Here is a 72,089-nt window from a genome sequence, read left to right on the forward strand (position 1 = left end):
AGGTAATGACCCCAACATACTCTTACTGGCGTGGGGAGGTAATGGCCTGGTGGTATTATCATTGAACTGTTAACCCAGTACCATTCTGGGAACCTGGGTTCCAGCCACGCCATGATGGTGGAATTTGAATTCGATAAATAAGAGTTTAACGCTGATCATGAATCAATTGGCAATTGTCAGGAAAAACCTATCTGGTTCTTTAATGCCCTTTAGGGAAGGAAACTGCCACCCTTACCCAGTCTGGCCTACATATGACTCCAGACCCACAGCAAAGGGGTTGACCCTTAATTGCCCCAATTAGGGATGGGCAATAAATGCTGGGCCTAGCCAGCGACGCCCTCATCCTGTGACTAAATTTTACAAATACACAGACTGGTGTGGGGCATATTTTCCCCCAATGTACAAAGAGTACATTGTAATCACCACCTTAACCCCGTACCTTAAACTGTCTCTGACTGATGTGAGTCTGCAACCTTACTCCGTGTAAGTCAGTTCCAGAGTCTGCCTTTCACTCTGCTGGAGTCCCTTATCCTCACCCTTCAGGCTGCACTTCAGATTCAGAGTTGGTCCGTCCACTCCCGCAGCTCTATCCCAACCCCTGAGACGGGTTCCCAAACTGCATCCCAGCGTCACTGGCAGATCTTCAGGCTGGTCCTGAGCAACACCCGAAATTCTGAGACTGTATCCTGAGCACTGCTCCAGATTTTGCGACTGTACCTGAGCATTACCCCAGATTTTGCGACTGTACCTGAGCATTACCACAGGTTCTATGACTGTACCTGAGCATTACCCCAGATTTTGCTACTGTACCTGAGCATTACCCTAAATTCCATCTCTGTATCTGAGGAATACCCTGAATTCTGTGGCTGGGCCTGAGCTTTATCTCAGACTCTGACGCTGTATTTGAGCAGTGCCCCAGATTCTGAGACTGTCGGTCTGGCGATGAGACTGCAGCCTGAAACCGTAGCCCGGCATTGGCTGTTTCCACCCTTGGGAAAGTGAACAGCCCCAGGGAATGGAGGGGAGGAAAGTGGCAATCAAAGATATGATCCCTTCCAGATTATTTTCTTTCTCCAGATTATTAGCGAAACAACGTGTGATTTGTTCGACCCTTCAGTCAGCAGGGAGAGGAGGGTTTTGCGTTTCTGCATGAACATTGCTGAAGGCCAGGACTGAAAATATCTTACCAGTGAGTCAGCAGTGCAACATGTCAGATCATACAGCAAAGAGACAGTTGCATCAGCTCAAAGCTGGCAATAGTACACACGATTTCTGCTGGACCCACCCAGTTTATTCATCCCCCCCACCACCCCCCGGGCAGTTGGATAGCAAAGGAAAACATTCTGCTACAACTCTGCAAAATGCCTGTCCAATCCCTGAGCAAAGCTGCAGGATATCACCCTTAACGTAATATTCCCCTGTAAAACACAGAGGCATAAAATCGCTCTGTAACAGAGAAACATGCCTCACACAGATATACATGAACGCACTCAGATACACATAACCACTTGCATGGGTTCACTGTAACACACACACAAATGCATATGGACGCGTACATGATATACAGACATACATACGTTCATGGATGCACGTGGCTAAATCACACACATATACAGATAAACAAACATAAATCCACACATATACGCACTCAGAGAGGTACACACACACTCACACTCACACTCACACTCACTCTGTCATACACATATACTCAAGCACAGAAATACACACATATATCGACATAATTGTGCTTAAAACTCACTCTCATGCAAAATCATACATGTTCACATATGGTCAGATATATAGATACACGAACATATATGTATATATAGACTCACACTCAAACATATAACATACACATAAGTACATATTCGGAAACAACCATATACGCGCTTCAACACAAATGAAAAATTAAAGTAAAGACACCATAGTCCGCTAAAGCTGCCCTCTCATTAAAGAAAGAGATACACACACACACACACACAAACACACACACGCACGCGCACACACACACACGGACACACACGCACGGACACACACACACACACAAACACACACACGCACGCGCACACACACACACGGACACACACACACGGACACACACGCACGGACACACACGCACACACACACGCGCATGCACCTACACACACACACGGACACGCACACATACACGCATGCACACATACACGCACACACACACGCACGCGCACACACACACACATACACACACATGCACACACACTCACACACACACTCACACACACACACTCACACACTCACTCACTGACACACACTCACACACACACGCACACACTTACACACACACGTGCACACATGCACACACACGCACACACGCACACACATGTGCGCACACACACGCGCACACACTCGCACAGTCGCGCAAACACACATACACACACGCGCATACGCACATGCACACATACATGTACGCACACGCACACACACACACACGCACACACACACGCATGCACACATGCACGCACACACACACACTCACTCATGCACAAGCACACGCACACACACACTCTCAGACACATCCACGGATGCACGCACACATGCATGCACACACACACGAACACACACACTCACTCACTCACACACACACGCACACACACACGCACACACACACACGCACACACACATGCACGTACACACATGCACACACACGCGCACACACACACGCACACACACCGCACACACTAGCACACACAAGCAAACACACACAAAAACATGCACACACACGCTCGCACACGCACACACACACGCATGGACACACACACACTCACACATATACACGCACACGCACCCACACACTCTCAGACACACACACGGACGCACGCATACATGCACGCACACATGCACACGATCACACACACGCACACACAGACGCACACACACACTCACACACACACTCACACACACATACACTCGCACACACACACACTCACACATACACACACACATATACACACATGCTCTCACACACACACTCTCACACACTCACACACACAGTGGTGGCTTAACCTCAGGGTCCCCACACCTCAGGCAAGGGGGGAATGATTGCCCTGCATGGCAACCTCCACTGGATACCGGAGTTGACCCCACACTGGTTACTATCACAAACCAGCCATCCAACTAAATGAGCTGGCCAACAGCACATGCAGGAATACAATGCTACACAAAACCCTGGTCAGATCATATTCATTGTGCAAGGTAAAGGTAAAGTCACCATAATCCCTCTGGACTATAATCGTGCAAGGAGTGTGGTACAGACTCACTAGAATATTACGTAAACTTCAAGGGCTTCCATTATAAGGAAAACAACACGCAAGAGGCTTATCATTCCAGAGTACAGGATTTATGGAGACATTAAGAGTTTTGAAAGAATTGTCGAGAGTGTCATAGAGTCATAGAGATGTACATCATGGAAACAGACCCTTCAGTCCAACCCGTCCATGCCGACCAGATATCCCAACCCAATCTAGTCCCACTTGCCAGCACCCGGCCCAATATCCCTCCAAACCCTTCCTATTCATATACCCATCCAGATGCCATTAAATGTTGCAAGTGCTTCAAACAGCGTGGTTGATTTCAGGGTTTAAATTGTCCACTATATGACAGGGTAACCATGCTTTAATCGAACAACATGTGTCTTATAGTTTGACCAAGATGCAGTTTATTGTATTTATTGTCAGGTTGTAAGAATCGGTTCTATAATGACAGTCGGTTGGATCCAGCCTTAGATTTGTCTGCCATGTGTTCCTCCTGCCTTTATCTCCCAGGAAGCTCCCCATCACACTGGGTGGTGCTGGGATCACTTGGTCAAGTGGCAACTGCTGCAGATCCTCATACTGTACACCATCACCCTGACCTTTCCTCTGGTAGCTCGGATTTTTATACTTTGCTTTACACAGTTATATCAACCACTACCCCATCTGCCCCCCGAGGTGTTTGATATTGCAAATTCAAGTAAACTAGTGGTTTCATTATTCTCTCTGGACCTTTTCTCTTCATGATGTGGAGGTGCCAGTGTTAGACTCGGGTGGACAAAGTTAAAAATCACACAACATTAGGTTGTAGTCAAAGTCACTTGAAAGTAGTTCTGGGATTTACATATAAATGAATTGAAACCTGCATCCCCATTCTCAGTGATTAAAGACTTGACAGAAATCTAAGTTTATTCAATAAATTGCATCAGTTAGAGTCATAGAGATGTACAGCATGGAAACAGACCCTTCGGTCCAACCCGTCCATGCTGACTGGATATCCCAACCCAATCTAGTCCCACCTGCCAGCACCCAGCCCATATCCCTCCAAACCCTTCCTATTCATATACCCATCCAAATGCCTCTTAAATGTTGCAATTGTACCAGCCTCCACCACTTCCTCTGGCAGCTCATTCCATACATGTACCACCCTCTGTGTGAAAAAGTTTACCCTTAGGTTTCTTTTATATCTTTCCCCTCTCACCTTAAACCTATACCCTCTAGTTCTGGACACCCCCACCCCAGGGAAAAGACTTTGTCTATTTATCCTATCCATGCCCCTCACCATTTTGTAAACCTCTATAAGGTCACCCCTCAGCCTCTGACACTCCAGAGAAAACAGCCCCAGCCTGTTCAGCCTCTCCCTGTAGCTCAGATCCTCCAACCCTGGCAACATTCTTGTCAATCTTTTCTGAACCTTTTCAAGTTTCACAACATCTTTCCGATAGGAAGGAGACCAGAATTGCACGCAATATTCCAACAGTGGCCTAACCAATGTCCTGTACAGCCGCAACATGACCTCCCAACTCCTGTACTCAATACTCTGACCAATAAAGGAAAGCATACCAAATGCCTCCTTCACTATCCTATCTACCTGCGACTCCACGTTCAAGGAGCTATGAACCTGCACTCCAAGGTCTCTTTGTTCAGCAACATTCCCTAGGACCTTACCATTAAGTGTATAAGTCCTGCTAAGACTTGCTTTCCCAAAATGCAGCATCTCGCATTTATCTGAATTAAACTCCATCTGCCACTTCTCAGCCCACTGCCCCAACTGGTCCAGATCCTGTTGTAATCTGAGATAACCCTCTTCGCTGTCCACTGCACCTCCAATTTTGATGCCATCTGCAAACTTACTAACTGTACCTCATATGCTCGCATCCAAATCATTTGTATGACACTTTGATCTTTTACCATAAATTCTGTGTACTATGATCCCGCCCCATTACCTACCTGATGAAGGAGCAGTGCTCTGAAAGCTTGTACTCCCAACTAAACCTTTTGGACTATAAACTGGTGTTGTGTGATTTTCAACTTTTCTCTTCAGACTAGGATAAATGGTCACTTGTTGGGGAGAAGGTGGTTGTCTCAGACTGTCCTGTTAATAATCTGAGGCTTGGCATTCTCCTCTGTTGTCAGGCCCCATTGGTTTCCCCTGGTCAATAATCTAAGGACAGCTCAAACCATATTGGGATGAGCTTCCTGTATATCTTATGCATGGCCACTACATCAGTACGAGTGATGCATGATCTCCCACAGTTCATGTCTCCATGTACCATTTTCATTTAAATCCTACATTACAGGTCGAATGGTTCCTTTGCAGAGTGGTATTTAATGTAATGGGTGTGTGTGTGTGCGTGCGTGCGTGTGAGAGTATGTCTGTATGAGAGTGTGTGTGTGTGAGTGTGAGAGTATGTATGTGTGTGTGTGTGTGAGTGTGTGTGAGAGTATGTCTGTGTGAGAGTGTATGTGAGTGTGAGAGTATGTATGTGTGTGTGTGTGAGTGTGAGGGTGTGTGTGAGAGAGAGTGTGGGTGTGTGTGCATGTGAGTGTATGTGAGAGGGTGTGTGTGTGAGTGTGTGTGTGAGTGTGAGAGTATGTGTATGTAAGAGTGTGTGTGTGAGAGAGTGTGTGTGTGAGAGAGAGTGTGGGAGAGTGTGAGTGTGAGAGTGTGTGTGTGTAAGAGTGGGTGTGTGTGAGTGTGAGACTGTGTGAGAGAGTGTGCATGTGTGTGAGTATGTATGTGTGAGTGTGTGTGTGAGAGAGTGTGTGTGTGTGAGAGAGTGTGTGTGTGTAGTGTGAGAGTATGTGTCCGTGTGTGTGTGTAAGAGTGTGTGTGAGTGTGAGAGTATGTGTGTGTGAGAGAGTGTGTGTGTGAGTGTGTGTGGAAGAGTATGTGAGTATGTGTGTGGGTGAGTGTGATTATGTGTGTGTGTGAGTGTGAGTATGTCTATGCGTGAGTGTGAGAGAGTATGCGTGTGTGTGACTGAGTGTGTGTGTGAGTGTGTGTGTAAGAGTGTGTGAGTGTATGTGTGAGTGTATGTGAGTACGTGTGTGTGTGAGAGAGTGGGCGTGTGTGTGAGAGAGTGTGTGTGTGTGAGTGTGTGTGTAAGAGTGTGTGGGTGTGAGTATGTGTGTTTGAGTGTGAGTATGTGTGTGTGAGTGTGTGTGAGTACGTGTGTGTGAGAGAGTGCGTGTGTGTGAGAGAGTGTGTGTGTGTGAGTGTGAGTATGTGTGTGTGAGTGTGTGTGTGAGTGTAAGTATGTGTGTGTGTGAGAGCGTGTGCGTGTATGTGAGAGGGTGCGTGTGTGTGTGTAAGAGTGTGTGAGTGTGAGTATGTGTGTGTGAGTGTGAGTATGTGTGTGAGTGTAAGTACGTGTGTGAATGTGAGAGAGTGTGCTTGTGTGTGTGTAAGAGTGTGTGAGTGTATGTGTGTGAGAGTGTGCGTGTGTGTGTGTGAGTGCGTGTGAGTACGTGTGTGTGAGAGAGTGTGCGTGTGTGTGAGAGAGTGTGTGTGAGTGTGAGTATGTGTGTGTGAGTGTGTGTGTGTGAGTGTAAGTATGTGTGTGTGAGAGAGTGTGCGTGTATGTGAGAGGGTGTGTGTGTGTAAGAGTGTGTGAGTGTGAGTATGTGTGTGTGAGTGTGAGTATGTGTGTGTGAGTGTAAGTATGTGTGTGAATGTGAGAGAGTGTGCTTGTGTGTGTGTAAGAGTGTGTGAGTGTGAGTATGTGTGTGAGAGTGTGCGTGTGTGTGTGTGTGTGTAAGAGTGTGTGAGTGTGAGTATGTGTGTGAGAGTGTGTGTGTGTGTGTAAGAGTGTGCGTGTGTGTGAGAGAGTGTGAGTGTGTGTGTAAGAGTGTGTGAGTATGTGTGTGAGTGTGAGTATGTGTGTGTGAGAGAGTGTGCGTGTGTGTGAGTGTGTGTGTGTAAGAGTGTGCGTGTGTGTGAGAGAGTGTGAGTGTGCGTGTGTGTGAGAGAGTGTGAGTGTGTGTGTGAGTGTGTGTGTAAGAGTGTGCGTGTGTGTGAGAGAGTGTGAGTGTGTGTATGAGTGTGTGTGTATACCACTAATAATTCCTGTCGATGTCACCCACACTCCACTCCAGGCCCCCTGGCTGGTCCCGTTCCACTCCAGGCCCACTGGCTGACCCCCCTCCACTCCAGGCCCACTGGCTGACCCCCCTCCACTCCAGGCCCACTGGCCGTCCCCCCTCCACTCCAGGCCCACTGACTGACCCCCCTCCACTCCAGGCCCACTGGCTGACCCCCCTCTACTCCAGGCCCACTGGCCGTCCCCGCTCCACTCCAGGCCCACTGACTGACCCCCCTCCACTCCAGGCCCACTGGCCGTCCCCCCTCCACTCCAGGCCCACTGACTGACCCCCCTCCACTCCAGGCCCACTGGCCGTCCCCCCTCCACTCCAGGCCCACTGGCCGTCCCCCCTCCACTCCAGGCCCGCTGGCCGTCCCCCCTCCACTCCAGGCCCACTGGCTGACCCCCCTCCACTCCAGGCCCACTGGCCGTCCCCCCTCCGCTCCAGGCCCACTGGCTGACCCCCCTCCGCTCCAGGCCCACTGGCTGACCCCCCTCCACTCCAGGCCCACTGGCTGACCCCCCTCCACTCCAGGCCCACTGGCCGTCCCCCCTCCGCTCCAGGCCCACTGGCTGACCCCCCTCCGCTCCAGGCCCACTGGCTGACCCCCCTCCGCTCCAGGCCCACTGGCCATCCCCACTCCACTGCAGGCCCACTGGCCGTCCCCCTCCGCTCCAGGCCCACTGGCTGACCCCCCTCCACTCCAGGCCCACTGGCTGACCCCCCTCCACTCCAGGCCCACTGGCTGACCCCCCTCCGCTCCAGGCCCACTGGCTGACCCCCCTCCACTCCAGGCCCACTGGCTGACCTCCCTCCGCTCCAGGCCCACTGGCTGACCCCCCCCTCCGCTCCAGGCCCACTGGCTGACCCCCCTCCGCTCCAGGCTCACTGGCTGACCCCCCTCCGCTCCAGGCCCACTGACTGACCCCGCTCCACTGCAGGCCTACTGGCAGACCCCGCTCTGCTCCAGGCCCACTGGCCATTCCCGCTCTGCTCCAGGCCCACTGGCCGTCCCCGCTCTGCTCCAGGCCCACTGGCTGACCCCCCCTCCGCTCCAGGCCCCCTGGCTGACCCCCCTCCACTGCCGGCCCACTGGCCGTCCCCGCTCTGCTGCAGGCCCACTGGCCGTCCCCGCTCTGCTCCAGGCCCACTGGCCGTCCCCGCTCTGCTCCAGGCCCACTGACTGACCCCGCTCTGCTCCAGGCCCACTGGCCGTCCCCGCTCTGCTCCAGGCCCACTGACTGACCCCGCTCTGCTCCAGGCCCACTGGCCATCCATGCTCTGCTCCAAGACACTTGCAGAAGAGGAAAGATAAAGGAAGAGAAAAGAAAGTACAAGAGAGAGAAAAAAAAAACTCAAGAAAAGACAAGGAATGGCCCGAACCAATGAGCACTGGCAGGAGCTCCCTACTCAGGCACCATCGATATCTGACCAAAATGTCTTTGCTTTACACTTTAAAAGCCATGGCTTGCACCTGCAGCTGAAACAAAGATAAACTAGCTTTCTTCATGTTCGAAGTGGGGTTTGACTGCAGAGTACAGAAAGACAGTTCCTGAGCTGGTAGAGACCATACCACTTTGCTCTGCAAAACGAAAATACCGTATATACTCGAGTACTAGTCGATCTCGTGTAAACGTCGACCCCCTAGTTTTGGCCAAATAACCTGGAATTTTCCATATATCTCGTGTAAAGGTCGACCCTAGATCAACGTTTATGAGTCAGTGTGCCGGCCATCACATCCCGCTCCAGCTTTCCAGTCTGCTGGTTGTTCAATCAGCTGTATAAACAATGCTGACAATGAGCATCACCTTTACTTGCTTTTCCAATACAATTGCGGCGATCCTTGTGAAATTCTGGCTTTGGAGATGGCTTGGTGGTGTCACCGCTCGATAAGTAATCAAGAAACCCAAGTAATATCCTGCAGACCTGGTTTGAATCCCCCAAGGGTGGAATTTGAATTCAATAAAATCAACCCTGGAATTAAGAGTCCAATGATGATCATGACCCTTTTCGGAGAATCCCAACAACAGTGTGAAAGCAGTCCGTACTGGGCCTGCGAAGAGCATCCCACCATGTAACCCTGCACTTCCCATGACCAATCTACTTAACCTGCCCATTTCTGGACTGACACAAAGAGAACGTGTAACCTCCACACAGACAGTTGCCTGAGGGTGAAATTGAACCCAGGCCCCTGGTGCTAGAAGGCAGTGTGAGCCACAGTTCTGGCCTGTTGTCAATTGTTGGGGAGAAACCCAATTGCTTCACTAATGCCCTTTAGGGAAGGAAACTGCCACCCTTACCTGCCCTGTCCTTCATGTGACTCCAGACCCACAGCAATGTGGTTGACGCTCAACTGCCCTCTGGGTAATCAGGGTTGGGCAATAAATACTGGGCCTAGCCAGCGATGCTCACATCCCACAAATGAATAATTAAAAATTCTCCCTCATTTCAACCCACAATTTTGTAAAACACAAAAATTAAAATAAATGGTCTTTACAAATGCAGAAATGTAGAGCTAAATTCTCAGGCAGGATGGGGAGCTGATTCGACAGCTCCTTGCTCATACGTAGCTCAGATGTGCTGGACCGTACTGAGGTAGGACGGACCGATGATGTGACGGTGCATTGTGGAAATGAGAATTCATCTGTAAGGGCAACGTAACCATTGTGACACGGCCCACCTCCTGATTCAATAGAAGGTACTGCCATAAGCTTTACATCACTAGGTTTGGGATTTTCCTAGCTCTCTGCTCCTCAATCATGTGAATTGGTTCATGGAAACTGAGTGATACTTGGCTCCTGACTGATTCCAGGTCAGTCTTTCCTGATGTACTTCCTGATGAAGGCCTTATGCCCGAACGTCAATTCTCCTACTCCTCGGATGCTGTATGACCAGCTGTGCTTTTCCAGCACCGCTCTCTTAACTCTGATCTTCGGATCCCTGACTGACTCCAGATCCCCAACTGACTCCAGGTCTCTGACTGACACCAATCTCTGACTGACTCCAATCTCTGACAGACTCCAGGTCTCTGACTGACTCCAATCTCTGACTGACTCCAATCTCTGACTGACTCCAGGTCTCTGACTGACTCCAATCTCTGACTGACTCCAATCTCTGACAGACTCCAGGTCTCTGACTGACTCCAATCTCTGACTGACTCTAATCTCTGACTGACTCCAATCTCTGACTGACTCCAGGTCTCTGACTGACTCCAACCTCTGACTGACTCCAATCTCTGACAGACTCCAGGTCTCTGACTGACTCCAATCTCTGACTGACTCCAATCTCTGACAGACTCCAGGTCTCTGACTGACTCCAATCTCTGACTGACTCTAATCTCTGACTGACTCCAATCTCTGACTGACTCCAGGTCTCTGACTCACTCCAATCTCTGACTGACTCTAGGACTAACCCAAGCTGTCCCTACAATCCTAACTCCTCCCTTTGCTTGCTCTGCCAGTCAGTGAACCCAGAACGTTGTCTTTGGAATCACAGCATGGTGGGTGCAAGCTGTTCACAGGAAAGTAGTGGCACCAGTATGATGATGTGTTCCCAGTGTGTGGGAGTGCCTGGTTCATGAAAGGACTTGCATCCTGCCGACAGAGCTCCACTAAATGTCAATGAGTCTTGGTCAGAGATGCAGATGTGTGTGTGAGTGTGTGTGTGTGTGAGTGTGTGTGTGTGTGAGTGTGTGTGTGTGTGTGTGTGTGTGTGAGTGTATGTGTGTGAGTATGTGTGTGTGAGTGTGTGTGAATGTGTGTGTATGAGTGTGTGTGTGTGAGTATGTGTGTGTGAGTGTGTGTGTGTGTTTGTGTGTGTGAGTTTGTGTGTGTGCGTGTGAGTGTGTGTGTGTTTGTGTGTGTGAGTTTGTGTGTGTGCATGTGAGTGTGTGTGAGTGTGTGTGTGAGAGTTTGTGTGTGTATGTATGCAGTGTGTATGTGTCTGTGTTTGACTGCGCGTGTTTGTGTGTGCGCTTGCGTCTGTGCACGCATGCATGTGTGTCTGTGTGTGCATCTGCGTGTGCCCGTGCACACTCGTGTCCTCATGTATGTGTGTGCGCATGCGTTTGTGTGCCTGCGTGTGTTTGTGTGTGTGTGTGTGTTTGTGTACATGATTTGAAGATGCTGGCGTTGGACTGGGGTGAACACAGTTAAAAATCACGCAACACCAGGTTATAGTCCAACAGGTTTAATTGGAAGCACTAGCTTTCGGAGCGACGCTCCTTTATCAGGTGGTTGTCCACTTGATGAAGGAGCGTCGCTCAGAAAGCTAGCGCTTCCAATTAAACCTGTTAGACTATAACCTGGTGTTGCGTGATTTTTAACAGTGCTTGTATATGTCAATATTCGTATGTGTATATGTGTGTGTGTGCGCGTGTGTGTATATGTGTGTGTGCACGTGTGTGTAAATGTGTGTGTATATGTGTGTGTATATGTGTGTGTGCATGCGTGTGTATATGTGTGTGTGTGCACGTGTGTGTATATGTGTGTGTGTTCGTATATGTGTGTGTGTGCTTGTGTGTATATGTGTGTGGGCGCATGTGTAAATGTGTGTGTATAGGTGTGTATGTGCGCGTGTGTGTATATGTGTGTATGCGCATGTGCGTATATGCGTGTGCGTGCTTGTGTATATATGTGCGTGTGTGCATGTGTGTAAATTGTGTGTGTATGTTTGTGCGCGTGTGAGTGTGTATATGTGTGTGCGTGCATGAGTGTGTATCTGTGTGTGTGCGTGCATGAGTGTATATGTGTGCATGCGCGTGTGCGTATATGTGTGTGCGCATGTGTGTATATGTGCGCGTGTGTATATGTGTGTGCGCGCATATGTGTAAATGTGTGTGTGTATATGTGTGTGTGCGCGCGGGTGTGTATATGTGTGTATATGTGTGTGAGCGTGTGTATATGCGTGTGTGTGCACGTGTGTGTATATTTGTGTATATGTGTATGTGTGCGTGTGTGTGTGCGCGTGTGTATATGTGTGTGTATGCGCGTGTGTATATGTGTGTGTATGTGTTTGTGCATATGTGTAGATGTGTGTGTGTATATGTGTGTGCATATGTGTGAGTGTGTATATGTGCGTGTGTGTATATGTGTGTGTGTATGTGTGTGTATATGTGTGTGTATATGCGTGTGTGTATATGTGTGCGTGTATGTGTGTGTGTATATGTGTGTGTATATGTGTGTGGGTATGTGTGTGTATATGTGTGTGTGTATGTGTGTGTTTGTGTATGTGTGTGTATATGTGTGTGTGTATGTGTGTGTATATGTGTGTGTCTGTGTATGTGTGTATATGTGTGTGTGCATATATGTGTGCGTGCATGTGTGTATATAAGTGTGTATATGTGTGTGTGTGTATGTGTGTGTATATGTGTATGTGTGTGTACATGTGTGTGTATATGTGTGAGTGTGTATAGTTGCATGTGTGTATATATGTGTGTGTGTATGTGTGTGTGTATGTGTGTGTGTATAGGTGTGTGTGTGGATATGTGTGCGTATATGCGTGTGTGTGTATATGTGTGTGTGTATATGTGTTTGTGTGTGCATATGTGTGTGTATGTGTGTGTATATGTGTGTGTATGTGTTTGTGTATATGTGTAGATGTGTGTGTATGTGTGTGAGTGTGTATATGTGCGTGTGTGTATATGTGTGTGTATGTGTGTGTATATGTGTGTGCATATGCGTGTGTGTGTATATGTGCGTGTGTGTATATGTGTGTGCATATGCGTGTGTGTGTATATGTGCGTGTGTGTATATGTGTGTGTGTGTATATGTGTGCATGTATATGTGTGTGTGGATATGTGTGTGCGCATATGTGTGTGTATATATGTGTGTGTATATGTGTGTGTGATATGTGTGTGTTTGTGTATGTGTGTATATGTGGGTGTGTATATGTGCGTGTGTGTATATATGTGTGTAAATATATGTGTGTATATGTGTGTGTATATGTGTATGTGAGTGTGTATGTGTGTGTATATGTGCATGTGTATATCTGTGTGTATATATGTGTGTGTGTATGTGTGTGTGTATAGGTGTATGTGTGGATATGTGCGTGCATATGCGTGTGTGTGTATATGTGTATGTGTGGATATGTGTGTGGATATGTGTATGTGTGGATATGCGTGTGTATATGTGTGTGTGTATGTGTGTGTATATGTGTGTGTATATGTGTGTGTTTGTGTATATGTGTGTATATGTGTGTGTCTATGTGCATGTGTGTATATGTGTTTGTGTATGTGTGTATATGTGTGTGTATATGTGCGTGTGTATATACGTGTGTGTATATATGTGTATATGCGTATGTGTGTGTACATGTGTGTATATGTGTGTATGTGTGTATATGTGTGTGTAAGTGTGTGTGTATATGTGCGTTTGTGTGTGTGTGTGTGTGTGTATATGTGTGCGTATATGTGCGTGTGTGTATATATGTGTGTGCATATATGTGCGTGTGTGTGTATAGGTGTGTATATATGTGTGTGTGTGTGTATATATGTGTGTGTGTGCATATATGTGCGTGTGTGTGTATAGGTGTGTATATGTGTGTGTGTGCATGTGAGTGCGTGTGGATGTGTGTGTGTGTGTGTGGGTGTGTGTGTGTGGGTGTGGATGTGTGTGGGTGTGTGTGTGGGTGTGGGTGTGTGGAGAAGGATGGGAAGGATTTGTCAGGGATGTTTATGGCTTTTTGTAATCCCAGGTGGAAGCCTGCAAGCCATGTCTGTGTCTCATTTACTGAAAAGTGAGGGGCGGAGAAGTGTAACGGTGGGGGTAGTAGGGGGGAGCTGTTGGAAACAGCACACATTCAGGTTTCAGTGCAGTCAGGATTGACATGCCTTGCCTTGGGCAGCTGCCTTCATTGAGTCTCTTCTGTACAAGTCAAGTCAGATTCCTTTCACTGAACAGTTTGTCGGGAAACATATCCCTTTTGTTGTTAACGATTTTTCTCCATCTACTGGGCTGCAGGCTAAGAGCTGGAACTGTTTCTCCCCATTTAAACTTTTCCTTCATTTGAATATTTCCCATTTTCACCCCACTTTCTGTCTTTCAGGCCAGCACTATTGCTGTCCCACTGTGACCATGTCTCGTGCAAGGACCCTGGCAGTGCCAGGCAATAGAGGAACTCATTCCTATCTCTGCACACTTGCAGCTGCTCACACTAAATCGCAAATTGGCACTGCAGCTGAATTTTAACCTTTGACAGACTGATTCTAACTCTGTCCTGGTCGAGGTTTGAACTGGCTACAGGCTAGTCAGTTTAAACCTGAATTGATGGACAAACTTAATAGTCCCTTGGGTTAATTAGCTAATATAGGAACGTCAACATGGGGCATCAAGGCCGAAAGAACTGCGGATGCTGGAAATCAGAAACAAAACCAGGGTCTGGCAACATCTGTGGAGAGAAATCAGAGCTAATGTTTCGGGCTTAATGACCCTTCCTCAGAAAGTCAACATTGACTTTTTCAGGAGCAACTTACCCTGTGTGTGGTTAAGAGAGAGGCCTTGATCAGGATAACGTCGTTGACCTGGTGTGCATGGATTTCCAAAAAGCATTCATTGCTACACCACAGACTCAGCAAAGTTCCAGCTCGTGGAACACAAGGCGCTGTCACAACATGGAGGCAAAATTGGCTGAGTGACAGGAAATTAGGAAAAGTGGTCGATTTTGATTTAGACCGGGAAAAGGTTTCCTGGGACTTTGCCTTCAGACTCATCTTCTTCCCGATATAAGTTAATGACCTCTCGGGAACAATCTCAGTTTTCAGTGAGTAATACCAAACTCAGTAGCATGTGAGGGGAATAGGGTAAAACTTCCAATATATTGGTGGAATGGGCAGACAGGTTATAAATAGGAAGGGTTTGGAGGGCTGGCAGGTGGGACTAGGTTGGGTTGGGATATTTGGTCAGCATGGACGGGTTGGACCTAAGGGTCTGTTTCCGTGCTGTACCTCTCTATGACTCTTATCACAATAAGTGCCAGATGCGATTTATTGCAGAGATGGAGATTTTGGTGGGAGGAGCACAGAGACCCAACAGAAAATAAAATGACCAATTTTAACAGTGCAGTCGGACCAAAGTAATCTGATTGTTATTGAAGGTGACTGGCAAGGTGGCAGAGTGGTTAGTAAAACGCACAGCATCCTCAGCTTTATTAACGGGGAATTGGCGGCATTAGAGAGAGTGCAGGGGATGAGGAATTTTATTGCAAAGTGACTGTTACTTTATCTTGTGTTTTAAACCAAGACTGCTCACCGCTCCCCGCCCCCCCCCCCCCCCGCCCCTGCCATTGAGATACCGGGCTAGATTAGCTTGGGGCTGTGATTGCCAGCACACCTCAGTCCCTGAGGCGGCCGTTCCCCCCTCATTAAGCACAGCTCCTCAGTTCCTTTTGCACTGTACCTGGGTTCTCAAATACAGCCAGGCGAAAGTGAGGACTGCGGATACTGGAGCTCAGAGTTGGGAGCGTGGTGCTGGAGAAGCACAGCAGGTCAGGCAGCATCCGAGGAGCAGGAAAATCGACGTTCCGGGCAAAAGCCCTTCGTCAGATACAGCTCTCGAGCGCAGTGACTGTGACCCCCCCGCCCCCTCACCCATCACATGTAATTTGAGACAGTCTGTTTTCTCTTACTGTAACCTGTGATCCACCATGACTGTTATGATTCTCATTGGGATCTGGAATCCATTGTCTGATGATCCGGTGAAGCTTTCAAAAGAGAGTTGGAACATTGGGATCCCGGAGGAGGTGAGAGGATTGGGGGAGAGGCATTGGGAGCATGAGAACTGAAACAGCAGAGGGTTCCCAGATCAGGCTCTCACCGTCAAGACTAACTTCAGCAATTTGAGATTCGGCCTCCTCAAACGTTCAGTCCACCTTCTTGTCATCGGGCATCGAGAAGATCATCTGCACACTTTTGCGTTTTACGACTGCCCCCGCTCCCTGGAATTAACGGAGCTTCCCAATTGCTGGCTGCTCAATGGAGATGCCTCACTCTCCAGATCTTCAACAATATGACAGGCATACAGCTGGCACTTTGGTCACCCGGCCTCCACGCCAGGTTTCCTCCTTCCAGGAAAACATCGCCAATTTTTTTTTTTTCTCTATTTTTGTTTTTACTTGAGCTGTCAGTCTACCGCTGCAGGAGGTAGGGGGCATCTCACCTTCAGGTAAGCCTGGTGCAGCTCCTGGCATGGCCTCCTGCCCCTCTGCATTGAACCAGAGCTGACCCCCTCCCCGGTTGAGCGGGGGGATATGTCGGGCCATTACAGATTGTGCTGGAATACAGTTCAGCTGCTGTTGATAGCCTCCTACACGCCCAGTCTTGAGTTGTTAGATCTGTTTGAAGTCCACATCATTTCGCACAGTGATAGTGCCACACAACACAATGGAGTGTATCCTTGCTTTGTCGATGGGGTTTTGTTTTCACAATGATTATGGGGGGGGGGGGGGGGGGGCACTTGTACTGATATCACCGTAAACAGATGGATCTGCAACAGGTAGACTGGTAAGGGTGAGATCAAGTAGGGTTTTCTCTCTGGTTAGCTCCCTCCGACTGGCCACAGACCCACTCTGGCACAGATGCTCTTCAGAGTTCAGTCAGTACCCGCACCCGAAGTACATTCTATGCCCTTTTCCAGCTTCAGTGCTCCTTTCAGGTAGCATTCTGCATGGAGAAGCACTTATTCATCAGCCAAGGTGGGGCTGACAGAGTCTTTCAGTTATAATCAGCGGGAGCATTCCTTGCCCATTGTTTGACCCGATGCCATGAACATAGAATATAGAACATTACAGCGCAGTACACGCCCTTCAGCCTCTGATGTTGTGCCAACATATGAAACCAATCTGAAGCCTATCCATCCTTTTTGTTTATCCAATGACCATTTAAATGCCCTTAAAGGTGGTGAGTCTACTACTGTTGTAGGCAGTGCATTCTACACCCCTATTATTCTCTGAGTAAAGAACTTACCTCTGACATCTGTCCCATATCTATCACCCCCCAGTTGAAAGCTATGTCCTCTCATGTTACCACCACCATCTGAGGAAAAAGGCTCCCACTGACCACCCTATCTAATCCTCTGAACATCTTGCATGCCTCTATTAAGTTCCCTCTTAACCTTCTTCTCTCTAAAGAAAACAGCCTCAAGTCCATCAGGCCTTTCCTCATAAGACCTTCCCTCCATACCAGCCAACATCCTGGTAAATGTCTTCGTGAGGTCTGGTGTCAATGTCGAATGAGTCTGGGAGCAACTCCCTGTTGGCTATATCTCACTGTGTCACCACCTTTGGTCAGTCTGGCCTGCCAGTGGGACAGGACATAACCAGGGAATGGTGATTGCGGAGATGGTGTCTGGGACACTGCCCAGACGGAACTGTTCCGTGACTGTGTCCGGCAGTTACTTGACAGGTCTGTGGGAGAATTCTCCCAGTTTTGATTTGATTGGATTTATTATTGTCACGTGTACCGAGGTACAGTGAAACGTTTTGTTTTGCGCGCAGTACAAGCAGATCAAACCGTACAAAGATCACAGGGTGATTGAACAGAGCGAGGAGTGCAATGTTACAGCTGCAGAGAAGGTGCACACAGAGCGAGATCAACATTAAATTTGAATTTTGAGAGGTCTGTTCAGAAGTCTAATAACAGCGGGGAAGAAGCTGTACTTGAATCTGTTGGTACGGTGTTTAAGCTTCTGTACCTTCTGCCCAATGGAAGAGGTTGGAAGAGATTATAACCGGGGTGGGAGGGGCCTTTGATGGTGTCGCTGCCTTCCCCAGGCAGTGAGAAGTATAACTGGAGTCAATGGATGGAAGGCTGGCTTGTGTGATGGACTGGGCTGTGTTCACAACTCTCTATAGGTTCTTATGGTCCTGGGCAGAGCAATTGCCGTACCAAGCCGAGGTGCATCTGGATTGAATGCTTTCTTGGGCGCATCTATAAAAGTTGGTGACTGTCCTTATGGACATGCTAAATTTCCTTCGCTTCAGGATTGACATGAGAGAGATGTGCCCTTATCGCTTCCACTGCTTGGGCCAAGGTCTCATGTCTCTCTGGTTTAATTCATTTTCAATTTTTGTAAGTGGGTCAAGAAATCTTTGGTGGGGGCGGGATCTTAGAGAAGAAAATGGTGGAGACTGCAGAAGACCTGACCCTAATTCTGGAGCAGAGAGGGAAGGGGAGTGAGAGAAAGGGAGACACACAGGAAGTCAACAAGGGAATGGGATGAGGGTCGAAGAAAGATTGCGGTGAGGCCTTGGAGGAAGTTTGTGAGGGCTAGTGATCCTCAGAGATATTGGTGCACAGAGCAGAGTGGTGGGTATATACAAACCAGATCTGTAACAGTCAAGTTGGATTTTGGGAAAGCAAATCTTAGCAAAACAAGATCACTGAACAAAGAGACCTTGGAGTGCAGATTCATAGCTCCTTGAAAGTGGAGTCGCAAGTAGATAGGATAGTGAAGAAGGCATTTGGTATGCTTTTCTTTATTGGTCAGAGTATTGAGTATAGGATTGGGAGGGCATGTTGCGACTGTACAGGACATTGGTTAGGCCACTGTTGGAATATTGCTTGCAAAGGGTTCAGAAAAGATTTACAAGGATGTTGTCAGGGCCACTGTTGGAATATTGCTTGCAAAGGGTTCAGAAAAGATTTACAAGGATGTTGTCAGGGTTGGAGGATCTGAGCTACAGGGAGAGGCTGAACAGGCTGGGGCTGTTTTCCCTGGAGTATCGGAGGCTGAGGGGTGACCTTATAGAGGTTTATAAAATCATAAGGGGTATGGATAGGATAAATAGGCAAAGTCTTTTCCCTGGGATCGGGGAGTACAGAACTAGAGGGCATAGCTTTAGGGTGAGAGGGGAAAGATATAAAAGAAACCTAAGGGGAAACTTTTTCATGCAGAGGGTGGTACGTGTATGGAATGAGCTGACAGAGGATGTGGTGGAGACTGGTACAATTGCAACATTTAAGAGGCATTTGGATGGGTATATGAATATTGCAGGGATCTAAGTTAGAGAACTGGGTGGCCGATGGAATAGTCACAGGGGGGCATTGCATCCAGTAGGGTGGGAGGCTCAATGCCAGGTGGGGGGCTCTATGGTCTCATGGGACGCGGTGGGGGTTGCTCAGAACATCTGAGTGCGGGGAGTCTCCACAACAGAAAGGGTCTGTGTTCAGACTGGAATCAATGGATATGGGCTGAAGGAGCGATTAGGAATAATTTATAACTGGGTCTGGGGCAACAAGGTTGAACAGTTTTGGTGAGTGATTAATAGTAAGCTGTTGACAGTGAAGTAGAATGTGGGTGGGGACGGGGGTGGGGTGGGGGAGGGGGGGATGGGGGGTGGGGTGGGGGAGGGGGGGATGGGGGGATGGGGGGGATGGGGGGGGTGGGGGGGGGGGGAGTGTGGAAACTTCCAGAGCCTTGAATGAAAGGGATGACACCATTTTTCAATTCCGACTTGTGGCCCGTAGTTGAGAAAACCCCAGAAAACAAAATGGAGTGAGTCACTTTGTAAAGGCGGACTATATCTGCCCTCTCAGCAGAAAGCCACCACTGGCAGACATGTGTGTTTTACCCTCCAGGAATGGACAAAACAATGGGTTAGAAACTGACTCCAACACTAATCCGTCTGTGTTAGCAGCCTGACGTCCATGTGTCTGCGTGTGTGTGTGTGCACACATGTGTGTGCGTCTGTGTGCGTGTGCGCATGTGTGTATGCGCGTGTGTGTGCGTGTGTGTATGTGTGAGTGTGTGTGTATGCGTTTGTGAGTGTGTGTGTGTGTATGCGTCTGTGGGTGTGTATGTGTGAGTGTGTGTGTGTATGCGTCTGTGTGCGTGTGTGTGCGCATGTGCGTGTGCGTGCGTGCGCATGTGTGTATGCGTCTGTGTGTGTGTGCACGCATGTGTGTGTTTGCGTGTGTGTGTGTGCGTGTGTGTATGTGTGAGTGTGTGTGTATGCGTCTGTGTGTGTGTGTGTGCACGCATGTGTGTGTTTGCGTGTGTGTGTGTGCGTGTGTGTGTGTGTATGGATGAATATGATGTGAAAGTTGTAGCTCTGAAAACAGCCATTTAAACACTCCTGCACTGCAGGTAAAGAATAAAGGTATATTAAAAAAAATACATTGGCAGTAACACTACCTTTAATGGCTCTTGTAATAAAGGCCACCTCACTAGTTACCTCTTTAAATCGTTGCCTGGCTGTTAGCTCATGAACACGGACACACAAGTCCATTTGGCCAACAGCATTTCTCCTTATGGAGATAGTGAGGAGGGCAGATTCTGGAGATCAGAGTCGAGAGTGTGGTGCTGGAAAAGCACAGCAGGTCAGACAGCATCTGAGGAGCAGGAAAATCGACGTTTTGGGCAAAAACCCTTCATCAGGCTTGTGGGCCGGGGGATTGAGAAATAAATGGGAGGGGTGGTGGGGCTGGGGGAGTGTGATAGGTAGATGAAGGTGGGGGAGAAGGTGAAAGGTCAGAGAGGAGGGTGGAGCGGATAGATGGGAAAGGTGATGGACAAGTCAGGAGGGCGGTGCTGAGTTGGAGGCTTGGGACTGGGATAATGTGTTGGGAGGGGAAATGAGGAAACTGGTGAAATCCACATTAATCCTGTGGAATTCTCCCCCACCTTCATCTGCCTATCACACTCCCAGCTACCTTACCCCCACCCCCTTCTCATTCCTGATGAAGGGCTTTTGCCTGAAAAGTCGATTCTCCTGCTGCTCGAATGCTGTGCTTTTCCAGCACCACACTTTCGACAACTTTTTGCACTATCTCACCATCTGGCTTTTTGTTGCACTGACCATCATGCAGAGCCTCATGCTTTTGACACTTATCCTCCAAATCATAGAATCCTGACAGTGTGGAAGCAGGCCATTCAGCCCATCACATCCACACCAACCCTCTGAAAAGCATTCCAATCAGACCCTTCCATTGACCCCATCCCTGTAAACCCTGCGTTTCGCACAGCCAATTACCTTAACCTGCACATCTTTGGACTGTGGGAGGGAAACCGGAGCACCCGGAGGAAACCCACGCAGACACGGGGAGAATGTGCAAACCCCACACAGAATCGAACCTGTGACCCTGGTGCTGTGAGGCAGCAGTGCTAACCACTGAGCCACCATATCTCACCTTTTCGGCAGCAGGATCTGTGGTTGATATTCCTGCCCTCCATTAAATGGGGGCCGTTATGTGGCCAATTATTGATCACTTTGCCTGTCTAAACTTGCCTGAGGTCTGTATTCATCTTCCCGACAACTCACAGTCAGACACCCACAAGAGATTAATTGATTGGTCTCCGCACATCAGATGGAGAGCATTTTCATAATCCTCAAAACTGGGTGACCATTAACCAACCGGTTTGTAGCTCAAAGGACGATTCTAGTGCCAGTAACAGTTCTGATTTTGCTACAAATCTGCATTTCCTACTTAAATTTACAGGAGATGACATTAACTCTGTAGAAGGGTCACTGGTCCTGAAACTTTAACTCAGCTCTCCCTCCACAGATGCTGCCAGGCCTACTGAGTTTCTCCAGCAGGTTCTGCTTTAGTTTCAGATTTCCAGCATCCACAATTCTGTGGGGTTTTTGTTTTGAGAAGACAGTCTGACATGTTGAAATGGCTGCAAGATGATTGGACCTTAGTGTCACAAACTTAAGGAATAATTGAGAAGGACTACACCCGTTTGTCAGCGGAACAATCTGAAAATTACCAGTACCTTTTCTCCAAACAGTCGGATGAGCTTTTCCTGAAGCTTACTTATTAAAAAGGCTCAGTGGTTAGCACTGCTGCCTCACAGCGCCAGGGTCCCAGGTTCGATTCCAGCCTCGGGCGACTGTCTGTGTGGGATTTGCACATTCTCCCCGTGTCTGCGTGGGTTTCCTCCGGGTGCTCCGGTTTCCTCCCACAGTCCAAAGATGTGCAGGTCAGGTGAATCGGCCATGCTAAATTGCCCATAGTGTGTTAGGTGCATTAGTCAGAGGGAAATGAGTCTGGGTTGGTTACTCTTTGGAAGGTCGGTGTGGACTGGTTGGGCTGAAGGGCCTGTTTCCGCACTGTAAGGAATTTAATCTAATCATAATCTAAAATTTAAGGAAGAGAGCTGAAAAGATATTGCAAGCGAAAAAGAAATAATATGGAATAGAGGTTATCAGGATGGAAAAGGTATTAATTTCAGGGAATAAAATACAAAAGGATACAAAAATAATGTGACAGAAAGGCTAGAAGCGAAAAGTGACATACATAGGAAGTAATTTTTCCAGTTTTGCCAGGGGTCTTTGAGGCCACACTCGGTCAAATGCGGCCTTGATGCCAAGGGCTGTCACTCTCCCCTCCCCTCTGGAATTCAGCCTCTTGTGTCCATGTTTGAACCAAGGCTGTAATGAGGTCAGGGGCTGAGTGGCCCTGGCAGAACCCAAACTGATGCTACCTGACAGCACAGTCGACGGCACCTTCCATCACTTTGCTGGTGATCGAGAGGACACTGATGGGGCGGTAACTAGTCAGTTGGATTTGTCCTGCTTTTTATGTACAGGATATACCTGGGCAATTTTCCACATTGTCGGGTAGATGCCAGTGTAGTAACTGCACTGGAACACGAGGGGATGTGGCAAGTTCTGGAGCACAAGTCTTCAGTACTATTGCTGGAATGTTCTCAGGGCCCATAGCCTTTGCAGTACCCAGTGCCTCCAACCATTTCTTGATAATCACATGGAGTGAATCGATTGGCTGATGACTGGTGTCTGTAACGTTGGGGACCACTGGAGAAGACCATGCACTCAGCACATCTGGCTGAAGATTGCTGGTAATCCTGATTGCTCCTCTCTCCTTTTACTTTCAATCTTCGAGTTCCTTCTCTGATCTTATGCTCCTTTTCTCCCCTTTCGCTTTTTCAGCTTTTCCTTCGTGCTTCTCTACGTGTTTCCTCTTTCTCATTCACATTTGCTGTCTATTTTTTCTTTTCCTTTTTTATCCTTTTTCCCTCCTTTCTCACTTTGTGCTTTGCTTTTAGTCTGCTCCGTTTTCTGCTTCTGTCTCTGTGGTTCCCTTCCACCAGCTCGTTACTGGATCTGCCTTCCAGTGCCTAGGCTTCATGCTCCCTCCCTAAACACTGACTATCCCCACTTCTCCTGTCCTACTTTAAGACCCATCTCTTTTGCTTCCGGCCTCTCGATATCCCTTTCCTGGTCTTAACCTCCTCTTCAAACTGATTGTCCCACATTTAGGACAAGGGGACATCTATCTCAGCTAAAGACGTAAATCTTAATGAAATCAACTGTCATTCAAATACTCATCTTATAAGAATACTTTTGGAAGGGTTGTGATGTTGGTGCACTGAAGAGGGTTCCTGCTCTATGTCTCACAGTTTGTGTGTAAGAGACATGCTCTTGATGTCATCACCCATCGCAGCATGTAATCTGAGGGCGTACAGAGGACTACACCTTAACTGAGGCCATTTGAAACATGACAAGCAGACGGAGGCATGCTGTCTTGAATAGCTTAACATCACTGAAGTTCCCATGACTGTTCAGGGATGGGGTCAGTTGACTGGTTTGTAATGTAGAGTGATGCTAACAACAAGGGTTCAATTCCCACGAGTGCTGAGGTTACCCTGAAGGGCTCACCTTCTCAATGTCTCCCCTCACCAAAGGTTGTTGGTGACTCTCAGGTGAAACCAATGGCAGTTTGGCTCTCTCTCTAATGGGACAATGGCCACTTTACCCTTTATGTACCAGGAATTGTAAGAAACGTCTGTTAAATTTTACCAGCTCCACATTACCCACATCTCTTTCTTATAGTATACTCATTGCATCATAGCGGTATAACAGACTGTTCTGAGGTAAAAACAATGACTGCAGATGCTGGAAACCACATTCTGGATTAGTGGTGCTGGAAGAGCACAGCAGTTCAGGCAGCATCCAAGGAGCTTCGAAAGCGACGTTTCGGGCAAAAGCCCTTCGTCAGGAATAAAGGTAGTGAGCCTGAAGCGTGGAGAGATAAGCTAGAGGAGGGTGGGGGTGGGGAGAAAGTAGCATAGAGTACAATGGGTGAGTGGGGGAGGGGATGAAGGTGATAGGTCAGGGAGGAGAGGGTGGAGTGGGTAGGTGGAAAAGGAGATAGACAGGTAGGACAAGTCCGGACAAGTCATGGGGACAGTGCTGAGCTGGAAGTTTGGAACTAGGGTGAATTGCTCAACCTCCTCGCGGGAGCACGAGGTGGGCCCCAGCTATGCCTGTCTCTTTGTTGGCTACATAGAGCAGTTGATCTTCCGTAATTACACCGGCACCACTCCCCACCTCTTCCTCCGCTACATTGATGACTGCATTGGCGCCACCTCATGCTCCCGCGAGGAGGTTGAGCAATTCATCAACTTCACCAACACATTCCACCCTGACCTTAAATTTACCTGGACCATCTCTGACACCTCCCTCCCCTTCTTGGACCTCTCCATCTCCATTAGTGATGACCGACTTGACACTGACATTTTTTACAAACCCACCGACTCCCACAGCTACCTGGATTACACCTCTTCCCACCTTACCACTTGCAAAAATGCCATCCCGTATTCCCAATTCCTCCGCCTCTGTCGTATCTGCTCCCAGGAGGACCAGTTCCACCACAGAACACACCAGATGGCCTCCTTCTTTATAGACCGCAATTTCCCTTCCAACGTGGTTAAAGATGCCCTCCAACGCATCTTGTCCACATCCCACACCTCCGTCCTCAGACCCCACCCCTCCAACCGTAACAAGGACAGAACGCCCCTGGTGCTCACCTTCCACCCTACAAACCTCCGCATAAACCAAATCATCCGCCGACATTTCCGCCACCTCCAAAAATACCCCACTACCAGGGATATATTTCCCTCCCCACCCCTTTCCGCCTTCCGCAAAGACTGTTCCCTCCGTGACTACCTGGTCAGGTCCACGCCCCCCTACGACCCACCCTCCCATCCTGGCACTTTCCCCTGCCACCGCAGGAACTGTAAAACCTGTGTCCACACCTCCTCCCTCACCTTCATCCAAGGCCCTAAATGAGCATTCCACATCCATCAAAGTTTTACCTGCTCATCCACTAATATCATTTATTGTATCCGTTGCTCCCGATGCGGTCTCCTCTACATTGGGGAGACTGGGCGCCTCCTAGCAGAGCGCTTTAGGGAACATCTCCGGGACACCCGCACCAATCAACCACACCGCCCCATGGCCCAACATTTCAACTCCCCCTCCCACTCTGCCAAGGACATGGAGGTCCTGGGCCTCCTTCACCGCCGCTCCCTCACCACCAGACGCCTGGAGGAAGAACGCCTCATCTTCCGCCTCGGAACACTTCAGCCCCAGGGCATCAATGTGGACTTCAACAGTTTCCTCATTTCCCTTTCCCCCACCTCACCCTAGTTCTAAACTTCCAGCTCAGCACTGACCCCATGACTTGTCCGGACTTGTCCTACCTGTCTGTCTCCTTTTCCACCTATCCACTCCACCCTCTCCTCCCTGACCTATCACCTTCATCCCCTCCCCCACTCACCTATTGTACTCTATGCTACTTTCTCCCCACCCCCACCCTCCTCTAGCTTATCTCTCCACGCTTCAGGCTCTCTGCCTTTATTCCTGATGAAGGGCTTTTGCCCGAAACGTCAATTTCGCTGCTCCACGGATGCTGCCTGAACTGCTGTGCTCTTCCAGCACCACTCATCCAGAAACAGACTGTTCCGTCCAACTCATCCATGCCAACCAGATATCCTAATCAAGTTCCATTTGCCAGCATTTGGCTCATACCCCTCTAAACCCTTCTATTCATGTACCCATCCAGATGCCTTTTAAATGCGGTAGTTGTACCAGCCTCCACCACTTTCTCTGGCAGCTCATTCCATACACGCACCACCCTCTGGGTGAAAAAGTTGTCCCTTAGGTCCCTTTTAAATCTTTCCCATCTCACCTTAAACCTATTCCCTCTAGTGCGGGACTCCCCTACCCTGGGAAAAAGACCTTGACTTCCTGACTGGGAGACCTCAGTCAGTCCAGATTGGGAACAGCATCTCCAACACCGTCACACTGAGCACGGGGGTCCCCCAGGGCTGTGCAATCAGTCTGCTGCTGTACGCCCTGGTGACACACGACTGTGCAGCAATGCTTAGGGTGAATCACATCATCAATTTCACCGATGACACGGCTGTAGTGGGTCCCATCAGCAGGAATGATGAGTCAGCGTACAGAGAAGAGGTGCAGCAGCTAATGGACTGGTGAAGAGCCAACGCCCTCTCTCTGAATGTGGACAATACGAAAGAGGTTGACTTCAGGAGGGCACGGAGTGACCACTCTCCACTGGACATCGCTGGCTCCCCCGCACAGATCGTGAAGTGCACTAAATATCTTGGCATACACCTGGTGGAGAATCTCATCTGGACCCTCAACACCAGCTCCATAGCTAAAAAAGCCCAGCAGTGTCTCTACTGCCTGGGCAGGCTGAGGAAAGCCCACTTCCCAGCCCCCACTTCCTCATCACATTGTACAGAGGGTTCATTGAGTGTACCCTGAGCTGCTGCATCCCTGCCTGGTTCAGGAATTGCACCGTCTCAGATCGTTAAGACCCCACAACGAATAGTGAGGACAGCTGGGAAGACCATCGGGGTCTCTCTCCCCTCCATTACAGACATTTACACCACACGCTGCGTCCGAAAGGCAAAGAACATTGTGGAAGACCCCACACCCCCCTCACTCAAACTCTTCTCCCTCCTGCCATCTGGCAGAAGATACCAGAGCATGCGGTCTCTCACGGCCAGACTGTGCAACAGTTTCTTCCCCCAAGCCATCAGGCTCCTTAATACAGTCTGATCGGACTCTTTCCCATCTCAAATTCTTTGCATGACTTCGAATTGCTGCCAGAAAAATGTCTATTATTTATCATTCTCCTATTACACAGTAACTTGCGTGTTTTACACTTTATGCTGTGCATGATTGTGTGAAGTTAAAAATCACACAACACCAGGTTATAGTCCAACAGGTTTATTTGGAAGCACTAGCTTTCGGAGCTCTGCTCCTTCATCAGGTGGTTGTGGAGGTTAAGAACATGCTCACAGAATTTATAGCCAAAGGAGTCCAGTGTCATAGAGATGTGACACAGTAAACAATCTTAGATTAAAACTTTCATCTTTTATAATGGGATATGCTAGTTTCTGTTCTTTGATATATAAATCCCAGAACTTATTTTAAATTACATTCTCAAGATAGCTCAGCTTTTTAAACACTAGGTGTGGAGCCTGTCTGTGTCCCAATGTTATGTCAGACTGACAAACCCTCTGTATAGTTTTACAGAGTTTTACACGGATTCATGCAGCAAAATAACAGGTAACTCTGCAAAAACAAATTCACCCCACACGCTTATATGTGTGCACATGTAGGGGGGACAGATTGAGTGTGTATGTGAGTGTGCGCACATGGGTGTGAGTGCATGTGATCGAGTGTGTGTGTATATATGTGTGTGTGTAAGCTTGGTTAAGTGTGTGTGTGAGTGTGATGGAGCATGTGTGAGAGGGTGCGTGTGTCAGTGTGAGTGCAGGAAGTGTATGTGTGTGCATATGAGAGAGGGCTTGTGTAAGAGGGTGTGTGTGTTTATGGTGCAGTGAGGTCACCTGTAGTTTGACATGGCCCAGTTCAGGACATTCCCACGGGTGCTATCAGCTTCTGCGTTGTTGCTTGTCCCAAAGTCCACCTTGGAAGATGGTCACTCAATACCCATGGGAACGGCCTCAACCGGGACCTTGGGTTCATGTCACACTACAGAGACCCCACTGCATGATATACACACACACCCCTTACACAAGCCCTCTCTCATATGCACACACATACACCTCCTGCACTCACTGACACACGCACCCTCTCACACATGCCCCATCACACTCACACACACACTTAACCAGGCTTACACACACATGTATACACACAGTCTATCATGCGCACTCACATCCCACACGCACACACACACACTCACATACACACTCAATCTGTCCCCCCTACATGTGCACACATATAAGCGTATGGGGTGAATTTGTTTTTGCAAAGTTACCTGTTATTTTGCTGCATGAATCCATGTAAAACTTTGTCAAACTATACAGAGGGTTTGTCAGTCTGGCATAGCATTGGGGCACACTTCATACCTATTATAACCCCAGTAATATAAGACAAACACTCAAGATCAATGAGGAATTCGGGAGAAAGTCTTTACTTGGAGTGTCATTGCAGTGTGGAACATGCAGTGACAAGCCATTAAGGATTGATTTATGGGAAAGCTGGATAAATGTCTGAGGGCGGAAGGACTGGAAGGTTATGCTGAAAGCGCTAAAGGAAAAGGAGGAGGTAGAGGCCAGTGGAGAGTATTAAGTTTAACATGGATGAACCGAATGGCCTGTACTAGTGCTGTGCGCTCTATGTGTGTCCAACCAAGCCCCGTGCAATTAATGGCTCGTCAAACAATTATTTATTAGGTGGTATGAGTTGAGGGCACATCTGTCCTCTCGGGTTTGATCTGTCTGTTGGTTTTCTTACTTGGTTATATTTGGTATTGGCGTGTGGTGTTCCGGTCTCGTGTGCCTTTAATGTGGGATCTTTTCCCTGGAGATGGCGCTAGAGTTTCATGGCCCAGGGCGTACTGACAGATCACCAAACGCCAGTGCTGTGCTTCCCTGCTTGCTGTTTCTCACTCATGTAGCCCGTCGTCTTGCACTGACCGGCTTTTCTCTCAACATCTCTTTGTAAGCTACAGCAGCCAAACATGTCATTCTGTCAACGGTATACAGGTTCATAGCTCCTTGAAAGTGGAGTCGCAAGTAGATAGGATAGTGAAGGAGGCGTTTGGTATGCTTTCCTTTATTGGTCAGAGCATTAAAAGTAGGAGTTGGGACGTCATGTTGTGGCTGTACAGGACATTGGTCAGGTCACTTTCGGAATACTTTGTTCAATTCTGGTCTCCCTGCTGTCGGAAAGATGTTGCAAAACTTGAAGGGGGTTCAGAAATAAATGACAAGGATGTTGGCAGGGTTGGAGTGTTTGAGCTATAGGAAGAGGTTGGGGCTATTTTCCCTGGAGCGCCAGAGGTTGACCGGTGACCTTTTTCAGATTTACATGGATAGGGTGGCATGGAGGGGCATGGATAGGGTAAATAGACAAGGTCTTTTCCCCTGGAGTAGGAGAGTCCAAGACAAAAGGCATAGGTTTCAGGTGAGAGGGGGAAAGATTTAAAAGAGACCAAAGGGGCAACATTTTCATGCAGAGGGTGTAAGTGTATGGAATGAGCTGCCAGAGGAAGTGGTGGAGGCTGGTACAATTGCAACATTTAAAAGGCATCTGGATGGATACATGAATAGGAAGGGTTTGGAGGGATTTATATGGGTCAAATGCTGGCAAATGGGATAATTAATTTAGGATATCTGGTCAGCATGGATGAGTTGGACTGAAGGGTCTGTTTCTGTGCTGCACATCTGTATGACTCTCTGACTCTATGACCTGACAGTCCTGTGCAACAAGGAACTATGGGATGTCCTTGACCAGAAAGTGACCCAGGCCCAATCCATGAAGTGGAGCTGATTAGCCCGTGTGGGAATTAGCGTCAAGTAAGCATGGGCGAGCAACGGGATAGGGTGGCTCGGCAGGCTACTCACAGTGACCACACGGTCTACAACCTCCTACTTGGCACTGAGCCAATCTTCCAATCCCCTCTCAACCCCATCACTCTACCTTCCTCCATCTCCATAGTAACACAGATCTGTAGTGTATTTCTTAAAAGGTAAGAAGTTGGTCAGTGCGGGTGTACAAAAAGACTTGGGTGTCCTCTTCAAAAATGACAAGGCACACTCTGGTTCACTGTACTAATTTGAGTATAGGAGCAGTGAAATCTTACTGCAATTGTATAGGAGCTTGGTTAGACTGCACCCTGAGCAGTTTTGGTCTCCTTTATCTCAGAAAAGAGATTATTGACGCAGATGGAGTGCAAGGAAGTATCACCTGACCTTCCTCCAGGGTAAAGGGACTGTTCGATGAAGAAACATTGACCGAACTGGGTCTGAATTCTCAACAGTGTCGAAGAATGAAGGGTGACCTCATTGAAACCTCCAAGATCGTCACAGAGTCAATACAGATAGAATACTTCCTCTGGCTGGTGATGCTAGAACCAGGAAACATAATCGCAGGTTAAGGGGCAGACTGAGAGGAGGGGCTGGTGAACATTTCCAGCCCAGAGGGCTGCCCTTTGAGTCTGTCAGATTTCGAAATATCAATGACACAGACTGAGATCGGAAAGAGGCATTGAAGTGGCTGATCAAGCAGAGTTGTATTGACCGCAGCTCCTCGATGGCCCACTCCTAACCCTATGCTTCTTTGTTCCTGTCTCCATCTCTGTTGCAGCTAACCCGCTATTAACCCCGGACTCTCTCATCACCAGCTTCCCATAATGCACTTCGGTAAACGTGAGCTCATGCCAACTCTGCTGCCCCATACTCCTTAAGGCATACCACGCTCCCTCGCCCATTATCCCTGCGCTTCATTGCCCCCCCCCCCCCAGTGTCTCCCTGTTAAAATTCCCGCCTGGATTTTCACAGCCCTGCACATTCTTACATCTTCTCTACCTCTTTCAGCCCCAGGTCCCTCCTGGATCATTGCCTTCCTCGGTTCTCACCTCTTTCACATGCCTGGTTGTGGAAACACAGCTCTAGACAACCCCAACACCATCACTGCTCTCCCCCTCCCTCCACCCCGCCAACCCATCCTCTATTCCCACCTCTTCCTCCTTCCCCTCTACAATGGTCCAACCTTTCTCCAAATATTCCTTTTCTTAACAGCTTTTCTCGGTTCTCAGTGTGAAATATCTCGTCACGGCACGTTGAAGGCGCAATATAAATGTAGCTTGTGGTGCTTGTTTCCACCGTTCCAGAATGGGGTGGTGTGAGGAGGATGAGGATCCCAAGGGAGAGTGGCAAGGGAGCACATGGGCTTCATTGATTGGCTGTAGACCAGGCTGGCACTGTGAACCAGAGTGTGCCTTTAAGCTGACTGGAGCAGTACCAGTACTGGGTGTGGACTGGGGCTGTGTCCACAAGTGCTGTAGCAGCTAAGGTTCAGGTGAATGTAGGAATGGGATAACAATGCAACAAAGAAAGACATACTATCATATACTGTAGTGCCATTCGGTGACCACCCAGAGTCGCGATTTACTGCCAATTATTCTCTTATTTGTTCAAAGTCGGTGTGTGTATGTATGTGTGTGTGTGTGTATGTGTATATGTGTGTGTGTGTGTGTATATATGCGTGTGTATGTGTATATGTGTGTATGTGTGTGTATGTGTGTATGCGTGTGTGTGTGTATGTGTGTGTATGTATGTGTTTATGCGTATGTATATGTATGTGTGTGTGTATGTGAGTATGCGTGTGTGTGTGTGCATGCGTGTGTGTGTGCGTGTGTATGCATGTGTGTGTATGCATGTGTGTATGTCTGTGTGTACGTGTGTATGCATCTGTGTGTATGTGTGTATGTGTGTGTATACGTATGTATGTGTGTGTGCGTGTGTGTATGCGTGTGTGTATGTCTGTGTGTGTGTATGCATGTGTGTATGTGTGTATGCGTGTGAGTGTATGTGCGTATGCGTGTGTGTGTGTCTGTGTGTATGCATGTGTGTGTGCATGTGTGTATGCGTGTGTGTGTGTCTGTGTGTATGCATGTGTGTGTCTGTGTGTGTATGCATGTATGCATGTGAGTGTATCTGTGTGTATGCGAGTGTGTGTGTCTGTGTGCGTGTGTGTGTGTGAGTGTGTGTCTGTGTGTCTGTGTGTGTGTCTGTCTGTGTGTGTGAGTGTGTGCGCATGTGTGTGTGTCTGTCTGTGTATGTGTGTCGGTGTGTGTCTGTGTCTGTCTGTATGTGTGTGTCTGTGTGTGTCTGTGTGCGTGTGTGTGTGTGTGAGTGTGTGTCTGTGTGTGTGTCTGTCTGTGTGTGTGAGTGTGTGCGCATGTGTGTCTGTCTGTCTGTGTGTGTGTGTCGATCATTGTATATGTGTGTGTCTGTCTGTGTGTGTGTCTGTGTGTGTGTCTGTCTATTTGTGTGTGTCTGTGTGTGTGTATCTGTCTGTGTTTGTGTCTGTGTGTGTGTGTCTGTCTTTGTGTGTGTGTCTGTCTGTGTGTATCTGTCTGTCTGTGTGTGTCTGTGCGTGTGCCTGTCTGTCTATGTGTGTGTGTGTGTCTGTCTGTATGTGTGTCTGTCTGTGTCTTTCTGTGTGTGTGTGTCTGTTCTGTGTGTGTCTGTCTGTCTGTCTATGTGTGTGTGTCTGTCTGTGTGTGTGTCTGTGTGTGTGTCTGTCTGTGTGTGTGTCTGTGTGTGTCTGTGTGTGTCTGTCTGTGTGTCTGTCTGTCTGTGTGTGTGTGTGTGTCTGTCTGTCTGTGTGTGTCTGTCTGTGTGTGTGTCTGTGTGTCTGTCTGTCTGTGTGTCTGTGTGTGTGTCTGTGTGTGTCTTTCTGTGTGTGTGTGCCTGTTCTGTGTGTGTCTGTCTGTCTGTCTATGTGTGTGTGTGTGTCTGTTCTGTGTGTGTGTGTCTGTCTGTCTATGTGTGTGTGTGTCTGTCTGTGTGTGTGTCTGTGTGTGTCTTTCTGTGTGTGTGTGTCTGTCTGTCTATGTGTGTGTGTGTGTGTCTGTGTGTGTGTCTGTGTGTGTGTCTGTCTGTGTGTGTGTCTGTGTGTGCGTGTGTCTGTGTGTGTCTGTCTGTCTGTGTGTGTGTGTGTGTTTGTGTCTGTCTGTCTGTGTGAGTGTGTGTGTCCGTGTCTGTGTGTATGTCCGTGTGTGTCCGTGTCCGTGTGTGTCTGTGTGTGTGTCTGTGTGTGAGTGTCTGTGTGTGTCTGTGTGTGTGTGTGTGTCTGTGTGTGTGTCTGTCTGTCTGTGTGTGTGTCTGTCTGTGTGTGTGTGTCTGTGTATGTCTGTCTGCGTGTGTCTGTCTGTCTGTGTGAGTGTGTGTGTCCGTGTGTGTGTGTCTGTGTGTGTGTGTGTGTGTCCATGTGTGTGTGTGTGTGTGTGTCTATGTGTGTCCGTGTCTGTGTGAATGTGTGTGTATGGGTGTGTGTGTCCATGTGCGTGTCTGTGTGTGAGACTGTGACTTCCAAGCTCACAGTATATTGTTAAGCAAGGTTCTTGATTTCACTTTGTCCGTACCAAGTTAAAACTCACACAACACCAGGTTATAGCCCAACAGGTTTATTTGGAGCGCTGCTCCTTCATCATGTAGCTAGTGGGGCAGGATCATAGGACAGAATTTATAGTAAAAGATCAAAGTGTCATATAACTAGATTGATGTTAAGTCTTTAATCAGTTAGAGTGGGGTTGTAGGTTTCAATGCATTTATATGTATGTCCCAGAACTTCTTTCTGTTAAAGTACAAGCTCTGAAAACTAGTGCTGCCAAAAAAAGCAGTTGGACTATAACCTGGTGTGGTGTTATTTTTAACTTTGTCCATCTTCACATCAAGGCTCTCTGTGCCACTAACTGCCTGCACGACCATGTGGCCTGTTTGGACATTGAACAGTCTGGGGTTTCACAGGCTCAGCTCACTGTTATGCACAGTTTACCACGCCTGGCATCACCTGGCTAAGGAGGGAGGAAGCCACCTGCAGTGAATGGTTCTCCTTTGACTTTGGAGGTCGATGAGCTTTTTCCTGAGGGTTAAATGCTCTGAGTTGTTGTGAATCTGTGGGGCCCTTTCTCCAGAGGCTCCATTCCCTCTTCGTCATCTGGGTGGAGCACTGGCTGGATCTGCGCTCACTCATTCCCCGGGACAACCTTAAAACAATTGGGGTTCAGAAAACAGAGGCTGGCTGTCCACTCCCGTCACCGTCTCCTGTCACTCTCTCTAACAAGGGAGGAGCTTGATATTCAACCGTGTTGCCATCATGAATCCCTCACTATCAACATCCTGAGGCTGAACTATTGACCAGAAACTCAGCTGGACTCACCACATAAACACTGTGGCTCCAAGAGCAGGTCAGAGGCTAGGAATACTGTTGCGAGTAACTCACCTCCTGACTCCCAAAAGCCGGTCCACCATCTACAAGGCCCAAGTCAGGAGGGTGATGGAGTACACCCCACGTGCCTGGATGGGTGCAGCTCCAACAACACTCAAGAGGTTTGACACCATCCAGGACAAAGCAGCCCGCCTGATTAACACCACATCCACAAGCATCCACTCCCTCCACCGCCAACGCTCAGTCACAGCAAGATCTACAAGATGTACGACAGAAGTTCATCAAAGATCCTCAGAAATGACCTTCCAAATGCACCATCACTTCCATCTAGAAGGACAAGGGCAGCAGAGACTCAGGTAATGTTCTAGGGACATGGGCTCACACCCCTTCATGGAAGATAGTGGAATTTGAATTTGACTAAAAGATCTGGAATTAAGAGTCTAATGATGACCATGAGTGATAACCAGCAATGACCATTGTCGATTGTCAGGAAAAACCTATCAAGTTCATTAATGCCCTTTAGGGAAGGAAACTGCCACCCTTACGCAGCCTGGCCTACACGTGACTTCAGACCCACAGCAATGTGGTTGACTCTTAACTACCCTCTGGGCAATTAGGGATGGGCAATAAATATTGGGCCTAGTCAGCGACGCCCTCATCCAGTGATGGAATGTTAAAAAAGCACCTGTAAATTCCCCTCCAAGCTGCTCCCCAGCCTGACTTGGAAATATATCGCTGTTCCTTCACTGTCACTAGATCACAATCCTGGAATTCCCTCCCTAAGGGCATTGTGGGTCAATCCACAGCAGGTGGACTGCAGCGGTTCAAGATGGCAGCTCACCACCACCTTCTCAAGGGGCAACTAGGGATGGGCAGTAAATGCTGACCAACTAGCAATATCCCATGAGTAATAAAAATCTTCCATTCAATTGGCATTTCTCGCCATCTCGAACACCAGTTGATCTCCTTATGTGATGGCCTTCCCTTCCTCTTGCAGTGACATCATCCAGGTTTCAGGCAGGAGTCACCCATCAGGATTGGACCCTTGCTCTGGCCACGTGGACAGCACTTCCTCTGCCAACTCTTTGCTGCTGTCTCTTCATGCCTCGTTGCGAGAGGTTCCAACCAGTGACTGGGGAAATGTAGGACTCCCCCCCCTCCCCCCCACAGTTCTCCAATCACTCACCTCGTGCCTTGGGTTTGGCAGAGTGTTTGTCTGACATCATGTGTTGGGTGAACAGAAAATCAATGCCATCCTTAGCAGCTATCTGAGTACCAGGCTGTTCACAACTTCAGTGTCATATTTGATCACAAGCTGAGCTTCCAGTCCCTGCTGATATTGTCATCCCTGCCTTTAAACTGAAGAATTCTAATGTACTCTTGACCTTTAACCTGAGGTCTTCTCGATCACCACAGCCAATGTCCTAACTTGCACCTAGTTACCATCAGTCCCGTGTATGCTGATCTACACTGGCTCCCATCTAGGCAGCAGATTGATTTTAGAATTCTTAACTTTGTTTGCAAATCCATCTGGGACTTGACCTCCCCATCGCTGCAACGGTCTGAAATGTTTCAACTATCTCAGATATCCGTGCTCCTTCAATTCTGGTCTTTTGCACATTTCCAATGTCCCCACTGGGGGCCATGCCTACAGTGAGCTTTAAACACTGGAAGTTCCTCCTTAACATTCGTTGCTTTTCCACTTCCCTCCACCTATACAGTTGGTGGGAGTGGGGTTGGTGGGCAGTGGGATTGGTGGGCGGTGGGAGTGGGGTTGGTGGGAGTGGGATTGGTGGGCGGTGGGAGTGGGGTTGGTGGGAGTGGGGTTGGTGGGCGGTGGGAATGGGGTTGGTGGGCGGTGGGAGTGGGGTTGGTGGGCGATGGGAGTGGGGTTGGTGGGAGTGGGGTTGGTGAACGGTGGGAGTGGGGTTGGTGGGAGTGGGGGATGGTGGGCAATGGGAATGGGGTTGGTGGGAGTGGGGTTGATGGGAGTGGGGTTGGTTGGAGTGGGGTTGGTGGGCGATGGGAGTGGAGTTGGTGGGGGGTGGGAGTGGGGTTGATGAAAATGGGAATGGGGTTGGTGGGAGTGGGGTTGGTGAACGGTGGGAGTGGGGTTGGTGGGAGTGGGGTTGGTGAGCAAGGGGAATGGGGGTTGGTGGGAGTGGGGTTGGTGAACGGTGGGAGTGAGGTTGGTGGGCGATGGGAGTGGGGTTGGTGGGCGGTGGCAGTGGGATTGGTGGGAGATGGGAATGGGGTTGGTGGGAGTGGGGTTGGTGAGCAATGGGAATGGGGTTGGTGGGAGTGGGGTTGGTGAGCAATGGGAATGGGGTTGGTGGGAGTGGGGTAGGTGAATGGTGGGAGTGGGGTTGGTGGGCGGTGGGAATGGGGTTGTTGGGAGTGGGGTTGGTGGGCGATGGGAGTGGGGTTGGTGGGTGGTGGGAGTGGGGTTGGTGGGCGGTGGGAGTGGGGTTGGTGGGTGATGGGGTTGGTGAGCAATGGGAATGGGGTTGGTGGGAGTGGGGTTGGTGAACGGTGGGAGTGGGGTTGGTGAACGGTGGGAGTGGGGTTGGTGGGCGATGGGGTTGGTGAGCAATGGGAATGGGGTTGGTGGGAGTGGGGTTGGTGAACGGTGGGAGTGGGGTTGGTGAATGGTGGGAGTGGGGTTGGTGGGCGATGTGAGTGGGGTTGGTGGGAGTGGGGTTGGTGGGCGATGGGAGTGGGGTTGGTGAACGGTGGGAGTGGGGTTGGTGGGAGTGGGGTTGGTGGGCGATGGGAGTGGGGTTGGTGGGCGGTGGCAGTGGGGTTGGTGGGAGTGGGGTTGGTGGGCAATGTGAGTGAGGTTGGTGGGAGTGGGGTTTGTGGGCGATGGGAGTGGGGTTGGTGGGTGGTGGGAGTGGGATTGGTCGGAGTGGGGTTGGTGAACGATGGGATGGGGTTGGTGGGAGTGGGGTTGGTGGGCGATGGGAGTGGGGTTGGTTGGCGGTGTGAGTGGGATTGGTGGGAGATGGGAATGGGGTTGGTGGGAGTGGGGTTGGTGAGCAATGGGAATGGGGTTGGTGGGAGTGGGGTTGGTGAGCAATGGGAATGGGGTTGGTGGGAGTGGGGTAGGTGAATGGTGGGAGTGGGGTTGGTGGGCGGTGGGAATGGGGTTGTTGGGAGTGGGGTTGGTGGGCGATGGGAGTGGGGTTGGTGGGTGGTGGGAGTGGGGTTGGTGAGCAATGAGAGTGGGGTTGGTGGGGAGTGGGATTGGTGGATGGTGGGAATGGGGTTGGTGGGAGTGGGGTTGGTGGGCGATGGGAGTGGAGTTGGTGGGCGGGGCAGTGGGGTTGGTGGGCGATGGGAGTAGGGTTGGTGGGAGTGGAGTTGGTGAGCAATGGGAATGGGGTTGGTGGGAGTGGGGTTGGGGAACGGTGGGAGTAGGGTTGTTGGGCGGTGGGAATGGGGTTGGAGAACGGTGGGAGTGGAGTTGGTGAACGGTGGGATTGGGGTTGGAGAACGGTGGGAGTAGGGTTGGTGGGCGGTAGGAGTGGGGTTGGTGGGCGGTGGGAGTGGGGTTGGTGGAAGTGGGGTTGGTGAACGGTGGGAATGGGGTTGGTGAGCAATGGGAATGGAGTTGGTGGGAGTGGGGTTGATGAACGGTGGGAGTGGGTTTGGTGGGCGATGGGAGTGGGGTTGATGGGAGTGGGGTTGGTGGGCGATGGGAGTGGGGTTGATGGGAGTGGGGTTGGTGGGCGATGGGAGTGGGGTTGATGGGAGTGGGGTTGGTGGGCAGTGGGAATGGGGCTGGTGGGAGTAGTGTTGGTGAACGGTGGGAATGGGGTTGGTGGGAGCGGGGTTGGTGAACGGTGGGAGTGGGGTTGGTGGGAGTGGGAGTTGGGTTGGTGGGAGTGGGGTTGGTGGGCAGTGGGAGTGGAGTTGGTGGGAGTGGGGTTGGTGGGCAGTGGGAGTGGGGTTGGTGGGAGTGGGAGTGGGGTTGGTGGGCGGTGGGAGTGGGGTTGGTGGGCGGTGGGAGTGGGGTTGGTGGGAGTGGGGTTGGTGGGCGGTGGGAGTGGGTTGGTGGGAGTGGGTTGGTGGGCAGTGGGAGTGAGGTTGGTGGGAGTGGGGTTGGTGGGCAGTGGGAGTGGGGTTGGTGGGAGTGGGGTTGGTGGGCCGTGGGGCTGGTGGGCGGTGGGAGTGGGGTTGTTGGGAGTGGGGTTGGTGGGCGGTGGGAGTGGGGTTGCTGGGAGTGGGGTTGTTGGGCGGTGGGAGTGGGGTTGGTGGGAGTGGGAGTGGGGTTGGTGGGCGGTGGGAGTGGGGTTGGTGGGAGTGGGGTTGGTGGGCGGTGGGAGTGGGTTGGTGGGAGTGGGTTGGTGGGCAGTGGGAGTGAGGTTGGTGGGAGTGGGGTTGGTGGGCAGTGGGAGTGGGGTTGGTGGGAGTGGGGTTGGTGGGCAATGGGAGTGGGGTTGGTGGGCGGTGGGAGTGGGGTTGGTGGGAGTGGGGTTGGTGGGCAATGGGAGTGGGGTTGGTGGGAGTGGGGTTGGTGGGAGTGGGGTTGGTGGGCAATGGGAGTGGGGTTGGTGGGAGTGGGGTTGGTGGGAGTGGGGTTAGTGGGAGTGGGGTTGGTGGGAGTGGGGTTGGTGGGCGGTGGGAGTGGGGTTGGTGGGAGTGGGTTGGTGGGAGTGGGTTGGTGGGCGGTGGGAGTGGGGTTGGTGGGAGTGGGGTTGGTCAGCGGTGGGAGTGGGGTTGGTGGGCGGTGGGAGTGGGGTTGGTGGGAGTGGGGTTGGTGGGAGTGGGGTTGGTGTGAGTGGGGTTGGTGGGAGTGGACAAGGGCAGCAGAGACTCATGGGATACCTCACAAATTCCCCTCCATGTTACGTTCCACTGGAGATTATAAGGGCAGACTTGATGGGTCAAAGGCTCCCCTTCCACACTGTCGGCATTCTCCGATTCTACATCATTGTGTCTTCATGAAGTTATAACATCCAGAAAGTCCCTCCCAGCAGCACTGCGTGGCTGTGTTGCTCCGCATGGACCTCAGCAATTCAAGAAGGCAGCTCAGCACCAAGAGAAAAATCCAAATGAACAATAGTCATTGTCCTTGCCAGCTGTGCTCATCTGCTAAGAATGAATTAAAAAGGTCTTGCATTGTGCAAACTAAAGCATCATTATTACGCTGACCACTGTGTTTACTTATTACCCTGAGGGAGGTGTAGAAGAATAGATAATGCCTCACATGAAGCCTATCTGGTAACTAAGCAGAATTTGTGAGATAAGCCCAATTACGAGTCGCATTATTCAGCGCTGACTATTCACATTCCTCAGATAACACTTGTGGTTGTCTCAGTGGATCTGGTTCTAGCCTGCACATATCACCTTCCGTCCTCTTCCTCAGCAGATGTTTCCGCAGCTTTCCTGAGCTAGAGTTAAGTCGAAAACTGTAGTGTTGGAAAAGCACGGCCGGGTCAGGCAGCATCTGAGGAGCAGGAGAGTCAACGTTTCGAGCATTAGCCCTTCGTCATTACTCTCCTGCTCCTCGGATGCTGCCTGACCTGCTGCGCTTTTCCAGCACCACTCTCTCGACTCTGATCTCCAGCATCTGCAGTCCTCACCTTCTCCTAGAATTAAGTCGGACTGACTTGATAGAAATGGGTCGTTCGGGCCAAACCATCCCAAGCTGGTGTTTAGGCTTCATATACCTCTTCATCTCACCCTATCACCGTGCCCTTTGATTCCTTTCTCCCACATGTGATCATGTGATTTTTGACGTCACTTCATACTGTGATAGAGCAGTCCAGAATGTTCTTTACCTGCTTTGGTAAAGAATATTTTAGCGAATCCTACTGTCTGGATGAGTGAACATCCCATAATTATAGTGTTTGGTTTTGAGGTCCACCACAAGTGGAAAGATTTTATGTCAACCGGACAGAATTCTTTCATACAGTCATAGAGATGTCCAGCACGGACACAGCCCTCTTGGTCCGATCTAACCATGCCGATCATTTATCCCAAATTAATCTATTCCCATTTGCCAGCACTTAGCCCATGTCCCTCTAAACCTTCCTATCCATCTAGATGCCTCTTAAATGCTGTAATTGTACCAGCCTCCACCACTTCCTCTGGCAGCTCATTCCGTACACGTACCACCTTCTGCATGAAATCGTTGCCCCATAGCTCCCTTTTAAATCTTTTCCCTCTCACCTTGAAACTATGCCCTCTAGTTTTGGACACCCCTACCCTGCGTTCAATTCTGGTCTCCCTGCTGCGGGACAAAATGTTGTGAAACTTGAAAGGGTTCAGAAAAGATTTACGAGGATGTTGCCAGGGTTGGAGGGTTTGAGCTACAGGGAGAGGCTGAACAGGCTGGGGCTGTTTTCCCTGGAGCGTCGGAGGCTGAGGGGTGACCTTATAGAGGTTTATAAAATCATTAGGGGCATGGATGGGGTGAATAACTAATTTTTCCCAAGATAGGGGAATCCAAAACTAGAGGGCATAGGTTTTAAGGTGAGAGGGGAAAGATTTAAAAGAAACTAAGGGGGAACTTTTTCACACAGAGAGTGGTGTGTGTATGGAATGAGCTGCCAGAGGAAGTGGTGGAGGCTGGTACAATTACAATTTTTAAAAGGCATCTAGATGGGTTTATGAAAAGGAAGGGTTTGGAGGGATATGGGCTGGGTGCTGGCAGGTGGGACTAGATTGGGTTGGGATATCTGGTCGGCATGGACGGGTTGGACAGAAGGGCCTGTTTCCGTGCTGTACATCTCTATGACTCTGCAGTCACACTCAGGAGCTCCTCCACTGGGGTGGTCAAAGTGTTTGAAATGAGGCTCAGGATCTGACAGACGGGCTTCACAGACCCTCTCCACCCACGTCTGAGTCCGTGAACCTCTCTCCTGGCTTCGTCCCAGTTTATCCAACTGTTTCACGGAAAGGCTCCTTGTTCCTGCTGGAAAGGGTCCGACCCAGGAAGTTCGGCCACGCTGTGTCAATTTATAATCAAATACTGCTGACCCAGATCAGAGGGTGTACCTACAGGCCACACGTTTGATGAATACTTTTGGGGAGATGCTGGAAGTGGTGACTGTGTATTCCTGCCCCACCTTCCCTGTGACTCACCTAGGCATTGCCTTTCCCTCCCAACCATTTCTGATTCATTATCGTCAAATCCTCGATTCACTCTTATCTTTCAGCCAAGCCATTCAGCACATCATCTGGTCATAAACAATTCTGCAACTCCGCCGGACAAGAAGAAAAGGGCTTCACCCTGCCCATCCACCACCCCCATGTCCAATTCCTGACCCTCGGGCAACATTTTACCTTAAAAGGCAACGGATTATCCAGTCATTTATCTCCCCGGAAGTGGGGGTTAGTGGGATCTTGCTGTGCGTAGATCGGCTGCCACATTTCACAAAATATTTTATTGACTGCAAAGCCCTGAGGTTGGGTAAGGTGCTATAATAGTGCAACTTCTTTCTCTCTCACCGGGTCTGTCTGGTCTGGTAGCAACCTGACTTCTCCACTTCAACCAGTTGGCCCCAGAGCCCAGTGATAGTATCAGGCTCCGTGGATCACTCTCTAGCATCGGCTAATCGACCTGATTTTCAGTGCCCAATCTTGGAATTCCGATGAAAAGCGAAAACACTAACCTTTTCGGTGTGAGTCTGTTTCCTCAGCACTTTAACTATCACGGACGATGAACTGAATGGGTTGGGGCTGGGCGTTTGCTTGAGCTTGTATTTTAGGTTCCCCATTGAGGTAATAACCTGGGGGATGTCAGTCTGGGGGTGTCTGCACATATACTGTACCTGACACTGCTCACTCCTTATCCCCACAGACAGCTGCTCAACTCCTAATGTACTGGAACACTCCTTTTATTTATCTCTGTTCACAGCAAGCTGTCACATACAGAGCTCTAGTGTAGTGTCCAAGACCTCTCTCTTCACATGATCTTTCTGGACTGGCATCGTCTCGCTTTTGAGTCACACGGTCAGTTACAGCCTCCTGCTTGGGGTGAATCTTACATTACTGCAGTGTCCATATACAACAAAGACCTGGTTCTCAACTCCTGTACGCTTTTGTACAAGCTCTGTCAGATTTTTCCTGCTTCTTTTCACAGAATCCCAATAGCGTGGGAGCAAGCTGCTCAGTCTATCAAATCCACACTGACTCTCTGAAGAATATCCCACCCTGACCCACTGCCCTACCCAAGCATTTCCTATGGCTAACCCACCTAGCCTGCACATCCTTGGACACTATGGGCAATTTAGCATGGTCAGTCCACCTAACCTGTACACCTTTGGAATGTGGGAGGAAACCGGAGCACCCGGAGGAATCCCACGCAGACACGGGGAGAATGTGCAAACTCCACACAGACAGTTACCCAAGGCCGGAATTGAACTGGGGATCCTGACGCTGTGAAGCAGCAGTGCTAACCACTGAGCCCTCTCCAGCAATGGTTAGGTTGAATAAATACTGTACTTCGGCAGGGAAAGGACTGGATAAAAATTAGGAAAAGGATTGGGAACAGGACTGAGTGAGGTACTGGATAAACACTGGGAAAAGGCTTGGCAAAATGATAGAGCAGAGGTAAATTCAATAACTGCAGATGCTGGAAACCAGATTCTGGATCAGTGGTGCTGGAAGAGCACAGCAGTTCAGGCAGCATCCAAGGAGCAGCGAAATCGATATTTCGTTCAAAAGCCCTTCATCAGGAATAAAGGCAGAGAGCCTGAAGCGTGGAGAGATAAGCTAGAGGAGGGTGGGGGGATGGGGAGAAAGTAGCATAGAGTACAATAGGTGAGTGGGGGAGGGGATGAAGGTGATAGGTCAGGGAGGAGAGGGTGGAGTGGATAGGTGGAAAAGGAGAGTTGCAGTGGGAGAGGGACTCCCTGAGGTTATTGTAGAGAGAGGAGGAAAGCTTCTTCAAGGCAGGCATCCTTGCAAGACGATTCGCAGTAGGGTTAAAATCAACGAGGTAAAAACAATGACTGCAGATGCTGGAAAACAGATTCTGGATCAGTGGTGCTGGAAGAGCACAGCAATTCAGGCAGCATCCGAGGACAGGCAAAATCGACGCCTCTCCTCCCTGACCTATCACCTTCATCCCCTCCCCCACTCACCTATTGTACTCTATGCTACTTTCTCCCCACCCCCACCCTCCTCTAGCTTATCTCTCCACGCTTCAGGCTCTCTGCCTTTATTCCTGATGAAGGGCTTTTGCCCAAAACGTCGATTTCGCTGCTCGTCGGATGCTGCCTGAATTGCTGTGCTCTTCCAGCACCACTGATCCAGAATCTGTTTTCCAGCATCTGCAGTCATTGTTTTTACCTCGTTGATTTTAACCCTACTGTAAATCCTCTTGCAAGGATGCCTGCCTTGAAGAAGTTTTCCTCCTCTCTCTACAAGAATCTCAGGGAGTCCCTCTCCCACTGCAACTCTCCTTTTTCACCTATCCACTCCACCCTCTCCTGCCTGACCTATCACCTTCATCCCCTCCCCCACTCACCTATTGTACTCTATGCTACTCTCTCCCCACCCTCCTCTAGTTTATCTCTCCACGCTTTTAGATTACTTACAGTGTTCAAACAGGCCCTTCGGCCCAACATGTCCACACCGCCCCGCCGAAGCGTAACCCACCCATACCCCTACATTTGCCCCTTACCTAACACTACGGGCAATTTAGCATGGCCAAATCACCTGACCTGCACATCTTTGGACTGTGGGAGGAAACCGGAGCACCCGGAGGAAACCCATGCAGACACAGGGAGAACGTGCAAACTCCACACAGACAGTCGCCGAGGCGGGAATTGAACCCAGGTCTCCAGCTCTGTGAGGCAGCAGTGCTAACCACCGTGCCACCGTGCCGCTTCAGGCTCTCTGCCTTTATTCCTGATGAAGGGCTTTTGCCCGAAACGTCGATTTCGCTGCTCATTGGATGCTGCCTGAATTGCTGTGCTCTTCCAGCACCACTGATCCAGAATCCAAAATGATAGAACAGAAGACTGGACCGAGTACTGGAGAAAGAGTTAATCCTGATTGGATAATGGATTGGGGTGAACGTTCACTGAGGAACTACATGAAGGAAGAAAACACATGACAATCATGAAACAAGCTTGCACGTTTTTGAAACATGCAAGAGTGTGAGGGGAATAAAAAGAGAGCGCTGGAGAAACTCAGCAGATCTGGCCGCTTCTGTGATGAGAGGAACAGGGTTAATGTTTCCAGTTCAGAATGACTCTTCAAAACCCTCAAAAGGATTTGACAACTTAAGATCCTGAGACTTGCTTATAGATAGAGAGTGAGGTGACTTAGGTCCAAGGGATTGGGTTTTGCAGCTTTATTCGTGAAACGGCGAGGCTGGGTAATTAGCTCAGCAGTTAGAATGGAGTGAGAGGCTGGGATGTCCGAGAATCACCACAGTGTGTACCCTACAGAGTGAGAGACAGAAACAGCAGAACCAACACTATCTCAATGAACCAGTTCATGATGTCCGTGGATTGGTCAAGCATCCTGAAGAAGGTGAATAACTTGAATCCTGGGGCTCACAGGCCATAACGTGGGGTCGACAGGGGCAAATTCGATCCAAGTGCAGGTGACTGGTTGAAGCATCGGGCCTGGGATTGCCAACCTCCTGTTTCAATACTGTCGTGTAAGCAGAACAACCTGGAACGCGGAGGATGTGAAACTTGCGTGAGGCTAGCTGTGTTCATTAACTTCTTCCTCATTTGTGATGGAGCTCAGCAACTCCGAGGGTCGAACCTGGGCTGAAAGAATGTGAAAAATCTATGCGTGAAAGTTAACTCCAAGGGACTGCTCTGCTGTTGGGGTTGGGCAGTAGCAAGTCTTTTTGGAGTATACTGCACAAAGGTGCATTTCGAGGTGAATATTAATTGTTCCTCCTCTGTACCAGTTCATACCAGTAATTAAAAAAAACACAAATCTACGACCTTCCCCCTTCCCATCCCATAGGTACCGGAGTATGGAGTATGGAGTATGCTGCCTTAAACATACAATACAATACAAGTGGCAATTATTCTATTCTATTCTATTCCCTCCCTCCCTCTCAGGTGAGAAACGGAGCTGGTGAATGCCAAGCTGATGTGTTCTGGCATTTTGACCAGTTGTAACTTTGCCAATTGTTTCCGTATATGAAAATCTTCAAGTTCTAGTCCTCCTCCCACAACCGCAACAGACCCCATTGGGTACGTGGAAACAACTCTCTCCACTGGAGGTTTTATCTGTGAGGAAAGTTGGAAGAACCTTTGGCTTTTCCGTCTCCAAAGGAGTTTTCTCGTCTCAAAGCTCCATGTGAATTGCATCAACAGAGGCTCAAGAACCCCTGCTTCAGAGGTCCCGGGTTCAGGTCGCACTCTGGGCTGGTAGGCCCAACACAGGACTGAGGGTGTGCGGCTCTGTCGGAGGTGCTATCTCCTAGAGCAGATACTGAACCAAGCCTACCCTGCCCTGTCAGGGCGCCATCTGGAGGGAGCAAAGGAGCCCTGACTGAAACTTTATCTCTCAAGCAAGGTCACTAAAAATGGCATCCGGTCACTTGTCTCGTTGCATTGTGGGATCCTGCTGTGTTCAAACTAGGCGCCCAACTTCCCTTCCGTACAACAGTGGCCACACTTCACAAATACTTTGACGTGCTTGAAAGGATTCTGAGGTCATGAAAGGTACTACGTAAATGCATTTTTCTTTTCCCCTCAGGTGAAGATCCAGTCCTGTACGCTCGTTGACATTGAGCATGGAGGTTGGACAGAGTTGTGTGTTGAAAATACTGGAGGCTAAACTGATGTCAGACAGTTCTTCAGACTAAGGATTAATTCTTTTATATCGATTTACAGGATGTGGGCGTCGCTGGCTAGACCAGCATTCTTTGCCCACCCCTGATTGCCCAGAGGATCAACCACATTGCTGTAGGTCTGAGGTCACGTGTAGGCCTAAAGAACAGGAGTGAACCATATGTTTTCTTTTCCTGACAATTCGCAATGGTTACATGGTCACCAATTAGACTCTTAATTCCAGATTTTTATTGAATTCAAATTCCATCATCTGCTGTGGTGGGATTCAAATTTTGCTCCCCAGAACATTATATGGGCTCTAGGTTAGTAGTCTAGAGATAGTACCACTAAGCCATCACCTCCCCTAAATTAGTGACACTGTCTAAATCAAGGAAAGCATGAGAAGGAGGAAGGAGAGACAGAGTCCAGGGAGGCCTAATGTAAAATGTCAACTTTCCCCCTGAGGGCGATACCAGAAATTGACCCAATCACCCATTAGAGAAGGGAGCCCAGCTGCCTTCACCACCACCCCCCTCAAATGGTGATCCAGAGCAGCAGTGGGTCAAGGGAAACAGGCAGGTATTGCAGACTTCCTGCTGAAGTCTCAATAAAGATGGGTGAGGGAGGGCAGGATGGAAGCAGTCAGAACACTGATGGAGGGGAAGGATCTCCATCTTCTTTTTCTACTGTGCCCCAGTGACTCCAGCTACACAAACCATGGCTCATTCTGACCCCACCACCTTTATGATAATGCAGGTGGATCTCCAATTGATGCTTCTGCTCACAATGCGGTGCTGAGGACCCCTTCTCCCACCCCTCAATATTGTTGCCTGGCAACAGTGAGCTGCTTTGTTGCAGTAGTCACATGACCAAGAGGACAGCCATGACGGCGCTCTCCCTTTCCCTGGAAAGGGGATTGTGGGACAGGGTCACTTCAGGGTCAGGGCAGAGGGCACTATCCCATCACGACTCCCTCACCTCGAGGGAAACCGGCTCCCTGTTTTCCCGACACAGATCCTCATTGACTCCGCCCTGCCCCTACTCCCCCAAGTTATGTCTGTGCTGCCTCATGCATGAGGACTTGCACTGTCCTCCATCACTTTGTAATTCACTTCACGCTACAGTGCAAACAGGTTCGTGATGCACTGCTCCCAGCTCTCACCTCCGCCGGTGTCTCTGAGAAGGGGAAGAGCCTGTCTGTGACATAGCCTCAGTTCATCCTCAAGGCATCCACGTGGTACTTTTGAAGCAGGAAAGTAGGAAATGTAGCAACAAATTTGCTCAAAGCAAGATCCCACAGTGGGGATAAATGGTAACATTGGTTGGGAATTCAATGCTGACCAGGAGTGAGGGTCAGGGTGAGGGTTAGGGTTAGGGCAAGGGCGAAGGTTAGGGTTAGTGTTAGTTGTTAGGGTTTTGGTTCGTGTTAGGGTTAGGGTGCAGGCAAAGTTAAGGGTTAGGGTTAGGGTTGGGTGTTGGGTTAGAATTAGGGTTAGGTTAGAATGAAGGTTAGGGTGAGGTTTAGGGTTAGGGTGAGGGTGAAGGTGAGGGGTTAGGGTTAGGGAGATGCCCTTCCGTGAAAGAACATCATTTTGCCATTCAAAATGGCAGGTCAGTGCCCCGGGTTGACATCTCAGCAGTAGGCCAGGCCCATCTCGGGCAGTGGAAAGCCGGATGGGCTTATGTCCTCTGACGTGGGCCTTGACCCCTATGACTGCTAACTCTGAAATAAGAAGGCCTTAAAGGGAGGCAGGCCTGCTCATGCAAGAGGGGAGCTGGTGGTGTCGTGGTGATGTCATTGAATTGGTAGCGCAGTAGTGTGGGACAGCTGGGGTTCAAATCCCACCGCAGTGGAGGCTGTAACTTAAATTCAGTCAGTAATTCTGAAAGGGGAAGCTAGTCTAAGAATCATGTGGTATAGAAGGGGCCCTGTAGCCCATTGAGCCTCCCCCAAATAAAAGGCGGTTTTTGTTGGTAATGATGACCACAAAGCTGTCATTTCCTTTAAAGGTTCACGCATGTTCTTGAGGGATGGAAATCTGTATTGATCTATCTTGTTTGTAACTCCAGACCCAAAGTCATGGGGTTGACTTTTAACTGCTGCCTGAAGTGCTTCAGCAGTTCCACAACTCCAGGGCAATTAGGGACGGACAAGAGCACCCATATCCCGTGGAAGAAAGGGGTAAAATGTGCTTCTCTTCAGTCACCTACTAAGGACTGTGCATCAGAAGAACATTGTCGGTGGCTCACATTCAGTCGACACCCATTGCTAAGTGACCGCATCAGTGGAACTCTCCCACTCTTGAGATCAGTCTCAAAATTCCCAGAAAATAATTAGCTATTGACTAAATATGTACCTTTCGAGGGTGACTGTAAATCCTTGGTATTAGGTAGTGCTTGGGAAATGTGCATTTAAGAGGCAGCATGGCAGTGTTTCGATCACAAATTGTTCACTGAACTCATTCAGTGCCATTCACAGAGGCTTACATGAAAAATAGAATCAGTTTTCACTAAAGTCTTACTGCTCCTTGATTGCACAGCAATGAAATGAAGTTAGAATGAGCTTTGCACATTGCTGCCTTTGATATGTTTTAATTGTCCCCAGCCTTTCACAGGCCCCCCCCACCCCCCGTGTTTAGTTTCATCAGCTCAAGCTCCAAGCTCAATTTTCTATTCAACGTGAGTACTCAATTACGTCAGGTGGCTGAGCAATCTCAGCTCCAAGGTGACCCATTTAATTTCCCATCTAACACTCCCTTCTGTAACCTGGCACTCTCCTGAGGCAGACTCTCGCTAAGCGCAGGCTGCTTAATCCAACCAGGCATTGTTCAGAGACAAGCCAAGTCATGCAGAGCTATGCAGAGGTTACAGGAGGCATTGCAATCTAACATCACTGGATGGTCAATAAGTGCACTGGACGGTGAGGGGGGGGGGGGGGAGTTGGAGTTGTGTCGAACAGACAGGGCCAAACTGCAGCTATCGGTAAAAGTATCCAGAATGAGAGGCTGCAGATTGAAGTTGATTTGTAAATGTCACGCAGAGGAAAATGTTTTCACATGATGAGTGGCTCAGGTCAGGAGCATACTGCCTGGACGTGAGGTGATGGGAGGTTTGACTGAGGCATTCCAGAGAACATTCAGTGATTATTTGTGGAGGGTAATGGGGAAGAATGACTCAGAGTCAGGGACTTTCTCTGGATGGTTCCAGGCATCATGAGAAGCTTCAAGTTCCTGGGCAATTTCCACAGTGCCAGCACATCGGGACCTCCAGCCTCTCCACCTTCCAGGATACGGTCTGATCTCCTCTCGGGGGGATCTCGGCGATTGTGTTCACTGAGCTGACAGACAGCAACATCACCTGGACCCGCTACCCCCGCCAGTGACTACTTTTCATTGGCTGCAAAAGGGTAGTTGTGAAAGGTGGTATATAAATGCAAATCTCGCTCTTCAAAGGTGCCTTGGAAACACCATACTGTGACGGTGTTGGGGCCCAGTTGGCTGGATGGTAGGTTTGTGACGCCAACGGTGTGGGTTCAATTCCCATCACTGGCTTAGGTTACCATGAAGGACTGTCCTTCTCAACCTCTGCCCCTCGCCTGAGGCCTGGTGGCCCTCAGATTAAACCACCCACCACTCATCTCTGTCTAATGAGAGAGCAGGCTCTATGGTCTGGTACGACTATGGCAACTTGACTGTTGTAGTTGTATGATTATATAGTTAGCAACACTGGCTTTTGGGACAGTGTAACCACTGTAAACCACCACGGTATTTCTAATTTTAAGTGAAAACCGCGCACTTTTATTTTGCCCCCGACATAGTTTCAGGGCATGACATGGCCTGACAAACAGGAGACAGGCAGAAAGATCCATTGATTGAATTAAGTTTCATTGGAAGCTCTAGCTTTCGGAGCGCTGCTCCTGCATCAGGTGATTGTGGAGTACACGATTGTAAGGCACAGAATTTATAGCAAAAAGTTTACAGTGTAACTGAAATTATACATTGAAAAATACCTTGATTGTTTGTTAAGTCTCTCACCTTTTAGAATGACCTTGATAGTTTCACTTCTTTCATATGTAAATCACAAAACTTTTTTAAAAAGTTACATTCTCAGGTTAACTGTAACAATTGGTGTCAACCCAGATTATGCATTGAAGGTGTTAGCCCCCTGTGTGCTGCAGTCTGTGCCATAATGTTTAGACTGATTCTAATCTAAAAAATGAATTAACAGAGTCTTACATGGATTCATGCAGTTTTTGAGTAAGGTACAATGTAACTCTGCAAGTACAAATTCACCCGACAAACGTATATGTGCATGTTTATGTCCCACACCGGCATCTCCAAATCTTGATTGAATCAGGCAGCGATTCTGGATAGATGACCGCCAATTTCGGCTTACTTCCTGTTTCGCAGAGTTCCCTGTCGAAACTCTGTGTTGCTTTAGTTGCCCAGTCAGTCTTCTCCCCTCTTCCTGTCCTGGAGGAAGTGCTTACTCACTGGGGTTCTCCAACAATGCAGAGGTTTTTGTAGCTGTCAGCAAGATTCCAGAGGGTGGTACTGCCTGCCCAGTGACAGCTGTTGGGGCGCCTACTCTGAGCCAGAGAGAGGAACGGGCAGTGAGCGGGGCACGGCTCAGTTGTCACACTCAGCATTGATGCCAATGACAGAGGGTATGATCTCCTTAAAGCGTGTGAACTGCTCAGAATTAGCTGAAAAGCACAAAGCCTCAAAGGTCACCATCGTTGGATTATTAACTGAGCACAGGCTAAATCAAGTGAGAGGCTCAAGGATTAGTGTTGGAGAAAGGGCACTGGTACCATTGAGCAAGTTGGGACTGTTCCATTGCAATAGTCTTCAGCTGATCCACATTGACGCTGGTCAATCATATAACTAGCTTGCAAGAGAAGGCTTTGAACAAGATATTGTGGGAGGTGGTGGGATCATGTGAAGGAAAATATAGTATATTAAAGGGAAATATCAAGGTACGAGAATAGGGTAGCCATTGACTAATAATTACCAGAGTATTGCAGGAATGAACAGAATGGATAAACTTAAGGGGGTGACAGCAGATGAGGAAGAGATTGTAAAGTCACTAAAGTGACAGAGTTAGAAGCTCTGTATCTGAATGCACACAGCAGTCATAATAAAATAGATGAAGTGTTAGCACAGACAACAATGAATCTGTATGGCCACACCATCTTGCTGAGACATGGTTGCAAGGTGACCAAGCCTGGAGCTGGAATAGTGAAAGATTTTTGAGACAGCGGAAGACAACGAGCTAAAAATAGGAGTGCTGTGCTTATTTAAGAATGTCATTGGTATAGTAATGAAGGGTGAACCTAACTCAAGACAGGAATAAAAGAATCAATTTGGGTCAAGGTGAGGGAAGAGGTCACATCGGAATAATATATAGGCTGCTAACTGTGGGACAGAGTAGATAGAAAGAAATAGATCAGGCAGATAACAAAGAAGGATGTTGCACATATAACCCCATTCTCAATGATGGGAGAGCCCAGCACATCAGTGCAAAGATAAGGCTGAAGTATCCGCAGCAACCTTCAGTCAGAAGTGGATGATCCATCTTGATCTTGGGGCGGCACGGTGGCTCAGTGGTTAGCCTCACCGCGCCAGGGACCCAGGTTCGATTCCAGCCTTGGTTAACTGTCTGTGTGGAGTTTGCACGTTCTCCCCGTGTCTGCGTGGGTTTCCTCCCACACTCCAAAGATGTGCAGGTCAGGTGAATTGGCCATGCTCAATTGCCCATGGTGTTAGGTCCATTAGTCAGAGGGAAATGGGTCTGGGTGGGTTACTCTTCGGAGGGTCGGTGTGGACTTGTTGGGCCGAAGGGCTTGTTTCCACACTGTAGGGAATCTAATCTAATCTAATCTCCTCTAAAGGCACCCAGCATCACAGATGCCAGTCTTCAGTCAATTTAACACACCCCACATGATATCAAGAAATGGTTATAGTGACAGGATACTGCAAAGGCCCTGACAACATTGTTTAACATCCAGTTTCCTCTCCATCATCAGTGAAGTGATGGACGGTGTCATCGACAGTGCTCACAAGCAGCACCTACTCAGCCATAACCTGCTCAGTGACGCCCAGTTTGGGTTCTGCCAGGGCCACTCAGCCCCTGACCTCATTACAGCCTTGGTTCAAACATGGACACAAGAGGCTGAATTCTAGAGGGGAGGGGAGAGTGACAGCCCATGACATCAAGGCTGCATTTGACCGAGTGTGTCATCAAAGAGTCTGAGCAAAACTGGAATCAGTGGGAATCAGTGGGCAAACTCACTGCTGATTGGAAGACCCACAGGAAGGTGGTCATGGTTGTTGGAGCTCAGTCACCTCAGCTCCAGGATATCTCTGCAGGAGTTCCTCAGGGGAGTGCCTGAATCCCAATCATCTTCAGCTGCTTCATCAATGACCTTCCCTCCATCATAAGGTCAGAAATGGGGGTGTTCACCAATGACTGTACAATGTTCAGCTCTATTAGCAACTCCTCAGATATGAAGAATTCCATTCTATCTGGACAATATCCAGATTTGGCCTGACGAGCAGTATAGAACATTCACACCATTCAAATGCCAGGCTATGACCATCTCCACTAAGAAATAATCTAAGTACACCCGTTGACATTCAATGGCGTTACTATCAGTGAATCCCCCACTATTAATATCCTGGGGTTACCATTGACCAGAAACTTTACTGAACCAGCCATATAAATACAGTGATTACAAGAGCAGGTTAGAGGCTAGGAATACTGTGTGAGTAACTCCCCTCCTGACTCCCCAAAGCCTGTCCACCATCTACAAGGTACAAGTCAGGAGTGTGATGGAATACTCCCCGTGTGCCTAAATGAGTGAAGCTCCAACAACACTCAAGAAGCTTGATACTGTCCAGAACAAAACAGCCCATATGTTTGACATTACATCCACAAGCATCTACTCCCTCCACTGCTGATGCTCAGTAGCAGCAGTGTGTACTATCTACAAGATGCGCTGCAGCAATTCATCAAAAATCCTCAGACAGCACCTTCCAAACCCGCGACCACTTCCACTTAGAAGGATAAAGGCAGCAGATACATGGGAACACCGCCATCTCCAAATTCCCCTCCAAAACCACTTCCCACCGTGACCTCGAAATATATCAATTTTCCTTCACTGACGCTCGGTCAAAATCCTGGAATTCATTCCCCAAGGGCATTGTGGGTCAACACACAGCAGTTCAAGAAGGCAGCTCACCACCACCTTCTCAAGGGGCAACTGGGGACAGGCAACGAAGGCTGACCCAGGCAGCAATAGCCTCAACACTTTCTGTTTGTGTTTTGTACATTGGGTCCATACACATTCAGTTGATGGTGAGCTGTTTTGGCCTAGCCAGGCCATCCCACCTCCCGGTTTGTGCTCAGATTTGGAACATCACTCCTCCAGCACTTTAAGCAAAACATCTCAAGCCTGGCCCCGGCCAGTCTGCTGTCAAAAGCTCATCTGAGCTTTCGTTGCTCTCTCCTTGTTCCTGGCTGACCTTCCGTTTCCCACTCTGCGTACACTTGAACTTGTTTCAGCTTTTACCCCCTCAAGCTCTCGTTCACCCTCTGCTCGCTGGCCTGCGTCAATCCCTGATTTGGCAAAGTCTCATAGAATCCCTATGGTGCAGAAGCAGGTTATTTGACCCATCGAGTCCAATCCCACCCTCCAAAGAGCATCCCAGCCAGACCCCTCCCCCTTAGCTATCCCCATCACCTTGCATTCCCTATGGCTAGTCCACCTCATCTGCACACCCCTGGATAACCTATGCATGGCCAATCTACTTTAACCTGCATATCCTTGGACTGTGGGAGGAAACCCACGCAGACACGGGGAGAATGTGCAAACTCCATGCAGACAGTCGCCCGAGGCTGGAATTGAACCTGGGTCCCTGCTGCTGGGAGGCAGCAGTGCTAACCACTGAGCCACCGTACCGCCCTCAATTACAAAGTTCTGCATTCTTGTTTTCAAGTCGGTTCCATGGCCTCATCCCTCCCTATTTCCATCATCTCCTCCGTGCTCACAATCATAGAGCCATCCAGCATTGGAACAGGCCTTTGGGTCCAACTCGTCCATGCCGACCAAATTTCCCAAATGAAACTAGCCCCACCTCCTCGGCCTTCCAAGTCTGGTCCCAAATACAGTCTGTGTCTCCAGCTTTGGAATTTCCTTACCTCTCTCTCTCTCTCCGTTCCTATAAATCCTGCCTTAAGTTTTGAAAAAATTTAACCTATACTTCTAATCAACCTGTTCAGGAATGTTATTACACACGTCTGGAGCAGGTGAGACTTGAACACTTGGTTTAGGGGCAGGAACACTACCATCATGCCCCAACAGAGCTCAACAAGTCTGCCTTAAAATCTATCTCAAAGGTTTCTGGTCAGCTGTCCTAATAAATATGGTTTGGTAACAACTTGTGTCTGATGTAGTGAGGTGTCTTGCGGCATTTTAAGAAGTTAATAATGTTAAAATAAAAAGCTCTGGAAGCAGTAAAATATACTGCTGCTCAATGAGAGTTGAAGACTCCAACTTGCACACTATACTCATTTTTATCCCCTCACTCTCCCTCTCACCTCTCTCCGTACTTTACAGGGATGCACTCAGGGTTAAACTCAGAGGCAGTTGAGAAGTCTAAGAGTGTACAAAGCCTCTATTATTCCCCTCTGTAAATTAAAAGCCTTTATAAGTAAATGCACACTGGCTAAAAGCCACCCCTAACAATACACGCAGTGATTGCTTGCCTTTTAATTACATTAAACTGTGTGAGATAGATAATTGACATTTATTTGCTAAGCCGCGTGTTAACATTCCTGATGAGATGTTTATATTGCTTCAGGAGCTGATTCCGGGCCTCAGCTAAGAGACTGCTCTTTATAAATAGCCCCACCTTTCTCGGAGCGGCAGAATTTGTTCATCACCTCCTTCCCCCCGCCACCCCCGTGGTTTCTCCCCCTCAGTAATTTGTTTGTTTGAAATGAAATGGTTTCAAATCCTTGGGACATTCCAAAGAGCTTCATAGCTTGTCCAAACATTAAGCAGAAATTTCTACCGACTTAACATTGGAAAGGCTAATGTTACTGTCTTCAGTACCTGCTCTGAACTCTGTTTCCTAGCCGTGAACTTTATTCCTCCCCTTGTCAACAATCCCAGTATCACACTTACTTCTGAGGTCCAACGCTCTCTGATACTGCACCCTCTGAACACTGGCACAACTTACTGTTCTCACTCATAGTTATACCTTCTTGTCTATATGGGCATCAGATACAGTGTAGCTATCAAATAGCTCCCTTCCAATGTCGGTATGCTGTTATCACTTCTGGCATTCTGTCACCATCAATGTCGCACTTTTTGCATGTCTACGAACTATACCCCTGAAGACAAACACAGAAAGAGTTACGCCAATGGCCAATTTAAGGTGGCAAGTCAGGCCAGAGGCCAGATGTCAGGCCACAAATATGGTGTACTGGAAGCTACCTAATAATATACAAGGCATGCACAGTTTACATAGCTCCACTCAACAAAATTGCCATTCTCTGGTCATTTTCTCAGGGCTGAGTAAACAAAGTCTGGCAGTTAACTGGCAGTTGTCATTAATTGGCACATTCTCCACAGCAATTCCTCTCCTGAACAAGTCCACCAATCAGCACTCTCCTCTCATACCGTTCCCTGTACTTTAGTGTCTCTTGAGGATTGTCCTGATGAGTGCAAGATGAAAAGCTTCAGCAGAATGTGTCTCCTTTTCTCAGCAAGACCCGAGTTCTACCAGCTGACAATAAGAGCTAATACACCTGACTCATTAAATGAACACGTTAAGCACCAGGCTTAACCTTCTGTTCCCTTATGATGCGTTTGCATTTGTGGTTTTCACTTGGATCTTGACAGGCCTGAGTCAAAGGGGCAAATGCTACGAAGATAACAGCTGCCAACCCGAAAATGATAACTGAACATGTTAGGAATTCACAGCAGGTCATTGGAAGGGGAACTGAACTGAGAGTCTCAGGGGACAAAGACTCTCTCAATTACTTGCGAATAGTAAGATGGTGAGGTACAATTACAGGAGGTTGGAGTTCACCACAGGATCTTAGGGCCTTGAGCAGACCATGCCTTTGCCACCTCCAGACGAGACTATTTGAGTGCACCTTCCACTCTCACCCTCCATAAATATCAACTGAGCTAGAGGCCACGCACAGTCGTGAAACCTCAAGGTCTCAGGTCTACTGCAGACCCTGAAAGGTTCAGCACAGAGCACCCAGCCCTCATCATTCTGCCCCTCCTGATGACTCAGCGCTTCCTTATGTTGAACACTGCTTGAAGGAGGCATAGAGACTCTCAGAATATACTCTGGGTGGGGGATTTCAATGTCCACCACAAGAGTGATTCAGTGGCACCACTTCTCACTGCATGGCTTGAGTCTAAAGGGCAGAGCTGCTAAAGTGGGTCTGCTTTAAGTGGGGAGGGAACTAACAATGCAGAAAAACAGATGTGACCTCATCCTCACCAATTTACCTGTCATCCACCCATGACATATCAGTAAGAGTGACCACCCTATACCTTCCTTGTGGAAACAAAGTTCCACTTTCACATTGAGAATAACCTCCATTGTGCTGTGTGGCACTATCGCCCTGCTAAATCAGACGGACTTCGAATAGGTCTAACAACTCAAGTTCATGAGGTGATGTAGACTATCAACAGAAACAGAATTGTACTCCGACAAAATCTGTCACCTCATGGCCCAGTTATATCTGCCACTCACCCATTACCCTCAAACCAGGGGATCAAGTGTGACTCATGAAGAGGGGATACCAGGAGCAGCACCTAAAAACGAGGTGTCAACCTGATGAAGGTATCAAACAGGGCTATGTGCAAGAGAAACAGCAGGATCAGTAAGGAGTAGGCAGAGCTAGGTGTCTGTAAAACAATTGGGCCAGATGTAAACTGGTTAGTCACGTTACCCCTGATGGCAGGGTTATTGATAGAAGGTAGTCCAAGTTACAGGCAATAATGCATCCTGATTCTCAGCAAATGTGAGAATGCTCTGTACTATTGCTCACAATAGGTTAGATTTGATGCTACCACCCTCTCTCAGTGGGGATCCACAGAGTCTATTATGTCCTATGGGGTTGAGGAAAACATTTTGGGAATTATCTTAAACAATAAGCAGTTTGTTATAACTATGTAACCAAGTACAAATTAGATTCATATGATAGATATGATTACCAAGACTATGAGCTGTAGGGCTCACCCCTTGGAGGTCCTGAGCAGTTGGCACCCCCAAGTCTGTCCAATACTGGGCAGAGCATAAACCACTCCTCAGTATTAACCTTTTCAGATTTATATTCCCTTACACAACAGTGCACCCCAGTGCCAGGGAGCACCTTTATTATGTAAGTCAACTTCAGTGTCATTTCAATCCATCATGACATAGCTTCTTAGCACGTGCTCGGTTTGAGTAGAGATACTGAAAATCCTCTACACCTCACCTTCCCACAAGCTTGCTCTTCCCACAAACTGTTAACTTCCTGAACTGTGTCAGGTTACCATCTAATCTCTCCCAATGGTTGGTGTCTGGGCCCTGGTACTTGCAATGACCTGATTATAAAGGCAGTGAAGATCAAGCACAGAGGAGTGAACTCAGGAGAGAACATTCCAGGGCCAAACGACCACAACCTCTTGTAATGCAAGACCACAAACAGAAATTCTTGCTCCCATGCTCTTTGACTTTCTTTCGCACTGGGGAAAGGTTGAAGCACTGACCTTGAATAAACTGAAGTTCCCTCAGCTCCTGTGAGATCTGTGTGATTCTCAACAATTCAGCGTCAGTTCCAAGGATCAATCTGTTTGATGAAGAGGAGAAGGAAAGGCATGCTGAAGGCAATTCAGGAAATGAGGAAATACCCATTTCCCGACAGCTGTTCGGGAAGGGCTGTGTTTTCTGTCAGTTATGATTCACTTCCACACCTGCTCCTGCTCCAGGTTACCCCTCTGCAGACAACAGCACCTCCGAAACTCCATCAGACAGGGGCGCACTGTCATTACCCTCCTGGACACCTCCATCAGGATTGGGGTTTACAGAACGTCGCTGTGTCATACTCTGATCTGCAGACTTCCCAGAAATTTCAACTCCAGCATCACGCCCTTTCTCTACAGCCACAATAGAAAGGGTCTCCAATACCAGGACATAAACATCTCCTTCACCCTGCACGAGCTGCATGAAAGTGTTTAATGATCTTTTGGTGGGCTGCTTTTCAAATTTGAAGTTGTTTTCTGGGTGCAAGAGGTTAATCTCGATATTAGAGACATAGTGTCATACAGCATGGAAACAAACCCTTCAGGGTCCATGTTGACCAAGATTCCCAAACTCAACTAATCCCACCTGCCTGCACTTGGCCCATATCCCTCCAAACATTTCTTATTCATGAACTTATGGAAATGTCTTAAATGTTGTAACTACACCGACATCCACCATTTCCCCTGGATATTCATTCCAAACATGAACTACTCTCCGCATAAAAAAGTTGCCGCTCGTGTCCTTTTTAAATGTTTCTCCTCTCACCTTAGTTTTGAACTCCTCCACCTTATCTATGATGTTAAAAATCTCAATAAGGTCACCCCTCAACCCCATGAAAAAAGTCCCAGCTTTTCCCGTCTTAGTTATACCTCAAACCCTCCATTCCCAGCAAAGCCCTGGTAAATCTCTTCTGAACCCTGTCCAGTTTAATAATATCCCTCCTATAACAGAGCGACCAGAACTGCACACAGTTCTCCAGAACAGGCCTCACCAATGTCCTGTATAACCTCAACATGACGTCCCAACCCCTATACTCAAGGGTCTGAGCAATGAAGGCAAGCCCGCTAAATGCTTCTTAACCTGTCGACATGTGATGCAAATTTCAAAGAGTTATGTGCCTGAAGCCCCAGGTCCTTCTGTTCTACATCACTACTCAGGGCCCTACCATTAACTGTAAAAGTCCTATCCTTGTTTGTTTTACCAAAGTGCAATACCTCGCCTTTATACAAATTCAAATCCATCTGGCACGCCTCAACCCATTGACCCAATTGATTAAGATCTCTTTGGTATCTTAAATAACCTTCTTTACTGTTGTCAGGATGTGTCACATGCACTTGCTTTCTGCTCATTGAGATAGAGAGGCTTCAGTGATCATGAGTGTGTGGCAAAGCTCCAAGCCCATCTTGGTAGCACAGGATCACTGATGTTTATGGCACAAGAAGAGGCTATCGTGTTTGTACCTATTCACCAATAAGCCTCATTATCTGCTGTCAATCAGGCCTTCTTCCCCTATATCTTTGCACACCATTTCTACCCAAGTATTCATCCAACACCTTCTTAAAGCCTCAATTGAATCTGTCTCCACCTTTCCAAGCAGGGTTTTCTAAGCCCTCATTAATCGTTGTGTGAAAATGTTGTTTTGCAAATCTTACGCCCTATAGTTCTTGTTCCTTTTACAACAGGGACAGTTTCTCTCTACCTAGTCGATCTATACCCCCCTCCCCCCGCCCCCCCCACCATGATTTTGCAAAGCTCAATCAGATTTCCTCTCAGCCTTCTCTCGAGTGAGAACAGTCCCAATCTCCAATTTATCAGTAGTTTCTCATCCCTTGGACCATTTCTGTAAAAACTGCTTTTGCACTGTGTCCAAAATATTCACATCCTTCCTATAATTTTTGAAAATTCATTCACAGGATGTGGGTGTCGCTGGCTAGGTCAACATTTATCGCCCATCCCTAAGTTAAGAGTCAGCCACATTGCTGTGGGTCTCGAGTCACATGTAGGCCAGACCAGGTCAGGATGGCAGATCCCTTCGCTAAAGGACATTAATGAACCAGATGGATTTTTCCCAACAATCAACAGTGGGGTTTGGTCATCATTAGACTCTTAATTACAGATTTCTTTTTCTCATTGAGTTCAAACTCCACCATGTGCCATGGATGGGATTTGAACCCCAATCCTCAGAGCATTGCCTTGGCTTAGGGCAGCACGGTGGCTCAGTGGTTAGCACTGCTGCCAAACAGTGCCAGGGTCCCAGGTTCAATTCCAGCCTCGGGCAACCAGTCTGTGTGGAGTTTGCACATTCTCACCATGTCTGTGTGGGTTTCCTCTGGGTGCTCCGGTTTCCTCAGATGTGCAGGTCAGGTGAATTGGCCACGCTAAATTGCCCGTAGTGTTAGGGGCATTAGTCAGAGGAAATGGATCTGGGTGGGTTACTCTTTGGAGGGTCGGTGTGGACTGGTTGGGCCGAAGGGCCTGTTTCCACACTGTATGGAATCTAAAAATCTAATCCAATCTAATCAAACTAAGTCTCTGGATTAACAGTCCCGTGATTATACCACTGGGCAATTGCCTCATAATGTGACACCCAGAACTGTACACATTTCTCCAGCTGATGTCTAACAAGTGTCTAATGCAACTTCAAACATCACCTCCTTTCTCTTCTATTCTGCACCCCTATCAATAAACGTGTCTTGCCACCTTTAGGAATCTGTGCATGTATATACCCAGGGCTCTCTAATTCTGCACCTCCTTTAGGATTTAACGCTCTGCTTTATATTATCTTTTAATGTTCTTCTGATCAAAATGGATCATCTCTGCATTGACCAAAGACCCAAGAGCAGAAGTTGACCATTCAACCCATTGAGTCTGCTGTGTCACGAGATCATGACTGATTTGATAATCTTCACCTCCACTTTCCTGACTTTTCTCTATAGCTCCAAACTCCCTGACTGATGAAAAATCTGTTTAACTCAGCCTTCGCTGACCCAGCCTCATGGTCCTCCGCGTGAAAGAATTCCACAGATTCACTCCCCGCAGAGAGAAGAAATTCCTCCTCCTCTCTGACTTAAATCTGCAACTCCTTATTCTGAGATTTTGCCCTATGGTCCTAGATTCACCCACAAGGTAAAAAAGAAAACCCTTTCCTCACTCACCCTGTCAAGTTCTCTAAGAATCTTGTGTGTCTCAAAAAGGTCAACTCTTATTCTTGTATACACCAATGGATACAGTGCCAAGCTCTCTTCATCAGGCAGACCCTCCTGACAGCCGCCTAGTGAACCTTCTCTGTGCTGCCTCCAACGCCAGGATTCCTTTCCTTAGATAAGGGGCCCAAAACTGTTTACAGTATTCCAGCGCGGTGGCTCAGTGGTTAGCACTGCTGCCTCACAGACCCAGGTTCGATTCCAGCCTCGGGCGACTGTCTCTGCGTGGAGTTTGCACGTTCTCCCCGTGTCTGCGTGGGTTTCCTCCGGGTGCTCCGGTTCCCTCCCACAGTCACAAAGATGTGCAGGGCAGGCGAATTGGCCGTGCTAAATTGCCTGTAGTGTTAGGTGGATTAGTCAGAGGCAAAATGGGTTACTCTTCGGAGGGTCTGTGTGGACTTGTTGGGCCTGTTTCCTCACTGTAGGGAATCTAATCATTCCAGCTGTGGCCTGACTAGTGCCTTGTGTAATTTTAGCAAAACTTTCCTACTTTTGTACCCCGCTCCCTTTAAGAATAAAGACCAACATTCAACTTACCTTCCCTAATCTGCAACCCTTTATTCTGAGATTTTGCCCTATAGTCCTAAGGTACAGAAGCCTGAACACACGCACCAGCCGGTTTTGTAACAGTTTCTACCTTACTGTTGTGAGAATACTGTATGGACACAAACTCTTAACATTCGCCTGTACCATTTGCCACTGTTTACCTATTATTTACTTATCTACGCTACTTGACAATGCAATCTGCCTGTATTGCTCGCAAAACAAAGCTTTTCACTGTGCCTCGGGACACATGACAATAAATTCAATTCGATTCAATTCAACTCAATACAACTCAATTCAGTTCAATTCTGAATTGAACTTGGATGCTAGCTTTTTGTGATTTATGCACAAGGATCCCAAAATCCCTCTGTTCTTTAGCTTTCTGCAGTCTTTCTCTATTTATATAAGATTCATAGAACATAATAATTAATATAATATCATATTTATACAAGTTAGAGAGTAACAGAGATAGGAGTAGAGAGGAGGACTAGCTGGGTAGCTCTTTCAGGAACTGGTACAGAGAGGATGGGTTCAATGGCCTCTTTCTATTCTTTAAAATTCTACAATTCTATAATATTCAGCTCCTCTAATTTTCCTCACAAAGTGCATAATGTCGCATTTTCCCAAGTGTCTGACTAATTACTTAACCTGAAAATGTGTTGCTGGAAAAAGCGCAGCAGGTCAGGCAGCATCCAAGCAGCAGGAGAATCGACGTTTCGGGAAGGACCTGCTGCGCTTTTCCAGCAACATATTTTCAGCTCTGATCTCCAGCATATGCAGTCCTCACTTTCTCCTAATTACTTAACCTGTCCATAACCTCTGTAAACTATTCCTGTCATCCCCACTACTTGCTTTCTCACCTACTTGTGTGTCATCGGCAAACTTGGTACTTTTCTCATCAACGTCATTAATATAACTTGTAAGTAACTGTGATCCCTGCAGCAGACCGCTTGTTACAGGTTGCCATCGTGAAAATGCCCCTCCAATTGAATTAATCCAGTCACCAAAGTATATCACAGAACATTCTTTGGCACTGGGCCGCTGGGATATCCCTGACCTGGTGGCTGTTTCGGAGTGGGAAAGGTTCAATGAGTGAGAACCAACATAAGGCTTTAATTGGGCCTATAGGCGTGAATCACTGTTGCCTAGCAACGGTGTGAATGGTGCTGGTTTGGATAGTTATCAGCACCACGTGTCCTAAGCCTGTGGTGATGGGAGTATGAGGAGCTCAGTGCAGCCCCACCCCTTTTTAATTCATTCGGTAACAAGCCTCGGGCTTACACATTTGCCCCTAGGCTCCACTTACATAACTCCTGCGAGAGTCTAGAACTCGCAGTGCCCATCTGCTTGTCTTTAAGGAGTTCTGTTTGGGTGGCGAAACCTCATTTCTCTTAAAACTGAAGGGAATGATAGTGCAAGGGGCCTAGCTGTTTCTTGAGAGCATTGCGAGCCTTCACCCAGTTTATTTCAGACCGTCCAGGGCCCATGTCCAAACGATTTCACTGTTCTCTTGGCACTCTGATTGCTTCCAGATGGAACTGGCTGCCTATTCCCATTAACAGTGTGTCTGCTGATGATCTGGGTGACCACATTAGAAGACAGTCAATTTAAGGGTTTCAGTTGAGGTCAAGAACTTGCTAGCATGCGGACTAATTATAGGGCAGTGCTTCAGCGCACTAACTGCCAGGCACCCCGCTACATATTAATCCTGGCTTACAAGGATCACACAAGTGCGGGACATGCTTGAACCGGCTGCTGACAAAATTACAACATTGATATCCAGGGGCCCTCCAGCGCGGTGAGTCCATTAGATGCACAGGGGTTAATGTGATTATTTCATGCACAACAGGACTCCAAGCCTCCACCCTCCAAAAGCACAGCAGTTGTGCGACAATCTTCCAGTCCCCCTGCCAAGCCACATATCGTCAGCCTATCTTAGATATATATCCCGCTCATCATCCCTGTCTCACGGAATTGTGGGTTCGGAGGAGGGCAGCAAGACACCATAAGGGTAGCTCTGATTCAAGACAATGGCCCAGCACCACAGCATTAAGGAATTAATCCTACCATTGGGCAGCGTGATCCCTATCCTGAGAACAGGGTTTGAAAGGACTCATGGGGTACATTCACTCCGCCAGTTCACAGACAGCCCAGCCCCAGCCCCCTTCAAAACCTCGACCTCAAATGCCAACATTTCACTTTTCACTCCTTTAATTGGAGTAACAGAGAGTGCAGGAGACAGAGTCTGAAAGGAGCTGCTCGTCCAATCACGTTCTGTCTCTCCCATGTTGCTGCTGCGGCCCCTCCAATCCCAGGCTCCCTCCTTACTCGGTCTGCTCTTATTAGCGACCCTGCCCTTTGACCTTGCTGGGGATGTCCAGTTTCCTCAGGCCTGGAGGTTGGGCGAGGGGGGGGGGTAGGTGGACTCCTTCCAACGGCTCTTGGTGGTTGCCAGTAGGAGGTGACGGGCAACGATAAGAGTCTTCTTCCTGTCCTGGATCATACTTCTGATCAGAGACAGAGAAACCCAGTGGTAGGAGTAGGCCATTCAGCCCTTCGAGCCTGTTCTGCCCTTCAGTGATGTCATGGTTGATCCTTTATCTCAACACCATGTGTCCCTCTCCACCCAACTGGGGCTGAGGAGAATTGGTGAAGCCTTATCTTACTGTTCTGTTCGGTCACTTGGTACTTTTGAACTTCACAATCGTTACCATCCCATTATCCTATACCAGCCCTGGAGTTGTTGAGCTGAACACTGAGTGTCAAGGGCAGTGGAGTTCCCAAGCGGAAAATGAGGTGCTGTTCTTTCAGCTTGTGCTGGAGCACTACAGTGAAGGAGAAAGGAGTCTCGTCCGGACCTGGTCCTCAGGATTGAGGGGGGGGGGGGGGGTCAAGGAAATCAAGTGACAGCAGGGATTCATTTAGGAGACGGTGACAATTATACCATAAGGTTCAGGATTCCAGCCTCGGGTGACTGACTGTGTGGAGTTTGCACATTCTCCCCGTGTCTGCGTGGGTTTCCTCCGGGTGCTCCGGTTTCCTCCCACATTCCAAAGATGAGCAGGTCAGGTGAATTGGCCATGCTAAATTGTCCAAGGTTGCTAGGTGCATCCGTCGGTGGGGGTGGGGAGGGGGGGGGGGGTGGTGTGTGGTGGGTTACTCTTCAGGGGGTCGGTGTGGACCTGTTTCCACACTGTAGGGAATCTAATCTAATAATTAACTGGTGGAGAGTGTCTCAGAGTCATAGGGCCGTACAGCACGGAAACAGACATTTCGGTCCATGCCGACCAGATATCCCAACTTCATCCAGTCCCATTTGCCGGCATTTGGCCCATTTCCCTTCCTTATTGGTGGATTTCAATGGGACAAGAATAGAGCTGACAGCGAGCATCAGTTGAATTCCCAAAATTCGAAAGGCTGAGCATAAAGGGAGGTGTCTAAAAAAAGTCAAGAGAGTTTGATTGTTGCGAAGGAATTCGTGGCGCAGTTGAAATCATCACAGTGGTGAAGAAACATACAATCGGTCAGTATGATCCACTGTAATTACTCCAACCTTTGAACTCCCGAAAAGCAGGCTAATCTCGATGCTGATCCTGGCGAACTAAACAAGGGTTTCCTCCCCCCGGGATTAAAAAGCTCGGGCTGAAGTATTTGCTTTAGTAAGCAGCTGTGAAGGATGGTGTGTTTCTCTGACAGAGTCATATTCCAGGCGTTGACTTCACATCTGGACGCCTCAGGTTGCAGCTTGAACAGCAAAGAACACTGAAGCTTTCTCACTTCAGAATGTTTATCGTGAAGGCCGCCACAGGCATCAGCCATCGAAGGGTTAACTCGCTGCGGCCAAACTGACCACAACTTGGCTCCAACATCATGGCAGACCCAGTGGGGTGACATCGATAACCAACATTGCATTTCCGTCACGGCAGGACACCCCCAAAGACGGGAGAGAGTATGTGTGCGTGTGTGCGCATGTGTAACTGTGTGTGTACTGTATGTGTGCAACTGTGTGTGTGTGTGTGTGTATCTTTATGTGTGTGTGTCTGTGTATCTGTGTCTGCGTCTGTGTGTGTGCGTGTAACTGTGTGTGTGAGTGTGTGTGTGCGTGTCTGTGTGTGTCTGCGCATGTGTGTGTCTGTGTGTCTGTATGTGCGTATAATACTGTAATTTTGTGTGTGCATGTGAGTGTGCCTGTGTGTGTGTGTGTGTGTGTGTGTGCGCGCGCTTGGCTGTGTGTATATATGTATGTCTGTGCATGTGTGAGTGTGTGTCTGTGAGTGTGTCTGTGAGTGTGTGTGTGTCTGTGTGTGTGTCTGTGTGTGTGTCTGTGAGTGTGTGTGTGAGTGAGTGTGTGCGTCTGTGAGTGTGTCTGTGAGTGTGTGTGTGTGTGTGTGAATGTGTCTGTGAGTGTTTGTGAGTGTGTGTGTGTCTGTGAGTGTGTGTGCATGCGTGTGAGTGTGTTTGTGTGAGTGTGTGTGTATGTGTGTGTCTGTGTATTTGTGTGAGTGTGACTGTGTTTGTGAGTGTGTGTGCGAGTGTGTGTGTCTGTGAGTGTGAGTGCGTGTGAATGTGTATGTGTGTCTGCGAGTGTGTCTGCGAATGTGTGTGTGAGTGTGTGTGTCTGAGTGTGTGTGTGTCTGAGTGTGTGTGCGTCTGTGAGTGTGTCTGTGAGTGAGTGTGTGTGTGTATGTGTGTGTGTATGTGTGTGTGTGTGTATGTATCAATGTGAGTGTGTGTCTGTGTGCATGTGTGTGTGTATGTGAGAGTGTGCCTGTGAGGGTGCCTGTGAGTGTGTGTCTGTATGTATGTATCTGTGTGAGTTGTGTGTGTGTGAGTGTGCGCCTGTGAGTGTGTCTGTGAGAGTGTGTGTATGCGCGTGTGTGTGTGTATGTGTGAGTGTGTTTGTGAGTGTGTGTGTCTGTGAGCGTAAGTGTGTATGTGTGTGTGTGTCTGTGAGTGTGTGTGTCTGTGTGTATGTATCTGTGTGTGTGTCTGCCTGTGAGTGTGTGTATGCGTGTGTGTGTTTGTGAGTGCGTGTGTGTGTGTCTGTGTGTTTGTATGTATCTGTATGAGTGTGTGTGTGTATCTGTGTGAGTGTGCCTGTGAGTGTGTGTGTGTATGCGTGTGTGTGTGTGAGTGTGTGTGTGAGTGCGTCTGTGAGTGTGTGTGAGTGCGTGTGTGTTTGTATGTGTGTGCGTGTGTGTCTGTGAGTGAGTGTGTGTGAGTGTGTGTGTGTGAGTGTGTGTCTGTGAGTGTGTGAGTGAGTGTGTGTATGTGTGTGAGTGTGTCTGTGAGTGAGTGTGAGTGTGTGTGTGTGAGTGTGTTTGTGTGTGTGAGTGTGTGAGTGCATATGTGAGTGTGAGTATGAGTGAGTGTGTGTGTGTGCGTGTGAGTGTGTTTGTGTGTGTGTGTGTGTGAGTGTGTGTGAGTGTGAGTGTATGTGTGTGAATGTGAGTGTGTATGTGAGTGTTTGTGTGTGTGAGTGTGAGTGTGTGTGTGTGAGTGTGTATGTGAGTGTGAGTGTGTGTGTGAGTGTGTGTGTGTGTTTGTGTGTGTGAGTGTGTGTGTGTGTGTGTGTGAGTGTGTGTGTGTGAGTGTGTGTGTGTGAATATGTGTGTGAGTGTGTGTATGCATGTGAGTGTGAGTGTGTGTGAGTGTGAGTGTGTGTGTGTGTGTGAATGTGTGTGTGCGTGTGAGTGTGTGTGTGAGTGTGTGTGTGTGAGTGTGTGTGTGTGCGTGTGTGTGTGAGTGTGTGTGTGAGTGTGTGTGTGTGTGAATGTGAGTGTGTGTGAGTGTGTGTGTGTGTGAATGTGTGTGTGAATGTGTGTGTGTGAGTGTGAGTGTGTGTCTGTGTGTGAGTGTGTGTGTGTGAGTGTGTGACTGTGAGTGTGTGTCTGTGAGTGAGTGTGTGTGTGTCTGTGAGTGTGTGAGTGAGTGTGTGTATGTGTGTGTATGTCTGTGAGTGTGAGTGTGTGTGTGTGAGTGTGTGCGTGAGTGTGTGTATGTGTGTGAGTGTGAGTGTGTGTCTGTGAGTGAGTGTGTGTGTGTCTGTGAGTGTGTGAGTGAGTGTGTGTATGTGTGTGTGTGTCTGTGAGTGAGTGTGTGTGAGTGTGTGTGTGAGAGTGTGTTTGTGTGTGTGTGTGTGAGTGCGTATGTGAGTGTGAGTGTGTGTGTGAATGTGTGTGTGCGTGTGAATGTGTTTGTGTGTGCGTGTGTGTGAGTGTGTGTGAGTGTGTGTGTGTGAGTGTGAGTGTGTATGTGAGTGTGAGTGTGTGTGTGTGTGTTTGTGTGTGTGAGTGTGTGTGAGTGTATGTGCGTGTGTGTGTGTGTGTGAATGTGTGTGTGCGTGTGAGTGTGTGTGTGTGAGTGTGTGTGTGTGCGTGCGTGCGTGTGTGTGTGTGTGAGTGTGTGTGTGCGTGTGTGTGTGAGTGTGTGTGTGTGAGTGTGTGTGTGAGTGTGTGTGTGTGTGTGTGTGAGTGTGTGTGTGAGTGTGTGTGTGTGTGAATGTGTGTGTGTGTGAGTGTGTGTGTGTGCGTGTGTGTGCATGTGTGTGAGAGTGTGTGTGTGTGAATGTGAGTGTGTGTGTGTGAGAGAGTGTGTGTGTGTGTATGCGTGTGTGTGTGTGTGTGTGTATGAGTGTGTGTGTGGGTGTGTGAGTGTTTGTGTGTGTGTGTGTGAGAGTGTGTGTGTGTGTGTGTGCGTGTGTGTGTGTGTGTATGTGATTGTGAGTGTGTGTGTGTGTGTGAGAGTGTGTGTGTGTGCGTGTGTGTGTGTGTGAGAGTGTGTGTGTGGGTGTGTGAGTGTGTGTGTGTGTGAGAGAGTGTGTGTGTGTGTGTGTGTGTGTGTGGGTGTGTATGTGAGTGTGAGTGTGTGTGTGTGAGTGTGTGTGTGCGTGTGTGTGTGGCTGGCGAGGTGCTTTCGAAGGTCAGCTGCTATTGTAATGAGAAGCATTCACAGTACGAGCTGACAGCCAGTGATTACAGAATGCCCGGATAATCTGTTTCCACGATGACCATAAGGTGTAGGAGCGGAAATAGCTCATTCTTCTCGTCGCGTCTGCTCTACCACTCAACGAGATCATGGCGGATCTGATAACCCACACCCACTTTCTTGCCGTTAACCCATAGCCGTTGATTCCCTTACTGATTAAAAATCTGTCTGTCTCAGCCTTGAATCCACTTAACGATCCAGCCGCTCCAGCTCTCTGCGGTAAAGAATTCCTCAGATTCACCCCTCCCTCAGAAGAGAAATTCCTCCCCAAATGTCTTAGATGTGTGACCCTTACTCTGAGATTATACCCTCTGGTCCCACACTCTCCCCACAAAGGGGAAACAGCCTTTCTATATCTCCCCTGTCAAATCCCCTGAGAGTCTTGTATACTTCAATAAAGATAACCTCTCATTCTCCTAAATTCCGAAGAGGACAGACCCAGCCTGCTCAGCCACTCCTTGTAAGACGGTCCCTCCATACCTGGGAGCATCTTAGTGAACCTTCTCTGCACCGCCTCCAATGCCAGTGCATCTTTCCATCGGGAAGAGGCCCAAAACTGATCAAGGTATCCCTGCTGTGGTCTAATGTCTTGCACAGTTTTGGTAAAACTTCCCTGCTTTTATACTCCTTTGAAGTAAAGACTCTTTGTCTTCCCTATCACCAAGCAGAATCCTGGTGCTAGCATTTAGTGGTTCATAAATGAGGCCTCCCAAATCCCTCTGTCCTGTAGCTTTCCGCAGTCTTTCTCCATTTAAATAATATTCAGCGCCTAACTCACGTGTTCCCGCATTATCTCCACTCTGCCTAGTTGTTGCCTACTCATTAGCCTGTTTATAACTCTCTGTGTTATGCTCACCTCTTGCCTTTCCCACCTTTTTTTTGTGTCGGGGATAAAGATGGCCAGGATGCCATGTAAAGAAAATCCATATCATCACGTGACCAGCAGATCGATTGGGAGACGGGTTTGATCTGGAAGCCTTGTGTAGAGTCTAATCTTGTACGTAGTTGGATGTTACCATGTTTCAATGAAAATTAACGCCGACTGGTCTAGACCTCTTGAAAGCTGGTCCAAGCCAATCCCTGACACATTCAAACTACCATTCCAGGTTGGAATAACCGACAGGACATCCAAGAGGATTTCTCTGTTCTGCTTCAAAATTGTACTGTTGGGTCTTTTCCATCCATGTCCAAGAACAGGGTAAATGTAGGGGAATGGGTCTGGGTGGGTTGCTCTTCGGCGGGTCGGTGTGGACTTGTTGGGCCGAAGGGCCTGTTTCCACGCTGTAAGCAATCTAATCTAATCCAAACAGAAGAGGCCTTTCACTTCAAGCTTGACCTGCAGGGCCCCTGGAGAGCGCAGCGCTCCCTTTTAACGAGCACCAGGGTGTCAGTCTTAATTCATGTGCTTAAGTGGAGAGGGCCTTGAATCCGGAACCTTCTGTGTTAGAGGAAAGAGTGCTGCCTGTCGTGTTTGTAACGCGAGCAGCTGGGTAAACGTCATAGAGTACAAGTTCCCTGATTGGGGCTGTTACCCTGGTCCAATCAGGGAGCCCCGGCTGACAGACATAAACAGGCATGTCAGAGGTTCGGCTCACTCTGAGAGCTGGCACTGAGGGAGCTGGATCAAGTGCCAAGGACTCTCCATGTCTGAATAAAGGGTGACCTGGTGACACGATACCGGCCTTTGTGCAGTTATTTCACTACCCAGGGAGTAGGGAAATGGACAGATGGTCTCAGTTTAGGAGCGTGAGAGTGAGGTGAATGAGCTCTGACCAGTTCGGGGAGCGAGGGGTGTGAGGAGGGGGTGAGATGAATGAGACATTATAAAACCATTGCAATGGTGAGACACAACAGAATACAGAAGTCCTCAATCCTGTGCTTTGAGTCAACAGACTGAGTCATTTCGAATTCTTGCTGACTTTGACCACAATTATTATGCTATCAGCTCGTTTCCTTTCACTGAACTTGGAGCAGAGAATCTTTTTTTTTACACACAATTTGTCTCTAGCATGCAAGGTGAAACGGAGTTCAGGAAGTGTTAAATATAGCAGGGAGCCTCAAGTGGGCTGTGCTCAGGGATATGTTACTGACCTCGGGCCTGCTGCTCTGTAATGGATTTGAAACAAAGGGTGTGAGCAGATCCTCACAGTAACCCCTCCGAAGAGTCCCGGTGCAGGAAGAAGCTGCTGCCAAACTCAGAAAAAGTTTCACTGAAGGTCATTCCATCTTCCCTTTCTCGGAGTATGTCTTCCTTTCTGTTTTGTTGAGGGACCCTTGAACCAACTCGGCCATTTTCAGAGGTCAGTTAGGAGTCTAATCCATTGCCCGGACAAAGGTGACCCATTTTAGCGAAAAACTGATTCCACAGCAAGGCTTTCATAGCCACCATTCCGAACACATTTCAATTCCGGGTTTATTGAATTTTAAAGTACTGGTGGGATTTGAACCCATATAGTTGGAGCACTACCCTAGTCCTCCGAGTTAATAGCGCAGTGACATTACCACGATGCACTCATCTCAAACTAAAGTGAAATATTGCAGATGCTAGATACCTGAAACAAGCTCAGCAGCTCTGACAGCATGCGTGGAGAGAGAGAGAGAGAGACAGAGTGAGACAGAGAAGACAGAGAGAGAGAGACAGAGAGAGAGAGACAGAGAGAGAGAGAGAGAGAGAGAGACGACAGAGAGAGAGACAGAGAGAGAGACAGAGAGAGAGAGAGACAGAGTGAGACAGAGATGGAGAGAGAGAGAGAGAGAGATGGAGAGAGACAGACGGAGACTGAGACAGAGTGAGCATTTTGCCCAATATCCCATAAAGCCTTTGGTGAGCAAACTCCATCTATTTTGGATCTGATGCTTGTTTTGATTGACTGACAGTAATTATAGAAGCGCAGAATCACGGAGAGGGAAGAGATTCCCAAACTGCGGAATGCGGCACTGGGTGCGCTGGATGATATTGTACCCAGCCAATACCCTTGTGGAGAGCCATCTGCTGTGAACCCTTGCTAATTATCTATGCACATGACATGCTTCAAGAGTGGCTTGGCAAAGCTGAATGGGCCAAACACCCCTGCCCCAGCCGGAACCTTCTGGAATGTTCCGATTTTGCCAATTGCGGCGCCGGGTTTAAAGGCCATCAGGACACCATGCCGCCTGCTGTGAGCCTGCTAATTCCCTCCTACCTCCCGCCACCCTCCCACACCGGTGTAAGATATCAAGGCTGGTTCACCAACACTGCCTCTGGGCACTGATGGGTGGTGTCACATCCTCTTCCTGGGTGACCGTGCCCCTAGGCCAGCCGGTCATCCCCTGGGCCAGCTCGGAGCTACTGACCCACAGCAAAGGGTTAGAAATACAAAAAGTCTGCAACGTCCAGTGATCTCCAAGGCTGAGTGGCACCATGTTTTGACTGCTCACGAAAGCCCCATCACA

The sequence above is a fragment of the Chiloscyllium plagiosum genome, unplaced genomic scaffold (assembly GCF_037043375.1).
Source record: "Chiloscyllium plagiosum isolate Xiang-an unplaced genomic scaffold, Cpla_swu_hap1 HiC_scaffold_8, whole genome shotgun sequence".
Classification (NCBI taxonomy): domain Eukaryota; kingdom Metazoa; phylum Chordata; class Chondrichthyes; order Orectolobiformes; family Hemiscylliidae; genus Chiloscyllium; species Chiloscyllium plagiosum.